The sequence below is a fragment of the Rosa chinensis genome, chromosome 1 (assembly GCF_002994745.2).
Source record: "Rosa chinensis cultivar Old Blush chromosome 1, RchiOBHm-V2, whole genome shotgun sequence".
Taxonomy (NCBI): Eukaryota; Viridiplantae; Streptophyta; class Magnoliopsida; order Rosales; family Rosaceae; genus Rosa; species Rosa chinensis.
Genome location: NC_037088.1, coordinates 68387413 through 68451813, shown reverse-complemented (window position 1 = coordinate 68451813; position 64401 = coordinate 68387413). Strand labels below are relative to the sequence as shown.

The 64401-nt window shown below is 39.7% G+C and overlaps 9 protein-coding genes across 19 annotated transcripts; 2 read left to right on the top strand and 7 right to left on the bottom strand.

The window, feature by feature from the left end:
- The first annotated feature begins 9115 nt into the window (after nt 1-9115).
- On the top strand, nt 9116-13359 carry LOC112185912. 4 transcript variants are annotated; one of them, XM_024324260.2, is made up of 4 exons: nt 9116-9281; nt 11256-11453; nt 11531-11638; nt 12390-13359. In XM_024324260.2, the coding sequence occupies exons 2-4, from the start codon at nt 11279-11281 to the stop codon at nt 13133-13135; spliced, it is 1029 nt and encodes a 342-aa protein (XP_024180028.1). In that variant the 5' UTR covers nt 9116-9281; nt 11256-11278; the 3' UTR covers nt 13136-13359. The 4 variants fall into 4 exon arrangements, with proteins under 4 accessions (XP_024180028.1, XP_024180023.1, XP_040368570.1 ...); XM_024324255.2 differs by having other exon boundaries at nt 9117-9281; nt 11186-11453; XM_040512636.1 differs by having other exon boundaries at nt 9118-9281; nt 11186-11447.
- Nucleotides 13360-13624: 265 nt separating this feature from the next.
- Nucleotides 13625-18553, bottom strand: LOC112185903 (probable E3 ubiquitin-protein ligase bre1). The gene is made up of 2 exons (XM_024324240.2): nt 17822-18553; nt 13625-14455 (listed from the first exon to the last, which is right to left on the bottom strand). Exons 1-2 carry the CDS (start codon nt 18346-18348, stop codon nt 13837-13839), a joined length of 1146 nt encoding a protein of 381 aa, XP_024180008.1. The 5' UTR covers nt 18349-18553; the 3' UTR covers nt 13625-13836.
- A 2295-nt stretch (nt 18554-20848) lies between these two features.
- LOC112185893 (probable folate-biopterin transporter 7) lies at nt 20849-23928 on the bottom strand. Its single transcript, XM_024324230.2, has 2 exons — nt 22826-23928; nt 20849-22135 (listed from the first exon to the last, which is right to left on the bottom strand). The coding sequence occupies exons 1-2, from the start codon at nt 23079-23081 to the stop codon at nt 21060-21062; spliced, it is 1332 nt and encodes a 443-aa protein (XP_024179998.1). The 5' UTR covers nt 23082-23928; the 3' UTR covers nt 20849-21059.
- A 420-nt stretch (nt 23929-24348) lies between these two features.
- Nucleotides 24349-29159, bottom strand: LOC112185890 (probable 37S ribosomal protein S5, mitochondrial). The gene is made up of 8 exons (XM_024324221.2): nt 28541-29159; nt 27318-27838; nt 26919-26969; nt 26729-26836; nt 25132-25227; nt 24890-24988; nt 24745-24804; nt 24349-24653 (listed from the first exon to the last, which is right to left on the bottom strand). Exons 1-8 carry the CDS (start codon nt 29013-29015, stop codon nt 24585-24587), a joined length of 1479 nt encoding a protein of 492 aa, XP_024179989.1. The 5' UTR covers nt 29016-29159; the 3' UTR covers nt 24349-24584.
- Nucleotides 29160-29278: 119 nt separating this feature from the next.
- LOC112185873 (pentatricopeptide repeat-containing protein At5g14770, mitochondrial) lies at nt 29279-34403 on the top strand. Of its 3 annotated transcripts, XM_024324204.2 has the most exons (4): nt 29279-32663; nt 33073-33139; nt 33284-33356; nt 33591-34403. In XM_024324204.2, the coding sequence occupies exon 1, from the start codon at nt 29357-29359 to the stop codon at nt 32429-32431; it is 3075 nt and encodes a 1024-aa protein (XP_024179972.1). In that variant the 5' UTR covers nt 29279-29356; the 3' UTR covers nt 32432-32663; nt 33073-33139; nt 33284-33356; nt 33591-34403. The 3 variants fall into 3 exon arrangements, with proteins under 3 accessions (XP_024179972.1, XP_024179966.1, XP_024179980.1); XM_024324198.2 differs by lacking the exon at nt 33073-33139; XM_024324212.2 differs by lacking the exons at nt 33073-33139; nt 33284-33356.
- Nucleotides 34404-34479: 76 nt separating this feature from the next.
- On the bottom strand, nt 34480-38326 carry LOC112185864 (maltose excess protein 1, chloroplastic). Its single transcript, XM_024324186.2, has 9 exons — nt 37733-38326; nt 37309-37482; nt 36681-36971; nt 36443-36532; nt 35588-35689; nt 35402-35520; nt 35227-35289; nt 35063-35124; nt 34480-34905 (listed from the first exon to the last, which is right to left on the bottom strand). The coding sequence occupies exons 1-9, from the start codon at nt 37967-37969 to the stop codon at nt 34823-34825; spliced, it is 1221 nt and encodes a 406-aa protein (XP_024179954.1). The 5' UTR covers nt 37970-38326; the 3' UTR covers nt 34480-34822.
- Nucleotides 38327-39178: 852 nt separating this feature from the next.
- LOC112185842 (RNA polymerase sigma factor sigA) lies at nt 39179-43594 on the bottom strand. 2 transcript variants are annotated; one of them, XM_024324176.2, is made up of 11 exons: nt 43416-43594; nt 42181-42987; nt 41588-41786; nt 41385-41477; nt 41133-41261; nt 40904-40957; nt 40744-40821; nt 40573-40635; nt 40020-40132; nt 39542-39654; nt 39179-39461 (listed from the first exon to the last, which is right to left on the bottom strand). In XM_024324176.2, exons 2-10 carry the CDS (start codon nt 42873-42875, stop codon nt 39546-39548), a joined length of 1533 nt encoding a protein of 510 aa, XP_024179944.1. In that variant the 5' UTR covers nt 42876-42987; nt 43416-43594; the 3' UTR covers nt 39179-39461; nt 39542-39545. The 2 variants fall into 2 exon arrangements, with proteins under 2 accessions (XP_024179944.1, XP_024179938.1); XM_024324170.2 differs by having other exon boundaries at nt 39179-39654.
- An 819-nt stretch (nt 43595-44413) lies between these two features.
- On the bottom strand, nt 44414-53348 carry LOC112185824 (dual specificity protein kinase YAK1 homolog). 2 transcript variants are annotated; one of them, XM_024324146.2, is made up of 18 exons: nt 52601-53348; nt 51524-51738; nt 50981-51134; nt 50753-50862; nt 50547-50616; nt 50357-50439; nt 50195-50273; nt 50059-50099; nt 49216-49338; nt 48822-48972; nt 48439-48553; nt 48246-48328; nt 48085-48159; nt 47371-47445; nt 46472-47292; nt 45748-45900; nt 45007-45299; nt 44414-44829 (listed from the first exon to the last, which is right to left on the bottom strand). In XM_024324146.2, the coding sequence occupies exons 1-18, from the start codon at nt 52724-52726 to the stop codon at nt 44753-44755; spliced, it is 2844 nt and encodes a 947-aa protein (XP_024179914.1). In that variant the 5' UTR covers nt 52727-53348; the 3' UTR covers nt 44414-44752. The 2 variants fall into 2 exon arrangements, with proteins under 2 accessions (XP_024179914.1, XP_024179921.1); XM_024324153.2 differs by having other exon boundaries at nt 51524-51723; nt 52601-53346.
- Nucleotides 53349-54476: 1128 nt separating this feature from the next.
- Nucleotides 54477-61261, bottom strand: LOC112176760 (origin of replication complex subunit 3). 4 transcript variants are annotated; one of them, XR_005804270.1, is made up of 17 exons: nt 61081-61261; nt 60624-60975; nt 60368-60537; nt 60118-60248; nt 59734-60007; nt 59523-59600; nt 59308-59363; nt 59104-59194; nt 58612-58826; nt 58153-58222; nt 57277-57359; nt 57062-57148; nt 56643-56718; nt 56273-56400; nt 55436-55609; nt 54942-55180; nt 54477-54631 (listed from the first exon to the last, which is right to left on the bottom strand). XR_005804270.1 is itself a non-coding variant. In XM_024314830.2 (16 exons), exons 1-16 carry the CDS (start codon nt 61150-61152, stop codon nt 55075-55077), a joined length of 2163 nt encoding a protein of 720 aa, XP_024170598.1. In that variant the 5' UTR covers nt 61153-61261; the 3' UTR covers nt 54851-55074. The 4 variants fall into 4 exon arrangements, 3 of the variants coding, with proteins under 3 accessions (XP_024170598.1, XP_024170606.1, XP_040368210.1); XM_024314830.2 differs by lacking the exon at nt 54477-54631 and having other exon boundaries at nt 54851-55180; XM_024314838.2 differs by lacking the exon at nt 54477-54631 and having other exon boundaries at nt 54851-55180; nt 57062-57145.
- Nucleotides 61262-64401: the final 3140 nt, after the last annotated feature.

The following is a 64401-nucleotide window of genomic DNA, read 5'->3' as shown; positions in this document are numbered from 1 at the left end:
ACTTCTCCCTTGTCACCTTCCAAGGAGTGAGGTCTCCGCTGAGCAAATTCGCCAGCGGAACGTCTCCCTTGTCACCTTCCAAGGAGTGAGGTCTCCGCTGAGCAAATCCGCCAGCGGAACGTCTCCCTTGTCACCTTCCAAGGAGTGAAGTCTCCGCTGAGCAAATCCGCCAGCGGAACGTCTCCCTTGTCACCTTCCAAGGAGTGAGGTCTCCGCTGAGCAAATCCGCCAGCGGAACGTCTCCCTTATCACCCTCCAAGCGGTGAAGTCTCCGCTGAGCAAATCCGCCAGCGGAACTTCTCCCTTGTCACCTTCCAAGGAGTGAGGTCTCCGCTGAGCAAATCCGCCAGCGGAACGTCTCCCTTGTCACCTTCCAAGGAGTGAGGTCTCCGCTGAGCAAATCCGCCAGCGGAACGTCTCCCTTATCACCCTCCAAGCGGTGAAGTCTCCGCTGAGCAAATCCGCCAGCGGAACTTCTCCCTTGTCACCTTCCAAGGAGTGAAGTCTCCGCTGAGCAAATCCGCCAGCGGAACGTCTCCCTTGTCACCTTCCAAGGAGTGAAGTCCCCGCTGAGCGAAACCCCGCCAGCGGAACTCCTCCCTTGCCATCCTGCAAGCGCGATGTCTGTCGCTACACACCTCTGGCGGAATCCCTTTTTCATCTTGCAAAAACAACCGCCAGGCACGTCTATCAGACGCTGCTTCCTGCTGCATCCAGCGGGGGGATGTCCGTCAAACGGAAAATCCCGAGGCTACGCCTCACTGACAACGACCGCTACGCGGCGTTACCGTCAGACCGTCCCTACGGGACACGGGGACTAGTCACAGTCTACGACTGCCCTGATCAGGCAATTTGACCCCCGTCATTTGGGTGCTAAAACATTGGGCTCGCTACCCAACACCCTCTGCTCCGTGCAGCCCCCCCTCATCAAACAGTTCAACGACCATCCGGAGGTCTATCTTCGCCGGGGAGTGGGGGACTCCCTGGGGGCCCAGCAGGGGCCCACCCGAAAGGGTATAAAGCGTTTGCTCAGTAAAACCAACGGTTGACAACGCACTGACGCTAATTATGCTCTTGCAAGTCTAGCGGAGGACAACGCTTCAAACCGCCGAACAACTCCCCAACCAAGATTGCCCTCCTTGACTGGGGACTTGGGGGACTTGTACATACGTGTACATTTGCAAACATAATTAGCTAAAATGGGCCATGCTCATTGTACCGCCAAAGGTACTAATTCCAACCAAAGGAATGACATACGAACACACTGCAAGGCGGGCTACAGCCTCGGCGTCGGACCGCCTCCAGATCGCCACCCACACGCCGCCACGCGCCGCGCCAAGTTAAGCATCAGAAGCTTCTGAAACTAAGAACTGAAGCATATCAGTCCCACATCGAAAACAAAGACAAGATCAGTCTCTTCCTCACCTATAAAAGGTTCTCTCCTCTCTCCTCATTAATCACGCATTCAATACTTACCTACTGTTACTTTGTCAACATAAATACATTGACTAACTTAGGCATCGGAGAGTTGAAGACCGCCCAGCGCGGTCTCCCTCTGACGCCCATTGTATTTTACTTGACAGGTAACGGGAATCACAACATAAGTACAAGTATCGATCCGCCCATCGGATCAGCGTTAACTAAGGTTTGGCCACCGCTAGACTTTCAGACATTAACAGTGACAGAGGGGTCTAATTAAAGTAAGAGAGAGAGAGAGAGAGAGAGAGAGAGTGAGAGAGAGTGAGTGAGTGAGAGCGAGACACAAGAAGTATAGTGGTTCGTCTCCCGCCTTAGCTAGAGACTACGTCCACTTGAAAGCTTAACTATGTGTGTTGGGCCTTGCGGCCCAAGATGATTACATGAGATGTAATGGGATGGATTTTATGTGGGAGGAGGGGTCCTTTTTATAGGTAAGGGAACCCTTCTCATTTACATTTTCTTAGATGTGGGATGCAAAACCACTATTCTAGTCTAGAAAGCCATATTGTGGAAGCATGTTGGCAAGGCCGGGAAGGTGGCTTCCTGGCCATGTATTGGCCGCTTCCGACTACCCTGGCGTAGCTTGGACATCGGGCTACGGGATGCATGTCTTGGTTGGGCCCTACCATGGCTTGTGGGCCCCCTAAGAAGGTGTTACTTATGCTTAGTGAGATAGCAAATTAGTCATGCTAGTGAGAGGTATCTACAAGTCCCCGAAGTCCCTAAGTAAGAGGAGCTTCTTGGTTGGGGAGTTATAAACATGATATCATCAAGCATAAGTAACACTCGAGATGCGTGTATCCCCTACAAGTTCCAGAACTCCGTAAGCAAGAAGGGACTCGTTAACCTGCAAAGACAAAAACGTGCATATGTAGAATGCTTGTTGTGTTGGGCAACAAATATGAGTTGCATTTGATATGTATTGGCATATACGAATGTACGAGGTGCGTGATACATGTTGATATATACATGTGAATGGCGTCGAGTACGATCGATTATAACGAATAAATTCGAGCACGCATGCGGTTGTGTGAACATATGAATTGCATATGATAAATGTGTGATGCGCGCAAGAAAACGAACGAGGTCGAGTTGACGAGGTTACGCTCGATGTAAGTTGCATGAGTGCCGTGAAGGCAAGTATTTGTAACTCATGAACGATGACTACGTGAACGCTTGTGCTTGTTTGGTTTTCGCTCGTATTAATGGAAAGCGAAAAGAATTTGATTTGTTGCAAACGACAAATGGTAGAAGAATTCAATGTTCCATTAACGTGTATGATGTCGAGGGGATGTGAGTGTAAAGCTTGGGAATCCCGGAAGGCAAGAGCGTGAAAGCTCAGGGGTGCAGGGAAGGAGTGAGCGGGAAGCTCGGGGGTTGCCTGGAAGGCAGGAGAGGGATGCTCGATGGGTGCCAGGAAGAAGTGAGCGGGAAGCTCGGGGGTGCCATAAAGGCATGAGCATGAAAGCTCGGGGGTGCTAGGAAGGCGTGAGCGGGAAGCACGGGGGTGCTGTAAAGGCGTGAGCGGGATGCTCGATGGGTGCCGGAAGGCATGAGCAGAAGCGAGGGGTTACCGCGAAGGCTTGAGTAGAAGCTCGTGAACGGGAAGCTCGGGGTTGCCGCGAAGCCTTGAGTGAAAGCTCGTGAGCGGGAAGCTCGGAGGTGTAGCGAAGGCATGAGCAGGAAACTCAGGGTTGCCGCGAAGGCGTGAACGGAAGCTCATGTTTGCCGGGAAGGCATGAGCAGGACACTCGATGGGTGCCAGGAAGGCGTGAGCGGAAGCTCGTGGTTGCCGGGAAGGGGTAAGCGTAAGCTCGTGATTGCCGGAAAGGCGTGAACGGGAAGCTCGGGGGTTCCATAAAAGCATGCGCATGAAAACTTGGGGGTGCCGCGAAGGCCGCGAAGGCTTGAGCGGAAGCTCATGTTTGCCACGAAGGCTTGAGCGAAAGCTCGTGAGCGGGAAACTCGGGGGTGCCGTGGAGGCATGAGCGTTAGAGCTTGTGAGCGGGAAGCTCGGGGTGTTGCCATGAGGCATTAACGGGTAGGTCGAAGGTGATGTCCTGAGGCATGAGCGTAACCATTGCTAATTATGTTGGGCAGTATGTACAAGTCCTCGATCAAGGAGGGTTTTCAGTGGGGTTGATACCAAAGCGTGGCTTTATGCCGTATTGCGAGCATAAATAGTGCAAGTGCATCGTCCATCTAGAATTGGTTGGAGCGAATGCTTATGCCCTTTCGAGTGGGCCCCTGCTAGGCCCTCCAATGAGTCCCCCACTCCTGGCTATTGACCTCTGTATGGTCAGAAAATTGTTTGATGAGGGGAGCTGAGTTTAAGCAGTGGGTGTTAGGTAGCCAACCTTTGATACCCAAGTGTCGGGGGTTAACTACCGGATCAATGGCTGCTGTGGGCTGCGTTAACCGATCCCTTTAATCTTTCCCGGAGGAGAAAAGCTTGACTGCAATGCCACGTAGCGGTCATTGCCATTATGAGGTGTTGCCTTACCGCATGGCTGTTGATTGTAGACCATAAACTCATGGAGTCTAGACCCGTTTAGGTCTCCTTTCCATGGGGAGAATTTTGGCAAAGTATGGTCCCCAAAAGCTAGATAATCATATTTGCATATAATGTATATGTAAATATTGCTAATTGTATGAACAACAAATAAGCATGGCATAGTTTGTTTAATTGAGCGTCACATGTTTATTTAATTGAGTTTCAATTAAATAGAAGCATGGAATGTGTATAGCATGTACTTGTAATGAAGTTACTAATAATATTTTTGCATTTTGTAAACGTGCTTAGAGATCGTTTGAGATTGGTATGTGAAGCATGGCACATCTAGCATGTGAGGCTTAGAAAGTGTTGTAAAATCTACGAAATGTTGTAGGCATGCTTTAAAAGTAGTAGTGGAGGCTCAGCTAATTAAACTTAATTGCTTAATTAAGATTTCTACAATTTCATCCTTTTGCTAAAAACTCCGAGTTGCTCCATTTTTCGCTTCATTTTCTTTCTATTTCCGTGACTCTGCTTATTTCCTACAAAATAAATTAAAGTGTATTAATTACATATTAATTGACTCGATAATTAGCTTAATTCTAGTATTTTAGATATAATTACACATATAAAAATACGTGTAATCATGTACCTCTGCAATGCATGGGCTGACACCGATGGCTAGGCGCATGTAGTCAGAACCCAGTGGTTGTGTAACGTTGCCGGAGAAGCTGAACAGCGGTTCGTGATCTTGCAGTAATTTTCTATTCCGCTGAAACTAGTTGTAGCAGCCATTAAAGATGACATTGACAACAGATCCGCTGTCAACGAGGACTCTTCCCACGGGCCATTTATCGAACATGGCGTCGATCGAGAATGGATAGTTGTGGGGGAGATGTACCCCGCGCTCTTCTTCCTAGGAGAAGGTTATGGCATGGGTTCCCACCCAGATCTAGGTAGCTTAGAGGGCCTTTCATAGTGGATGTTGCAAATTTCTTTGGGGTGGTTGGCGGTGCATAACTCTTTCTTGCCCTATGAGACATGTTGGTGATAGGAGCACCGCTGTCGATGCTGTTGATACGGCGCATGGGCTCAATATTGGAAACCACTAGCGGTGGCTGCCGCAGCTTGAACTGTTCCAACTTGTCATCACGATATAAAGTCTCGATTGCCGTTTTAAGAGTGTTACAGTTGTTGGTGTTGTGACCTCTATCCTCGTGGTACTTGCACCACTTGCCGGTGTTCCTTGGTTTGCCCACCCTTGGGTATTTTCTTGGAGGTGGCGGTGGGATCTGGTCTTTGCACTGATGGTATATTTCTTCATACAAGGCTGTGAGGACTGTGAACACTGTGTACTTCTGGGAGGACTTCGTCTGCTTGTTACGGTTATCCCCGTGGGACGAGCGGTTGCCCTTGTGGTAGTGCTGGTCCATTTGCCACTTGCTTTGGCAGTTGCCTTGTTGTCACTCTCTCTTTTTGTCAATCAACGGCGTAGCAGAGGTTTTATTAACGGTCTCCTGCTGGCTGGAGGAAGGCTGACTAGACCTTGTTGGCGTTGGCTGAGGTGCTGGTGTTGTTCCGTATGTAATGAATTGTGCATGTACATGGAGGACGGCCTCGCTCATGACGTGGTCATACGCGATGATAGTAGTTGAGATGATAGAGAAATGGTCCATTTAGAAGTCCTTGTTCAAAGGCTGCCAATGCCATCGTTTTGTCAAGGTTGCAGCACCAAGATGCCGCTGCTCTCCACCTAGTGAAGAATGCCTTCAATGTTTCCTCTGCACCCTGCTTGACGCTGAACAACTGGCTTGTGTTATGATGTCTGGTGGCCAGCAGGATGAACCGTGACAGGAAAGCTTTCGATAGTGCATGGAATGATTCGATGGAGCCCAGCGGGTATTTGAAGAACCAGCTCATCGCCTCACTGTCCAATGTCTTACTGAAGAAGTGGCAGAGGGTGGTGTCATTGAATCCCTTGTTGTTGGTGACTTTCTTGAAGGTGTCCATACGGACGAAGGGTCAGTTAGGCCGTTGTACAGTGTCATTTTTGGTGTTTTTGCATGTGCTGGCCTAACAGCCTGTAGGATCCTGGAGGTGAATAGTCTCGGCCTTGCGATGTAGGACGAGAATGGACCTAGTTTAGCCGAAAAACTAGAAAAATAAAGAAGAGGTGTGGAATCAAGAAGAGTGATTGGCAAATAGGTAATTCAAGCATAATGAGGTTACTAGCCGCTGCAATATCCAAGAAAGTTTGGTTTTGGACTTTTCAGGTTTCTCGTACGAAAAGTCAGGTTCTGGATTGTGAATCAGATTAAAGTAAATTTTGGTCAGAATGTCCGTTTGAGACGCATGATACCTTTCCAGAATGGGAACGACGAGATCTTTACGACTCACTTTAGTGTTTAGTGAGCCCTAACATATTTAAACCAAAATATATCGTTTTAATAATCCGATTCGGGATTTAATATTTTTAGGCTTGTCTGACATTTGTTTTAGGATTCTTTTTATTTTAGGTTTTTAGTTTTCTTTTTAATTTGGATTATTTTAGGATTTCTTGTTAGAATATGATTTAGGGTTTTGGATGCCTATATAAGCACCATTATGCTTTGTACTAGAATCAGTTTATCATATCAAATTTAATAAAATCTAAAGATTTTTCTCTATTTCTCTGGTAGACTCCAGAACTATGTCTTTTAGGGTTTATCGCTTGTAAACCCCGTTACTTTCCGACTGCGGATGATTAAAATGATATATTTTGGTCTAAATCTGTTAGGGCTCACTAAAGTGAGTCTTGAAGATCTTGTCGTTCCCATTCTGGAAAGGTATCATGCGTCTCAAACAGATATTCTGGCCAAAATTTGCTCTAATCTGATTCACAATCCAGAACCTAACTTTTCGCACAAGAAACCTAAAAAGTCCAAAACCAAACTTTCTTGGATATTGCAGCGGCTAGTAACCTCATTATGTGTGAATTACCTATTTTCCAATCACTCTTCTTGATTCCACGCCTCTTCTTTATTTTTTTAGTTTTCCGGCTAAACCAGGCTCATTCTCTTCCTACATCACCTTGATGCAAAGAGTGGATTTGAGATTTGCACTGGGGTACCTGTCTCGGCCCAGATCAACCTTTGCTCCAGTTGCTGCATCCTTTCCAAGATTAGGGAAGTTGCGTCGCCAACGAGTCCAGTCTGGAAATTCTGTTGAACCAACTCCCGCCTGGGGGCAAGCAGGTTGCCCTACGTTCTTGCTCTGGTTACGAAGAGGTTGGTGCGCAGTTGTGACTCCGCTTCATGTTCCATCATCAATCGTGGTGGGGGTGGGGGACCCATTCCCAACAGTTTGGATGGGTTCAGCGGAACTTGCATCTGTATTACTGGTGAGGGCACCAATCTTCCGCCATTGGGTCGACTACGTCTCGTACGTACTCTGTGATTGTTCGCTCTACGCTGGGTTAGCGTTCGCTTCCAATGCCTTCTTCATCTCGTCAAATTTTGATATCAACGTGGCCACCTGTTTCTGGGCCTCGGCCTTTTCCTTGCACTCTTGTTCGCGCTCTCTGTTTGCCTTGTGGAGATCCGCCAATGCCAGCTCATACATAGCGGCGACGTCTTGGCCCGGAGAGCGGTGACTATTGCTTGGGTGAGCCTCCACTATAGTTTCGGTTCGTGGGATCTGAGGTTTCATGCTAGGGTTGACTGGAGTGTTGAATAGTGCGTGGTTAATGTTAGCTGCTGGGTTAACATTAGGCGCTGGGTTAGTGGGTTGGGGATTGGCGGACTGGTCCGCTGGTTAGTCATCGATTATTTTAATTTTTAAGGGAAAATTGTTCGTACAGTACCTGACATTTTCCCCATTCTAAACTTCAATACCTCACGTTCAGAAAATATCAGAACGGTACCTGAGGTTTCGACCCCAACCGAAGATCGGTACCTAGTGTCGTTACCTCCATTATAAAAGTTGACAGCCGAAGGATATTTTCGTCTTTTCATATTTTAATATATTATTTTTTTATCTAATTCATTTTTTTTCTATTTTCTTTTTCTCTCTCCCTATCATTCCCCCCCCCCCCCCCCCAACTCTCTCTCTCTCTCGACCCCATTCAAACCCATAACCCTTCCCTGCAATCTACATCATGTTTCCTCTTCTTCCTCCCTAAATCTCTCATTGATGAGAGCCCTCTCCAGCTGCTCCACCCTCTGCGACAATGATCCCAGCAGCCGAGTTTGCATTGAACCAGCTCCGTCACCAGACCCACCATCTTCTCTAGTAGCTCCTCTTTTTTCTTGCTCTACATTGAATTAGATTTGAGCCCAACTTTAAACCCAGCCAAGGAGTAAACCCAATGACTTGCTCAAGGACTTGGCTTTGTCTGGGTTTCGGGAAATCAAAGTGATCGACATGGAAATCTTCTCAGGTTGTTTTCCTTTAACCACTTTGGTGGTGTTATGTGTTGAAATTTGCTACGGGTGTTGTTTGAATCACAAAGTTTGGGGTTGTGGTTGTGGTTGTGGTGGTGGTGATGGTGATGGTGGCTGATGAATGATGGCTTTCCAATTCCTCCGCCGCCTCCTATCGACTCCCACCTCTCGAGCAACTCTACTGGAGTGTTGTTGCTGTGATGATGATGGTGGCTCACCGACTCTGCTGGAGTGTTGTTGTGCTGCTGCGCCACCTTGAAATTGCTGGTGCCCGACCACCACTTGAACTTTCCTGCCGCCACCGCCTGAGCCCTTCCCACTTACGACCCTCCTGACCTTTTCACTTGGCATTCATGTATAAAAAATAAATAAATAAATAAAATAAAAAGTTTTTTTTTATTATATGAGAAGAAGAAAAAATTATTTAAAAAAAAAAGGGTAAATTGATCATTTAATTATCAAAATATGTCAGTTGTCAGTTTTTGTAACGGAGGTAACGGCACCATGTACCAATTTTCGGTCGGGGTCAGAACCTCAGGTACCGTTCTGATATTTTCTGAACGTGAGGTACTGAAGTTTAGAATGGAAAAATGTCAGGTACTGTATGGACGATTTTTCCATTTTTTAAAATAATTTTTATTAATAATATATAATTATTAATCCGTAAATCGAAGTCAGGAGTACTGCTATTCTTTTTTGTTTGGGAATAGATGAGCGACAGCGCCACTAAAGCCCTCACTAGCCCGTAACTTGTATTTTCTTCTGTTTTGGTTATAAACAGCGAGAGAAAAAAGGAATGCGGGATTGACTCGGTCAGTTCTCTAAGTTGAGAGACCGAATATCAGAAACCCTTAATCGCTGCCATTAATGGACGAAAGCAGAAGGAGGTAGGTTTGTTTTGCTTCGAATAATAGTCATTTCTACTAGTTGTTAGCTAGTTTATTTGTTTTCAGGGTTCCAGTTAACCGGAAAAATAGAAGTCAGTTTCTGTATTTTCTTGTTGATGAGCTTCAGTCTTTGGTTTCGGTTTTTGTGTGATTATATATGGAATACGTAATCGATTATTTTGCTATGTTGATGGATTTCATTTCAATTTAGGTTTTAGCTTTTCGTGTAAGGGTTTCTGTTAGTTTTGAGGTATAAATTTGATTGTCGGGATAATATTGGGGTCATGGCTGCGACTTTGACGTCTGGGATTCATTGAAACAAAGCTTTCTCAGATGAGGTTTACTACAAAACGGCAAATTTTCATTTTGAAAGTATGCAAGAGTCTTCCAGGCTGATATCTGGGCCTATTTGTTTCTAATTTTACTAGAATTGATGAATCGGAACCATAGAAATAAAATGTGCAAAGATGTATGGGCAACTTTTATGATGTAAGAGATGCTCCATGTACAGGGCCGGCCCTGAGCCTAGGCGAACCAGGCTCAGATTTTAGGGGCCTCAAACCAAATTTATGTAGGCCTGCAGATATAAAAAAAAAAAAAAAAAAAAAGGACATCGTGTTCTTTGTTTGTCCCTCTCCTCCTCTCTCAGTTTGTTCCTCTCCGCCTTGGAGTGTTCTCGGTTTCTCCCTCTCGGTCCAGAACTCCAGATCAGTGCGAGAAGTTCTGGAATGAAGCTAAAAATCTGAATCCGATCTCCATTTCTCCCTTTCCTCGATTCCATTCCTCCCGGTAATTTCTATTTCCCTGAGCTTCTTTTTCCGTTTCCGAGCTCAATACAGTTTATGAATCCTCTCTTCGCTTGGAACCTCAAGGAGGTGAAGTGGTTGCTGGAGAAGGCAAAACCGTTGGCTTCTAGTCTTCTAATTCTCTCTCTCTCTCGGTTAATCATACTCTTGTGTTTTTTGTGGTGTATTGGTTTTAAGCTGCAAGTTTGTGTTTTTTGTATTGTTTTTACTTGCTTGCTTCATTAATGCATTGCTGGTGTATTGTTTGTTGCTTGCTGTTAGGAGTAGGATTATGACAAACTGGTGTATTGCTTGTTGGTGTATTGCTTGCTGTTAGGAGTAGGAATATGACAAATTGGTGTATTGCTTGCTTGCTTGCTGTTGAAGTAGGATTATGACAAACTGATTATATGGTTCTAGAAACCTTGTTAGGAGTTTGAAGAATTATGACAAACTGATTGTTATGTTCTTTGGGATATTATCACAAACCTTCTTTGCTTTATTCTCTGATGAACTTGCCATTGTCCAGGCATGTAGCAGTTCAATTTTGGGGCCTCGAATTTTTTCTCGCCTTGAGCCTCCAAACTCACAGGGCCGGCCCTGTCCATGTAGCTAAAAAAAAATTAGATTAAGCACACATGGTATCATCTCTGTTTAGGGTTCAAGGTGGTTTTTTATCTGTGATCAGTAGCTATTAACAGATGACATTTATGACCTGTTAACAACAATAAAAATGGTCGTAAAGCATATAATTTTTTATCCACGTAGGCCAAAAGTGTGTATGCTTGAATGCAAGAAGAAACATCCTATGTGCTTTTAATTCACCACCTAATTGATGTATTTTTTGGTTACAAATTTTTATCATATTGAAGATGCAGTGGAAATTTTTTATTGCTTGATTTGGCTTCCCTTTCTTTTTAGTTTTGATATTATGTGTTTGGCGATTTGATTTGTGATCAGTGAAATCAATCACATAATTGATTTCTTTATCTGCTCGTCATGGTAATTCCAAGTGTTCCACATTGGAAATCTTTTCTGTAATTTATTGTTTGGTAATGATACAGCTGCTGTCTCTATCAGTTGTTTGAAGATCAACTAAACTTCTCTTTCCTGATGCAGTTTTACTTCAGATGTGCCTTTTGGTATATTGTTGATTTAGCATCCTTGGATGATTAAGATTTTTTTCCAGCAGACACCAAACTAGCTCTTAAAATGAAACCAAAAACTACTGGTGTGCCTAGATCTCAGAAGTCGAAACCTTTTCAGGGTGATGGACCTAATTGGGTTCTTATTGCCGGCGGTGCCTTATTAAGTACGTTATCGATACGTCTTGGCTACAAACTGAAGCAAGCACTTGACATAAAACAGCAGGAGAATGCTAGTAATGGTTTGGTCCTCAAGTATGCATTAAATTCATTCTCTTTTAATGGCTGTTCTGATTTTTGACAATGTTTGCAATTTCAGGAAGTGGAAAATCCTCTGACAGAAGGATGCCTGCAGGTTGCCACATGCACTCAAATGTTTATTCCTTTACACAACAAGATGATGGCAGTTGCTTTAATTGCATTTCAGGTCTGAAATCTCTAATCCACGTTGTTTCAGTATGTATGAGATTTAAAAGTCCAGGACATCAGATTTTGAAACTAGTTTTTGGCTGGTCATTGATTACCTTCTTTTTGCTAGCTTTGCTTTGGCTGTTGGTGCTTGTGTGATATGTGGTGAGATACAACTGTATTGAGGGAACACCCCAATTGAACCTGGTTTTTTCTTCAAATACAGCACGTGCCTCTTCTTTAAGGAGTGGGGATCTGAAAGTTCAGTATATTGTTAGATTGGCATGACCTACTAGATGATTATCTGTATAAAGAGTATGATGGTGAAACAAGTATTTGTATTTGGATTGGGTCTAGTTGAGTTTGATTTGGCTTCTATAATCTTTGTTGCAGTTTTCTCTTATGTCTCCAATCATTAAGCATGAGTAGTTTTTTTGTCTTTTGGTCTGACATTAAGCATGGGTAGTTGGTGAAAAAGGGAGAGCCCTCAAGTAAAAGAAATAATAATAGTAATGTGGAAAAAGGGATAACTTGAACACAAGCATAAGAATTATACACCACTTTACTACATACTCAGTTTTGTTAAAAACTTTTACTCTAGTGTATTGTGGGTATACCATTCAAAGTCCTTACTGAAAACTTTAGCATAAGTTGCTTTGGTTCTCCTCATTGCTTAGTTCACTTCTTTTGTGTTTCGACCTGACATAGCTTGAGAAAAAAAGAACAGAATAGAAAAAGTGTTTGTGATAATGAACTTGCTGTTTGAATAGGAACTGAGAGCATGATGGAGATGAAGTGCCTGCCTAATGGCCAGATGCTGACTGAATCTGATGGAACCTTGCCTTTGGTGACGGTTCCAGCCCCTCAATTTAACAAGGAGAATGGCATCATCTGGGCATCTTCTCCTGATCGCCTTGAGATGCCTCCAAAGCCCTTCCTACACCATTCAAATTGCTCAGATTCTCCATGTGTTTCAGACTCTGGCTCTGACATCTTCAGTAAGCGGGAAGTAATACAAAAACTTAGGCAACAATTGAAGAGAAGAGATGACATGATCCTAGAGATGCAGGATCAGATTGTAGAGTTGCAGAATTCACTGAATGCTCAGCTGTCACATTCTGCCCATTTGCAATCACAGCTTGATGCAGCAAATAGGGACTTTTTTGATTCTGAGAGAGAAATCCAAAGGCTTAGGAAGGCGATTGCAGATCATTGTGTGGGACATGTGAGCTCCAACGACAAACTAGCCCCGGCAACTATATGGCAATCTGAAGTAAGAAACGGTCATGGAAATGGGTGTCTTGATGGGGAAAACAATCTTGATGCCTCAGAAAAAGGAAGAGGGGGGGATGGAGGGAGGGTTGAAATGCTGAGGAGGGAAGTAGGAGAATTGAAGGAAGTGATAGATGGAAAGGAGTACTTGCTGCAGAACTACAAGGAGCAGAAAGCAGAGCTCTCACTGAAAATCAAAGAGTTGCAGCAGAGACTAGATTCTCAACTTCCCAATATTTTGTAGGCACTTATAGTTGTGTATTCTTGCTCATTTTCTTTGGTTTGAGGTCTCCAGCTCAGAAGCTTCTTTTTCCTCCTTTCTCTCCTCACCGTACCTAGTTTAGCTTAATTCTTTGATGTGCTTGTATGCAACTTGGTAATGAATGAGAGGGGGTTTGGACAGGCAGAAGCTTGCACATGGTCGCGGGTTGCTTTTGTGATTTGTTTTGTTTGTTTTTTCTTTCATTTCTTTTCTGTTTGAATACGTGAAAGCCTTGTTACGTTAAAAGCTTTTGTGATTTTGAATCTGAAGAATAAAAGCGTTTGTGATTTTGAATATGGCAAGTGAATTATCCCTCTGCCAAGCAAATGCAAATAACCAGACTAGACTGTAATGTGTAAGTATAGATAATAACCATTCTTTGCGCATGGATAGGATACAACCCTACACATCAACTGTTATGATTCTGTTGGGAGCAATTGCTTTCGGTACAGTTTCTTCCCACTTCCAAACTAAAAGAAAAATCGCAAGCACACGTACAATGATTGAAACTAAGAAACCGCACTAATAATCGTACTCTCAACAGTAAGTATTTCTCAAATTTTCATGCCTCAATAAATACACAATTATTCAAAGAGAGCTTCAGCCAACTAATCTTCCACGTAATGTGCATTTGTTTCGTTTATCAACATCCCAGTTGGTATGTTAGACTAGAGTTGGAATGTTTAACGTGTGTTCAAATCAAATTCTCCAACTTCACGCCAGCCATCCTGCATGCCAGTAGATCCATTCTCAGTCTCCTCGTCATTTAGAAAATCTTCAGATGGTTCTTTCTCATCTCTTTGCATACTATTTCCCCATCCATTTATCATCTCTTCTGGGTTAGCCCCGTGTTCCTGTACTCTCATATCATGACCAATCGGGACATCATTGCCTTGAGCCCCAAGTGCACTTGCCCTTATTGGGGCCCGAGCCAACATTTCGGCATGTGTTTGTGACTCAACCCGAGCTTGCTCTGCCTGAACAATCGCTGCCATTCGAGCTTTTTCTCTTGAATCAAGCTCTGCTCTTAATTCCAGACATGCTCGTTTTTCTTCTTGGCAAAGAGCTTGCTCAATCATAAGTCTCTCTTCTGATCTAAATTCCCCAAAAGTACGCTTGCGGGAGATAATGTTGAAGGCCAGTGCCTGTTTCTCAAACGTTGCTGTAAACTCAGCAACTTTTGCAGAAATGTTGTGATCCCACTGCTGAGAGCGAGATGGCATCATGCCTGTAGTGTCAGAGTCAAGGATTCGGTCATCCTCTTCAGCCTCATAATCTGCCACCACATGGTAAGGCAGTAACCTGCCAATTAAAGAATAGAAAGAATATAAGAAAACCCGAAGTGCCAAAAAAAAAACCGCTCAAGTCAAACAAAAAGCTGGAGATACAGCATGTTGCCTTCAAATTTCATCAAGTCAAGTGAGAAGGTAACATGGCATACAAATTTGTCATTACAGAAACTTAGGTATTTCTTTAAGAAACATTGTACTATAAATCACACCATCTAAATATAATAACTTTAATGCCAAATCGCACAAACTCGAGTTGGAGGGTACGTGGGTAATAACTTCAAACAAATTAGACAACTGTTAACAAGATACACAAACAGTTGTGGCCTACTGCTTTCTAAAGGTTGACATTGGATTAACACCACCATACACTAGATATTCTATCGTCTAGCCAAAACCACATACTTTTTTTTTTCTGGTCGTAATCCAAAACCACTTTGGTTCAGAATCACCAAACAAGCTTTAAATTGACATGATTTTCTCCCCACATTATGAACACCTGGAATGCTGACTGCTAAAATTTTGTATTAAAATATTTATGAAGTATGTAAGTTGGATCTATATGTAAATAATTGAAAAAATAAAAATATGCATATAGCAGCAGGATTAAATACTCACGCTACACTCCTTCAAAATATTTTAACGCATGTAACGCAAACCAAGTTAACTTTAGATTCTAAAGAAGAGAGAAGAATTCATTTGCGACCAACTCCAGAGTCCAGATATCATGGTTGTTAGTACCAAATATTTATCAAGCAGAGCTAAGTGCCGTATGGCCAGAACAGACAATGAAAGGGAAGCAGTCGCAGAATACCATTCGAAACTGAGTCGATATTGTGATATCATAAATCACAGATCTCAGGCCCTAAAGCCACGTCCACCTGCCAACCTCTTTTGGATCCTTCACGGGGACACTGGAGATGAGACATGTCCAGTCAGGCTGACCAAGGATTCCGCTTTATCTACCATATCAAGTAAGCTTGGAACAGATTCATTGCACTGGCTGCTCAGTACTTTTCTTGTCAGGAAACCCCGGCAATATCATAAAACCTTGTGGGAGTATAGGTGGGAAGAGCGGACCAAATACAGGTACTGCATCTAGGCTTCTAGAAGAGAAACGTGTCGGCCTACAATTGATACAGCACTGACTGTCAGCTATTGTCTAGCTTGTTGTTTGGGGTTAAGGCACATCACAGACTCAAACAAAGTCAACTCTGAAAAAATGAAAACAAGAGGTTCCTAGTTTACTAGTTTCTTCAGATTTAGTGCATTGCCTTCACACACATTCAAGGTACTTTACTTACTTTGAAAATTCTCCAAATTTGAAATTCAAATATTCCCCTTTTGTCTTAGCCATCAGAGGTTATTGGCAGGTAACACAGCGCTAAACCCCCAGGGTAGCAAGTTTACTTGGATTTTGCAGGGTTCCTTGCCAGGGAGATTGCAGCAAGAGAAATGCAAGCTGCTATTGATTCCAAACATCTTTGCATACTCAAAGTTGACTTGTGGTTCACTCTGACACTTTCACCTCAACCTAAAGGAAGGAAAGGAGTTCTTCTAATATATTCATATTCACAACCAACCACTTTGACTCCTCATGGTATTTCATCAACTAACAGTAGAGCATGCAAACTACCAAATGGAATTACTACCTGACAGAATAATTCATGTAAGGTACTGCCATCAAGGATAATTCCTACACAACAGAGAACCCTGCATGAAATAGTTTATACTCTAGTGGTAGACTGCGACAAATTTTAGGCCCCCCACATCTAAATGAAAGCTTCGACTCTGTCACGAATTAGAAGGGCCCTAGGTCATAATGGCACTAAGGCAGAGAAAACTTCAAGGAAAGATACATGCAGAGCATTTTGGGAACCATTTATTGTGTGTGACATCATTCTAGATGCAGTGCTCAACAATCAAAAATCTTTCCACAGAAACATCCACAGGACTGAACAGTAGAAGACCTTTGCAGATTCTTAACTCAGGCATGCTGAATTACTAACATTACTTCTTACTGATCCATGGACGTCATATGACTTCCTCATCCAATATTTTAGAAGTTTAGAACACATAACGAGCATGGAAACTACTGATGTTTGTTTGCACACAGCCAGACAGTGGTAGTAGATGTCAGATAAAATGCATAAAAGGGAAAGAGAAACACGGCCCTTGTAACCAAGAAAAAAAAAAGATCAAAATGCAGGTTCAAAGTCTTTTAGGTATGAGATTTGTTACTCCAGAAACTTTGCATAAGCTACATTCTGTCTACACATGTCCACTACGGCATTAACAAGAACTGTGATTTAAAAAGTATATAGCTACTACTTAGGGTGTTAACATAAAAAACACTTTTTATCCTTTCATCAAGTCCTTCATCACTATAATTATTTTTCCATACAGAAAAGGATGTTATATATCTACATTGCATTAAGGTTTAGTTACTATGGCATACAAGCTCTCATAATAGATGACAAAACATGTTACTAAACTGTCGGGTATACATAGACACCCTACTTCATAGGTATGTTCTACATAAACATGGATGTGTATGACATACAAGAACAACCTCGTAGACTAATATGGGATGAAGTTACAATCTTAAGCATTTAGAGGAGGAACTCTCCTTTTGTGGCAGAATCAACAAAAATATATGGGAAAAACTGACATGGCAGTTCAGAAAACGCTCAAATCAGCCAGAAGGATTTCAGACATGTGGTTAATGATTCCAGAGAACAATATACGCGTTCACTTCATACTGATTTTGTTTCCCTTATCGAAGAAAAAGAAAATGCTAATTTTGTTTCCTAATATTCGGGAACAATCTGAGGGAGAGAGTGAGAGAGAGAGAGATTGAAGGAGCTTCTCCAACTCTTACTCATGTATCAATAAAGTATTGAGCACATCAAGGTATTGCAAGAACAGGCATTCTGTCTCCACTAACATATCAAGGTCTTTACACAGCAGAAACATGATAAAGTTGCGGCAGCAGCAGGCCAATAGGCCACATTAATGCAATTGACTTTAAGTACTAAGATGATGTATGTGCAGAAAAAGTTTCATTTCAAACAAAATTTGGAATAACAGGCTCGTCTGTCTGAGTCTATCCGTTTTAGCAGTTGCCCGAACAATGCAGCTGGTATATCATGATGAGTGAGCCTAATTCAATTAAGTCGAATTTACAATTGAATAAAATGCAAACTGGTTATGTACACTTGCAGATATCAATAATGTTTTTACTAAACAGAGAAAGAAAGGAAAAAAATAAAAAATAAAGGAAGCCTAACCGGGAAATGCAAGAGAAATGTAAAGTAATTAGATAAAGAAGTGTTACGATTTTCATGAAATGGAAACCCAAGGTAGTTAAAGAATTAACCTTTCACATGCGTCTTCGAGAGAAGAGAAGGGACGCTTGAAATCCGGATGGCAGACCCGCCAGGCGTCCTGGTACGCCATTTGCAGCTCGGCCTGGTTACCAGGACGGATCGCCCTCTGTTGCTGCTGCTGTTGGGGCTGTTGCTGCGGGTTCTCATTAGGATTTTGTTGGAGATTGGGAAGAACAGAATTGGGGTTAGGGTTGGGGTTGGGGGTAGGGTTAGGGTTAGGGTTGGGGTTGGAGATTTGGTTAGGTTGGAGATTGAGGGCTCGGAGTGGGCGCAAGTGAGCATCGATGTTGGAAGGGAAACGAGAAATGGCAGCGGCCTGTTGCGCCTGTTGCTGTTGTCTTTGTAATTGATGTAAAAGTAATAACTGTTGTTGTTGTTGTTGTTGCTGCTGATGCTGTTGCTGATGTTGCTGCTGCTGATGTTGCTGCTGCTGCTGTTGCTGATGCTGTTGTTGCTGCTGTAACAATAGCTGCTGCTGCTGCTGCTGATGTTGAGCCATTGCTTTCGCTTCTTCCATCTTTTTCTTCTTAAGCAAATTAATCAATTTGATTACAAGATCTCTCACTCTCGCTGAAGAGTGAAGACTACTAATATGTCTGCTGCTGCTCTCTGAGTGACATGTCAGAGAAAGAAAAGAGGAGAAGGAGAAAGAAGATACGATCCCTCTTTCCGCTGAGGCAGATCATACAGGTCATGAAGATGTTAATCATGTACTCGACCGCACAGGGTTCCTTGGACAAGATAAAATAGGCATATGTGAGATTAGGAACCGGCCCAAACAAAATCACCCCGTCGTGCGGTTCCAGCTAGCAGGCCCAATTTATATTTCAGCCCAATAAAAAATAAAGGCGAGTTATACACGAACCATCACGCCGTGCAAGTGGACTCAAGCCACATTCACGCATTTAGGGCTTATAAGAACAGGTGTTGTGTGGAAAGTAACGGAAACGCATGAGGCCCATTATTCATTTTAGGTTCATTAGTAATTTTGGACTTGGAACCAAAATTTAAGCTCAATGAACTAATTCTTAATATGAGTAAGTGAAGAAGAGATAACCTAAAATTGCCACGCCTAATTCAAGCTTCTCTAGTTACTCGTCAAGGTTTTTGACATGGCAACCGGAGGAGCACCGATGTTTGGGAGACACAAATGGGAGTGTTTAAGGATTTATTTGTTTCAGTTGTAATAGGGTAGAATCTTCTAGATATCCTAATCAATGTTCGATTAGGTTTTCCTTGTATGATTCAGATTTTGTACTTGTAATCTTCTATATAAAGAGGTCTCTATTATCAATTAATACATCAATCATTCCCCCAAATCTCTTTTCCTAAAACATGTTATCAGCACTAAGTTCTAACCCTGAATCAAAAGCCAAAACCCTAAGAAAATAAAAAATCTCAAAATCTGTCTTAGCCTTGCTAGGATAGCCTCACAAGCTTTTGGTTAGCCTCGCTAGCCTTGCCTTTGTTACTAACTTACCCTTGTCGCTAGGTTAGCCTCGCTAGCTACCTTCTGCCTACTAACATCAACCCAGCAGGCCAACAACCTACGACCCCTGCCTACTACCTCACTGCTACTTCGAGCAGATCCTTACTCGCATGCTTGCAGCCCCCCCCCCCAGCGCGCCTCTCGCTAGCCTGTTGTCAGCTCAGTGCACGCAATAGCCCAACGCCCCAGCCTTGCGCCGATCCATGCTTGTCTGCATCCCTAATGCCCTGCATAACCCTCGTACTACGCATGGCACCGGAGTTGCAGTTCCAGATAGGGTTCTAGATACATAAATATACATTAAGGTTCCTGATAGACTTCAATTACCCAAATCAAGTGGCTCTAGACTACGGAGCACGTTTGCAATAAGGTTGAAACACTCGCAATATGGATTGAAACACTCCAGACGGATATGGTATAACCGTCTGAGTGACTACTTGATTGGGAAATGATATGTCAACTATGCCCACGCGTTTTCATTAAGATAACAAGTTCAAGATTTGCCATTGTCGTGGTTTATGTTAATGACATAAACATCATTGGAACCCATGATGAGTTAAGGGAAACCGCTGAACATCTGAAGTCCAAGTTTGAGATAAAGGACCTTGGGAGAACATGGTTTTGTCTAGGTTTGGAATTTGAGCACTATGTCGATGGATACTGAGGCGTTTTGATAAATTCAAGTCTATAAGCCCTCCCATGGTCGTCCATAGTCTTGACCCTAAATATGAATTGTTTCGTCCCAAGGATTATGACGTAGACAGGCTAGAGGCAGAAGTGACATACCTAAGTGTAACAGACGCATTATTGTAGCACAATGCACAAAACAGGACATCTCATCTATTGTGAACTTGTTAGCTAGATATAGCTTTGTGTAAACTCCACACTATTAGACAGGCATAAAAACTATCTTTTGATACTTAAAAGATACGATAGATATGAGCTTTTTCTATCCCTACAGAGAGAAAACAGTGGATGACATGATGAATTCAGACCCACCATATACCCAGACCGCCGCAGCCGCCTCTTCTACCGCCAGCCAACGACCTTTTTTTCCATTCTGAACCAAGTTTGATCTGAGGACAATGTGGCAGACTTATTCGCTAAGTCATAGCCTAAATCCGCTTTCGAGAAATATGTTAAAAGCATTGGTCTACGAATTTATCTGAACTCCCATGATCGTAGTTATCAAGGCGAGACGCAGACGTCAGGGGGAGATGTCTACATGTTTTGATCTCGAAGTGTGAAGCGTATATTGTATTCTTTTTTTCCTTTTTGATGAGGCAACAAGAGGAGCACCAACGTTTGGCCAACAAAGGTGGAGTGTTTAAGGATACACAATTTATATGTGTCTGGCCCAAATCATGATTACTTGTTTCAGTTGTAATAGGATAGAATCTTCTAGATTAGGATATCTAATGTTCGATTAGGTTTTCCTTGTATAATTCAGATTCTATACTTGTAATCCTCTATATAAAGAATCCCTATTATCAATGAATACATCAAAATTCTCCTGAATCTCTTTCCCTAAAACATAAACTTTATTTTGTAGATTCATGAGCAAAACAAAACTAAAGAATATACAAGTACAAGAAAGATCCTTCCAAATTTGAAAGTGTCCTCTATAAGTTATACAGATTATCTAGTGGTAAGGGCGAGCCCTTGCATAATGTACAAAGCAATGTACAAAAGCCTAAAATACCAAACCAAACATGAATAGGGGCACAACCCCGATTCCGCTATTCCTTCTTGCTACTCGGTTTTGCTTTTACATGATCAGGTTCCGATTCAAGGATAGGGATACATGATGACCAATAGAGTGGCAAGAGTGTGAGAAATGCTTGTATTAGGAGGGCAAGCGGAAGCCCTGAAAAATCATTTCCTGTGATCCCAACATAAGATGCAAGCGCAATACCTAGATATCCGCTCATAATCAACGCAACTGCTATTGCAGACATTACAAATGCCATTAGAGATCCCTCGCATCCCGGTGGGCAGAGCTTGGCTACAAGAATGCTGAAGGGCAGAATCTTAATAAACAAGAGAACCTCTGAGAGGCCAGAAAATATAACGATGTAAAAATTGTCTGACAGCCCCATATTCCGGTAAAACCCATTTGCAAACAACGCATCAGAAATCATAAATAAAGCCATGGTAACCTGAATGGCTGAAATTAGTTTCCTCGGTGTTACCGGTTTCAGGTGACGATTATAGATGACACTCCATAGAAGCATTGCCGCCTGGCCAAACACCTTTGAGATTCCCAACACCGATGAGTCAATATTCAAATATTGTGTCTGGTAAAAGAACATCGTGCCTGTTAATGATGGAATAATGGCATATGATGCTGCAAACCATGTAATTGAGTAAGCAATCTCAGGTTTTCTTAATGCAATTGACAGCTCGGAAAGCTTCTCTCGGATTCCAACATCAGATCTTCTCTTGGGAAGGTTCATAGAGCTCTCCTTGACAAGAATGCTTATGAAAAACTGAACACTGAGGAGAAAGCCATAGAACAGGAACATCTTCTGGGGAGCATATCTGTCGATGGCAATACCACCTAGGAGAAATCCTAGGATTCCACCCACTGCTGAAGACATCCAAACAAAAGACTGAAGCTCGCCCGAGGATGATGGTTGTGGATTTTTGGAGGAAGCAGGCTGTTTTCCTGCCTCTGCAACAATGGCATCATTGGCAACCTCAGCAATTGAAGCACCCAAATTACTGAGGAGGAGATATAGGGTCATAGCGCTAATTGAGATGCCTGATTGGGAGAGGATTGCTATAGCCAACCATGACACTGCTTGTAAGAACGCTGCAACAAATGAATTATGTTAGAAATGAACTACAAGAATAAGTACATTAGGTGGATTCATGAACCAAACTAAAAAGTATGAGAATGGAAACTTCATGGTGCTCACGAAATAGAATAATAATTATACCAATGAACAAGATGAAGGATTGTAACCGAAAAGGTGTATTGCAACCCTAATCTTACCGACTTGAACTAACTAATAAAAACTTAAAGGCACAGTATTAAAATGATATACGAGACATCAACTGATATTAAAATGATATATAAGACATCAACTGACATTGAAACTCTGAGAAAAGTCATAGCGGATGTGTTGGGAAACGGCATCAATTACAACAATAATGATTTGCATCTGATATTTTGAAAAAAATGGGCAAGTACGTAGATCCTTGCTGTACGTTCTCATTTGAAATTGCCAGACTTTAACACCCTAGCTTGAATATCTTGGCTCATAAATTCTGTATGTAACAATGGGGTTCGATTCCAAACTGAATAATTGTTGCTATTTTTTTTTTTTTAACTTTTAAAAGAGGATTAAAGAATTTCACTCTACTCCCATGGTGACTCAAACCAGGATGAATCTCATGGTGACTCTGGTGACTCGAACCAGGATCATTCATCAATCACAAGAAAATTGCCGGTACGTAATTAAGAAACAGATCGAAAAGCAAAGAGAGATGAAAGGCGTACCGCCAAGGGCGAGATAGGGAATGCGGTGCTGGCCAGCAATGTAGATGGCGTCGGAAACGAGACCGTAAAGGGGCTTTCCGACCATGGGTAGATTGGCGGAGTTCTGGAGGAGCTGGAGAGTGGAGGAGTCCACTTGGAGTCCGTCCTTAAGGAAGAAGTTGACGGCCAACCATGGGAAGCACCTGAAGCCCTGCACCCAGTATCCCAATCCCAACACCTTCCGGATCTTCGCCTCCGACGACGTCAACAATACCATTCTCAACCAGATTGCTAATCGCTGTATGTGCAGTGAGATTTTTTCGACTAGCCGGCAGGCAAGCAACACTTTATAGTAACCTGTGACCAGCGGTGTCAGGACACGTGCCCTTGCTAACGTGTCCCTGGCTCTTTTTATGTTCTCTCTCTTTTTTCAAAACTTCTGATTCTCTCATTTCTCTGACCGACATCGGAGGTGGTACCATATGTCCATATGTATCACATCGCTTTGCATCATAATAGGTGGGAAAGAATCCCATACTTTAATGGAAGGGGAATGCTGGATACACGCGCAGGGAGCGTCTGGGTCTAACACCACACTGCCATGTGTCATCTGGCAGCAGAAAAGAAATCCTTTAATTGATAAATTTTTTTCTCTGTCATTTTTGCCCTTCTGCTCCATTCTCTTTCTTCTTCCTCTTCTGCGAATTCTTCCTCTCTCATCAAACCCATTAAAGCACCAGACCTGTAATTCTGTAAAACTTAATTTGGAGACAATCACAAAATAGTAGGTTCTTGCTTTTAGATGCTCAAATCCTGGATTTGATTATTTTTCAATTTCCATCTTTATGTCATAACTTCAGCAGGATTCCACCAAATAAAGCAAAGATTCATGTCCTATTTCGTCATGTATCCATGATCCATATCCTAATTCGACACTGGTCGTCGGACGTCATGGAGGCATGGAGGCTGGGCTGGACTCTTCGAAGGCAGTTGAGCACAGTGTTGGTGTAAGTGTTGCCGGTAGAGCTCCGGTTGACCGACAGAGAAATCAGATCCCATGTCTCTTCGAGCTTTCTCTCTCATCTGTTGTTTATCAGATCCCATGTCTCTTCGAGGCTTTCTCTCTCATCTGTTGTTTCTCTCTCCTTAATGAATTTGATGAACCCAGAGCATGATTGTTGTTTTTCCAGAAGAGGAGATGAAGAAGAAAGAGAGTAAAAACACGCCTGTGACCAAAAAGAGAAGAAGAGAGAGAATAGCAGAAGGGCAAAAGTGACAAGAAAAAAAATGCATTAATGAGCTACTCCATTTCTGCTGCCACATGACACGTGGCAGTGTGGTGTTGGACCCAAACGCAGGGTGAGTGTGTAGCTAGCGTTACACTTGTAGCATTGACGTCACAGAAAGCTTTAACAACATATGAGTCCATTGGTGACGTTTCACCGAGCACCGGACGTAGCTTTTGATTGGGGGTATGAAGATTCTTGTCGGTGAAATGTTAGTTTCCAAAAACAGAGAAAATACTTGTAGTCAAACTCCAAAAGTTGGCAGCCAATCCTTTGTTGCTCCTTCAGATTTAAGAATTACAGTGGTGGCGGAAAGAGCTCCCATACTGATTCCAAAAAGATGCTTTCTTTTCGGTCTGGATGGACTTTTTATCAACAACAAAACGAGGAATGTTCACTTACAAGAAAATTTGGATTTTTATAGTCTAATCTGACAAACCATAACACAGAACTAGAGGCATTGTGCAAGCAGGGCACATAACCAAATCTATCATCTACGATACGAGGGACTTCTCAACAACAGTGCGTCCAAACTTTTCTTGAACATCCTTGGGCGTTTCAATCTGCAAAATGTACAGATGCAGTGAATATACATAAAGTCAGCTCAGCTAATGCAGGAAAAATTCTTATATACCAGCTGGACAGTTTCCTTACCGCATTAAGGGCTTTGAAAACAGCCTTCACTGTATTATGAGGATTCCTTGAACCAACAACCTGACAGTAGTGTTGGAAGTTAGAGCAATAATCCAAATTGCATACACCACCCTTGTGAAATGGATTCAGTTTGACGGTCAATTACCTTAGACTTGACATTATTGAAACCTGCCAAGTTTAGAATGGTTTCGACAGTTCTTCCTGCTTTCATACCCGTCCTGGTGGGTGCAGGCCAGAGATAAACCTAACAAGAATTAAAACTTAAGAGATAGGGAGTGAAAGAATAAACACAACAGGCTGTGTATTTACTAAAAAACCAAAACCATAGGGCAGAGCAGAAGAAATGATACAACCAAAAGAAAAACCAATGCAAGACGAGGTTATTACCTTTGTTTTTTTATATGTAGTTTGTATTGCATGCGCAATTGTATGCTCCTCATGTCGTTCTACATAGTGGAGATTCTGAAAGCATTTCTCATATGCCTGTTGTAGTAAAATCAATCAGTACCCACCAAAAGAAAAATATAAAAGAAGAATATCACAAAGACAATTCTAGTAAGATAAATAGAGAGAAAACTTATGGAAAACTATGCTTAAATGAAAACACTTAAGAAACCAACTTTGTCCGCAATTCAAATAAAAGGAGGTCTCTTAGATTAAACTCAAACTCCTGACATATGAAACAAAGAACTTGGCTCAGTTGATACTATTCACAATTTTTTTTTTCAGGCAATAATTTGTAAGTTGTTTACCTGAATGACCAAACAAGAGTGAAAACAGTCACCCACCTGACAAAGCAACAAGGATAATTTTTTCTTTTCACATAAGCTTTAGGTTTTATTTGCATTTAATCTCCAATTGTATGCCCCACATATCATTCTAGGCAGTATACAAACTTGGTCATACTCACTGAACAAGTGTTGTTCACATATGCCTATCTTCAAACAGAAGCTTCTCATCATCAAGATGAGACAAAATGACCGACCTTACAGGTGGTAAACCAAAACCAGTCCAGTTTGATATGGTTTTCTTTCTATTCTTTATGAATTTCAGTCCATATAAATGTAATGCAACGGATTTGCGTGGGCTGCCCACAACTACTGGCACCATAGCACAGAGACTGCCCCCAACTTAGCCACCTAGATCCACCACCGAAGTTAGCTCAAGACCCTATTCAGATGGTGGGGTTTTTTCTAACCAAGGCACAATATTAATAGTAACACACTTGTATACTTTTAATTGTCGTATTTCCTATTCCTATGTGGCACTTCCTCCACACACTTAGTCTGTATACACCCCTGCAACCTTAACAACAACCCCAACAGATCAGGCTCATGAACTTCACAATCTAAGATGTAGGAATCAGCAGTTTAACCCGAATAACCAGGCTAAATATACCCTAAGCCACATACTTTCTTCTTTCCTTCACCCGCATATCTTCTTTTTCCTCTTCCTGGCCTCCATCTTTAACAGTCAAAACGACCGGTTATGGTTCAACCAATACCTGGAGATACGACTCCATATTGCATCCAGAGTCAAACTTGTCACAAGTCAACTGCATATGGACTTGACCTGTTTTCTAAATGTATCATGGGTTGGGGAGTATTCAAATACCCCATACCTGAAATTTATTAAGTAGTTGTGATTCATTAAACAACAATAGGGGTCAAAAAATTTCTTCCATTTTAAACAGAACACCCTTTACTGATAGAGAAAGAAAAATTACAAAAGCTGTGAACAAGTTCACAACCGAAGACAAGGACAAGAATACTCTGCTTACTCCCCAATTAATACTTCTTATTTCCTCTATACTACTCAATATGATAAATTTATCAATTGTAATATATTTTTTTCTTTCTCTTAAGGCATTATGCCTTGCCACCACATATAATCTGAATCATTATCAAATTGACATACCAAAATATGTTGCTGTATCTATGTAAATATATGAATTCTGCAGAATACATAAGCACGCAACACATACCTTCTGGAGGGCGAGGGGGACAGCTGGACCTTTTGCTTTAGCATAACCTGCAACACCATGATAGTTTCCACAAACTAATATAGCAGTGTATTTGACCACTTGTCCTCCCTATAAAACCAATAGGTGTAAATAAAAACATGAAAGCATCAATCTATGTTAAAAGAAATTAAAAGAACATGATTAGTAGTACCTTTGTAACTTTACAAGTCCGGTTCACATCAATTAATCTAACATCGAAACCCTGCCAGCAATCAATGAACAAAATGGCAAAAAGGTGTGAGTATGTATACCCAAACAGAAAAGCAGAAGCTGAAGGAAAACCCTATGTAGATCAAAACAAGACAATTCAAGTTCAATTATACTCCAAAAAACAGACTTCAGTAAGACTGATTTAAAAGATACAGAAAAAGAACTGATAATGTTTCTTCAACAAGTATAATTGGATACTTGCAAGTCAAAACATAAAAGAGCAGAAGTGAATGATATAACGGAATAAAACACTAGATATAACAGAGGACAATTAGCAGACAACAGTTTCTCAACCTCTGCATACCGACTAGAATAAAAACCAGAGGATATGTCTACTTACTTTCCTATAGAGAGGTCTTCTCTTCTTCTCCGTCAAATCATTTCTTTCCTCTGCTAGATCTCTGATCTCTTCCTCTAGAACCTTTCCCTTCTTTCCAAAAGTATGATCCAACTCTGCTAGCTTCTCTTCAAGTTTCTTGTCAATAGCATTTAGCTTCTCTAATAGTATGTCATCTTTCTCCTTCATGTCATTGAATTCTTCATCATCATCATCATCAACTCCTCGAATAATTTTTTTTTCTTTTTCAAATCCAGCATCTTCTAGAACATCAAATGAGGGCTCCAGTTGTTCCTGAATGACTCCATAGTTGGCAGGATCGTTTGGATCATAGGCTTCCTTCCACTGCAGCAATCGCATAGCCCTGTTTAGTTTGTGCTGCAGAATGAATTTATCCTTGCCCTCAGCTACTTTTAGACGGTTCATCAATTCACCAATGACTCTATATTCAGGGCGAAGCCGGAAATGCTTTTGCTCAAACTTGTCAATTTTATTCATCCATTTAAAAGCATCATCAAGTGTCTCTGTCAAAACGTTATACACATGTAGACGTGTTATAATACATATATATAATTACAATGTATGACATTCTTTTACATGAAAATCCATCTCAAAGATGTACAAATAGTCAAACACATTGCAAATTTCAAAAGTATTGCATTGATTTCTGAAGAAACAAAGCAATATCAGTTGTCAATCATGAAATCTTGTTCAGTGTATTTCAGAAACTGCGAGGAGCACAATGTTATACAGACACACACACACTAAACTTGTGGAACAAAAATTCTATATGAAAACCAAGCAAGTTGAATGCTTGGAAGTTTTGCTTATTATAAGCACTGTTCTTCAGAAAAACAAAAACAATCCCATGAGATTTGATAGCTCAAAGTTATTTGCAACAGAAAATTTTTTATGCCGCTTTGCCATTTGAATTAGTTAGTAGGAGTGTTATGGAGCTCTTTGAAACCTAAACAGCATGACCATAATTTAATTCTCAGTCAGCTTCTCTATGTGGGATCATTTCTAAAATTTCATTCTTTTATGTACACAAACAAAACAAATTAATCAAAGCATGCCATTTAGACGGAAAATGAGCGGAAAGTTTATTTTCTCCCCAGAAAATCTTGGCATTCAATCAAGCAATGCCAATACAAGAATAAGAAAGATGAATCTTATGAAAAATAAAATAAAATAAAAAAGACGGAAGGAATGAAGAAGAGCAGTACCAGCCTGTGTGAAATTCTTGAGCAATTCCTCGTGTCGCGTGAACTTCCTCTGAAACTCATCAAACCTCTTCTTGACGGCATCGGGAGTAAAGCGCTCGTCGTCGTCGTCACTATCCGAATCGGTGGGCTCCTCATAGGAATTGAGATCCCCAGTGGCCTTGAGCTTCTCCTTCTCAAGCTTGTCTATCAATGGAGTGACACGCATGTAGTCCTCCTCATCTTCTTGGTCAATGTCTTTGGTGTCGAGACCAGCCCTTTTCCTCTGTTCCCTTTCTCTCTGCTTTTCTCTCTCGACCTCGGCCAGAAGGTCTCGGACTACTCTGTCTGATACTGTGGAATAGTAATGGGTCTGCCCAGAGGACCTGAGCAAGTGTGGTAAGGTGGAGGAGATGAAGGGGAGTGGGGCGTTGCGGGTTTTGTTGATTGCTTGATTGAAGATGAGACGCGACCACGAGAACGCTTGCGATTTGGACATTGTTTGTTTGATTGGATTCTTTGTTCATCAACTACTCTAATCTGCTCATCTCTGAACCCAAATACAAATTGAACGGCGACGGGAAGGAAGGGAACCCCTTGAGTGTGGAAATGAGGCAGTCGTAGGGTTTAGCAGCAGAGACTACCGCTGTGTATTGTATTATTTATTTACCGCTGAGTTAGTCTCACGTGTTTTGTAAGGGCCCCGAAAGAGCAAGCCCAAGACCCAAACCTTTCTCAGAAAAAAAAAAAATAGCTGAGTTTAACAACAAGCCATAGCCATTCATTCATTCATTCAGGAAAAGGAAAAGGAAAAGGAAAAGGGGCAGAGAGCCAAATGATATGAATATGATGCGCCAGCTTTTGAAGAAGCAAGCCAAGACTAGTCCACTTTTCCTGGCTCGATCTTTGAGTTCCTCCTCGTCCCACTCATTTGGCAAGCCATTCTTTGCTCCCCAAAACTACTACTACTCCATCCCACCATCCAAGACTCACCTCTATTCATCCTTCTTTTGCACCCTTATACACCTCTACTTGGCCTGCGGCAGATTCCCCGATGCTTCCCACGCCTTCTTCTCTATGCGAAGTCATGGCCTCGTTCCTGTTCTGCCTCTTTGGAATCGGCTTCTTCACCATTTCAGTGCCTCTGGTTTGTCTTCTCAGGTATCCCTTCTCTACTCTGAGATGCTCTCCTGTGGGGTTGTGCCTAGTCTTTTCACCCGCAACATATTGATTCACTCTTTCTGCAAAGTCGGAAACTTGAGTCTGGCACTGCATTTCTTAAGAAATAATACTCAAATTGATACTGTTTCCTATAACACTCTCATTTGGGGCTTCTCCCAACAAGGAATGCCTTATCAAGCTTTTGGATTTTTGTCTCAAATGCTGCGGAGGGCTATATTCATAGATTCTTATACTTGCAATTTACTAGTTAACGGGTTTTGCCGAATTGGCCTAGTAGACTATGCAGAATGGGTTATGGACAATTTGGTCAGTGGTGGAATTACTCAGGATGTTGTAGGTTTTAACACCTTGATTGCTGGATATTGCAAAGCTGGACAAGTTAGCCGTGCACTCGAGTTAATTGAGAGAATGGAGAGGGATGGTCTTCTTCCTGATACTGTTACTTATAATACTCTTGTTCATGGGTTTTGTCACGTGGGGGATTTTGTAAATGCCAAGAGTACAATACATAACATTTTGACATCTCAAGGAAACGAAGACGGCCCTCATAATGAGAGAGACCGTGATCAGAACTGGACTGGCAGTATGAATTTTAGACCAAATGTTATAACTCTCACCACTCTCATTAGCGCTTACAGTAAGCATCAAGGACTTGAAGAGGCTCTTTCTCTGTATGAGGAAATGGTTATGAATGGCATTTTCCCGGATGTTGTTACTTATAGCTCCATTATATATGGTCTTTGCAAGCATGGGAGGCTGTCAGAAGCCAAAGTGCTCTTAAGGGAGATAGAGAAAATGGGTGTAAATCCTAATAATGTCTCCTTCACTACCCTCGTGGATTCTTTGTTTAAGGCAGGCTCTTCTAGGGAAGCTCTCATCCTTCAAGGCCAAATGGTGGTTCGCGGCCTAGTTTTTGATTTAGTAATTTGCACTGCTTTGATGGCTGGACTGTTTAAAGTTGGTAAAGTCGGCGAGGCTAAGGACCTGTTTCGAACAATTTCAAATCTCAGCTTAGTTCCAAACTGTATCACCTATTCTGCTTTGATAAATGGGCATTGCAATTCAGGAGACATGGGCGGTGCAGAAGCAATACTTAGAGAAATGGAAGATAAACATGTTTTCCCCAATATTATCACTTATTCTTCTCTCATAAAGGGTTATATGAAGAAAGGAATGATTGGTGATGCTATTGGTTTATTGAGGAAGATGGTGCAAAAAAATGTATTGCCAAATGTTTTTGTGTATGCAATACTAATTGATGGGTGTTTTAAGGCAGGTAAACAGGAATTTGCCCTTGATCTCTACAATGAAATGAAAATTAGAGGATTGGAGGACAACAGTTTCATATTTGATGCTTTTGTGAACAACATGAAAAAGTGCAGACGGATGGAACAAGCTGAGGGATTAATTATGGATATGACTTCTGAGGGCTTGTTTCTTGACCGTGTTAACTACACATCTCTGATGGATGGCTTCTTTAAAGTGGGAAAAGAGTCAATTGCTCTCAACTTGTTCCAAGAAATGGTGGAGAAAAATATAGGGTTTGATGTTGTTTCATACAATGTCTTGATAAATGGTCTGTTGCGGCTTGGGAAATATGAAGTCAAATCTGTCTATACTGGAATGAGAGAGTTGGGAGTGGCTCCCGACTGTGTCACGTACAATACCCTGATTATTGCATTCTGCAGAGAGGGTGACACTGAAAATGCTTTTGAACTTTGGAATGAGATGAAGGGTCAAGGGTTCATTTTAAATTCATTCACTTGTAACATTCTGATAGGAGGGCTTTGTGAAGAAGATAAGATTGAAAAAGCAATGGATGTCTTAAATGAAATGGTGGCTGTGGGTTCTCTCCCTACCTCAGTTACTCATAGGCTTCTGCTTGATGCTTCTTCAAAGAGTAGAAGAGTAGATCCAATTTTGCAAATGCATCAGAAGCTTGTAAGTATGGGGCTTGACCTCGATCATGATGTTTATAATAATCTCATCACTATCTTATGTAGGCTGGGAATGACCAGGAAGGCCACTACAGTATTAGAAGAGATGACTGGAAGAGGATTTTTAGCTGATACCATTACTTACAATGCCCTTATACGTGGATATGGTATGAGCAGCCATCTAAAAAGGGCTTTTGCTACACACTCAAAGATGCTGGCTGAGGGAGTTTCTCCAAATATTGAAACGTACAATATTCTTTTAGGGGTCCTTTCAGGTGCTGGTTTGATGACAAAGGCAGATGAATTATTTAGTGAAATGAAGAACATAGGCTTTCTTCCTAATGCTTCCACATATGATATATTGGTTTCCGGCTATGGTAAGATTGGAAATAAGAAGGAAGCCATAAGGCGTTATTGTGAAATGGTAAGCAAAAGTTTTGTTCCCAATACTAGCACCTACAATGTGCTTATTAGTGATTTTGCTAAGGTGGGAAAGATGAGCCAAGCTAGGGAGCTTATGAATGAGATGCAGGCAAGGGGTGCCTGTCCTAATTCTTCAACATACAGCATACTAATCTGTGGCTGGTGTAAGCTATCAAAGCAGCCAGAGGTGGAGAAGAAGTTGCGAAAGTCATACCGAGCTGAGGCAAAGAGATTATTAGCCGAGATGAATGAGAAAGGGTATGTTCCAGGTGAAAGTACCCTTTCATCTATCAGTTCTACCTTTGCTAGACCAGGAAAGAAGGCTGATGCTCAGAGGCTATTAAAGGAACTGTACATCAGCAAGAACATATGATACATGGGCTCTAAAGGAAGAAAACAAGAAATACCCATCCTAGGATAACATCTTTTCAATCAATTCTATGGCTAGTCCAATTCTTCAATTGGAAAACGAGTCCTGAAATGCTATTATATGCATTCCCCATGGAGTGCTATTGATGTACTGTTAACATTTAGCCTCAGTGGCAAAGACTCGACATGATGCATTCAATGTGTTCAATTGAAGAAGCTGATGAATTCTCGTGCAGGTACCATCCTTTTCTTCTACTAGCATAAGGAATAAATATATTTCATTTGAGTTGATTGCTTTCCAGCATTGGGATTAGTATTGAACATTCCATGATCATCTATGACATGATCTGTTGCTTCACTTTTCTGAAATATAGTTTCTGTTGAGACTGCGACCTAATAACGTAACTTTATCACATAACCTTGTAAAGTGTTGAAAGCCTGTGTTTTTTTCTCAGACTTGCTTCAGTCTAGTATTCTATACTAATGCGCACTATTAGTGACATGTGAATTGCTCCATTTATTGTGATGATTTTACGCTGGATAAAGTATAGGGGCAATGTCATACTATTTAATATCTTCCTTTGCTCCAATGAGTCATAATTGAATTACTTGAATATTTCTCTGACGCTGCTGCCTTTATGGAAGTCATGACATACACTTCTGTGCAAACTGCTGGTGATGAGGCAATTTTGGGAACAAAATGATATTAAAGGTGCTATCGGTGCTATCAGAAAGTCATGCCTGTTACTTTTATTATCTTTAAGAAAGAATGGACTTCAGTAATAGGACTATGCTCGCATAGTATGGACTATGGAGCAATTTGAATTCCAGTTCTAACAATATCCATCTCTTGCAGGCTTCATGGCTTTCTGCTTTCTACGACAGCGGCACCATAGATGTTTTGCAGGAAGTGTTAGTAGTTTGAGATAGTAAGTTTTAAACCAGTATTTTTCAATCATGTTGTGAGAATAATTAGTTCCGTTGTAATTTATAAAAGTATTTGGTGAAATGTGACTTGAGAAATATTGCGAGTATGAAAAAACAGAGCATTGTAAGTATAAGAACGATGGTAGCTCACATACATGTTTGTTGTCCTTATGACTATTGATTAAATGCTTTAGTTGTGTAATTTTGATCATTTGAGTTGTGTTTTTTCTTTGCAGATAAATGTTGTGGAGTCTGAGAAATAAGGAGTTTAATGATTGAGAGAAAGCGTAATATGCTGAGATCGTGCAGGTGCCAAGTTGTGACATAAAGGCAAGGAAATCTCCAAGTCAATATAATGGTTTGTTAGATATAGTGAAGTCCAGCAAAGTCAATTGTTTGGGTGTTATAGTGAGGGTGGTGAGAGCAAGATAGTGGTGGTTTGGGTGGGGGTGGTAGTAGCAACAAGGGCATCAGTGACGGTTGATTCTGGGCAGTGATTGCAGGAGTATGCTGGCAGTGGTGGTGGTGGGTGGTGGGTGTTGGATGGTGGCAGCAACAATGAAGGTTGTGGTGATCAAGGGTTCTGAGGATGGTGGACGATGTCAACGTTGTGGTTGCATTGGTGGGGTGTTGATGGCAGTGATGGTGGCTGAGGCAATGACATTGATAACGGTTGAATTGTGGCGGTAATAATGGTGTTGGCAGCGATGGTATTAGGTGATGGTGGTAGTGGAAGTTGGAGTTGGGGCAGCAATTACTCAGACAATAGTAGGGTTGGGGATAGTCAATTGTTGGAGTGATGTGGGTGGTGGCGGCAGACAAGCAAGACTGGTTGTGGTGGGTGGTGTTTTATTTTTATTTTGTTTTTTTATGTAGAACTATCAGTTTTTTTTTTTTTTTTCTGAAACTGTCACTTAAGGTTGTAAATTTACGATTTTTTTTTTTGGGGGAAGAATACTTCATTTTTAGTTGATATCCAAACACTAAACTGCATATCATTTATTTAATTTTTCTCTTTAATGCATAAATAAACTTTTTCCTTTTCTATATATATATATTTTTTTGAAAACGAACTCAAGCAGGATATGGGATAAGCCTTGAAGGTTAGGTTTCTTTTCAAAGTGAGCTCTTACCCCATTTCATTATTTCATGCCTACCAAAACAAACAATATATGCATAGGTACAGAAGTTCTGACATCACCGAGCGGGTCACTGTAACAGGGCGTGGAGTGTGAGTTACTCCGTACATTTCAGGAATTGGAATTTAAGTAGTCTATAACAAAATATTCTACTGCGTGCATTTTCATGTTGACTGCCAGAAAGCAAATCCCTAGCAGCTGTCCTTACAAGAACTGTTGGGATCTGCAATGGCCGCAAACAAGAATCAAATGCCGGCTTCTCATTGGAATAAGAGCTGTTATGTTTCATCCTCGACATTATGATACGGATTGCTTAAAGATCTTTTGAGTTAGGATCCAGAAACCAGCTCTTTTAAAGATGTGAGAGGGGAGCTGTAACCATACACCACAGCATCTCTCCAAAGAGCCATTCCTGTTGGGAGAAGCATATCAGATTCAAGCATCAGGAAAAAAAGAAAAAAGGCTTAATCAGCAGAAAGCATAAGTGGAGAATGCTGGGGGGGGGGGGGGGGGGGGGGGAGTGGAGCATAAAAATGGATAGTAGTGCGGTACTGGGACAAAAAAACAACCTATCCATAAAAACAAACCAGCTGTCGCTGCTAAGAAGAACTCCTTGCTGATACTGTTAAACCTGTATTATAAGATGCCACTTAGAAGAAATTAATAACGCCAACAAAAAGACATTAGGAACAAAATGCTACCAATGAAGAACCATACATCAGGAACACCATACCAATATAAGGCCACAATATTCCCATATCCATAAAAGAAAGAAGCCCATGAAGAACCTGTGAACCTGCATTCATTGTTGAGCTAACAATCTTACTAAAAACGGAACTAGCAACTGGATAAATGAACCCTCATTGGTACTTAGAGCAATCCACAAAGGCAATAAAAAAGAAAATTACCACATAAAATCACGAATAAAAAGAGCACGAGGGATCATAAGTCCATTTCCAATCATTGCAAGCAACATTGAGACAGCTGATAAGCCTTTGATGTTGTCAGGATTCAGGAAATTTGTCCACTGAAGAGGAAGAACCAATAGTGGTCAGATGCATACAAGATTGATTTTACAAATTCTAAAACTGTACCATTTGGGAAACAGGCATCCACATGAAGAGGAGTGTAGCTGTCCATCCAGATATTGATCTAACAAATTTGGTTCCTTCTGAAGAGAGTTTCCCCATTCGAGCCTGTGAATATTAGACAACTGCATTCTTAACAAGTGCAGAATAGAAATACCTGTGTTTCTCTAACTTTACTTTGTAACAAAAATTGAAATACAAATACTCTTCATTTCAGATGCTGAAAGCAGATCACTAATGCAGGAGAAAAGAGGTTAGTTCCAAAATAAGTTCCATTTTAGCTCTGTATTATGTCCAGAGCAAAGGACAGAAAAAAATTCTGATTTAAAAGTAAATAAACAAGAATTTCTAAGACCTATTGTTTGTTGTCAAAGACCTACTCCTTGTGTCCACATATCTGTTTTCCTTAATGAGTGACAGCAAAAGCTGCATATGGCATTGATACTTATACATTCTATTGCATCTCATCATTTGCTCCTTATATCTATGTGACCTCTCTACTGGAGGAACCTTTGTTAACATTTACCAAAAGGTCTGCATACTGAGTTTCCTAAATTAGTCTTCCTATTTTGAGGAAATTTCATCTTCATGTCAAGAAATAGGAAGCCAATTAAAAGTCTAGCACAACTGACAAAGTTTGAACGAAACCTTTTACTTATAAGGTATATAAGAAGCCATTTTAAAGTTTCTTATTTACTCCAAATCACAAATATTATAATCTCTGAAAAAAGGAAGTCAGTTCTTGGGTGTATGCAACACCAAAACAATCTACATCTTAATGATCACACATTTGAGGAGTCATGTCTTCATTCACAAAATGACCAAAAGGTAAAGTATATCTCAATGAGTGGTTGAGATTACCATAATTACAGCTGCCACAGCTACAACAAAAGCCAATGCTCCGGGCACGATACTGCTGGGTATATATGGAACAAATGTAGACCACATAATCTGCGACCAAAATTGTAAACAAGAAAATAAATCAAAACTGAACAAAAATTCAATGCCCTACCAGCCAAGATGAATAAATAAATGACTTCTACTTGTGTCTTGTGTGTTTATGAGAGAGAGAGAGAGAGAGAGAGAGAAGAGAGATTACTTGGGGAAGAACTGACAGCCCACCAACAGTAATAAAATCTTCCCAGAAGAGCCAGAGTCCAGGATTGAGGAAATTAAAGTAATTCAAAAAATTCAAAATAAGACCGGTTGCCACGACGATGGAGGTAATCACAAAGTATGGTAGTGGCATTGCTTCTGCCAAGGAGAGCTGTGCAAATACAGTATACAAGGAAACTACACCCAATGTTTGCACCACAATCGCCTCTTTCTCCCTCTTCTTTGCAAAATATGAAAGCAGCGAAAGGTTTCCAATCAAACCAGTAAACATTCCCTGCATTTACAACATTCCCTCCCTTAGGTTTTCAAATGCTACAAGTGTACGAAAACAACTTGCTTATTCAAATCTAAAACTTTGAGTGACATAAAGTTGAAGCGGAATAGAGCTTAGTCAAGTCAGCTGAATACAGCAGATTTATGTTATTAAGACAAGCTTTCAACTTGATGAATATCGATATAGAACATAGCATAAAAGCCAGATGATTTGTATTGGATGCAAAAAAATATTGTAAACAGTATAGTAAAGGGCGGAAAAAATAAAAGCCAAGAGAAGTGAAATCAATAAAACCTGAAGCAATCATAATAAATATGCTGGTGTAATGTTTCTTTACCAGCCAAGGGACTGCCAAAAGAGCAGCTTTATTTCCAGCCATAAGATTTTGAGCATTCAGGATGATCTGAGGCATTTGCAGCAGCAGAAATGGAATATTGGATGCGCCAGAGAACTTTGCTGTCCATGAATCCCATTGCTCAAAACTCTCACTACTCTTCAATTTCGCCGATCCCTTCCAAGCAAACAAGTTAAGTATTAGATTGTTTGATTGAGATGAAGCGCTGATGAGAAACTTGTATGTAAGGAATAAATGATTGGTTTGGTTTGTGTTTCAATTTGTAAAAAGTGAGCAATTTACCGAAAAGTTACTCACAAATCACACATGAGTAAGACAATCGTCATGTTGGAGTAGTATTGATGCAAAGAGAAAATGTAAAATTTAATAATGAGAATTGAAGAGGGAGAGAGAAAGAGAGTGGTACCTGGTGAAGAGGGTGAGGAACATCGGACTCGAGAGCGCTGAGAATTCGGCGGCGTTGCAAATTGAGGGGAGTGTAAGAGTTTGAAGAGGTGGCGACGGAGAAGAGAGTGCCGGCGGCCAAGGAATTGAGCTGAAGTTGTTGCGGAGGTGCCTTCCTGTTCCTGTTGCTGCTAGAGTTCCTCCCATAGCGATAGTAGCAATAGGAATAGGAATGGGGCACCACTAAGCACTTGGCCATTGATTTTGATATCAGAGAAACTCGGGAGTAAGAAACTGAGATCAACTAGTTACAGTTGAGTGGAGATTGGGCGGTTTGTCAGATATGCGTATATCTAGACGACACGTGGAAAGCATCTCTTCTCTTCTCTGGCCCTTGATATTTTCCTCTCTTTTTTTTTTGGCTTCTTTCTTTTCTTGAAATGGGACTTTTCGCTTCCTTTTTCCACTTTCCGATGTGCCAGCCTCAGATATATTTTAATGCAAACCGTAAATCTCAAGTGACGTAGGTTGTAGTAGTCCAAGAACGAGAGGACCCTGTTAGATCCAATCTCAAACTCCTGAGCCCTCGCCGATCCAAAATTTCCGGCCTTGCCAAGTAATCAAGTATCTCCTCTCTGTTTTTTTTTCAACGAGGGCGTTATTCTGTTAGGACTGATATGTGTGTTTTCCGAAGTTCTTTGACGGTGCCTTTGGATGAGATTATGGGACTGGTCTTCAGTCTTCTGGCCCAAGTTACAATGTTCTGATTAGACTAGTTGTGCTAATCAAGGCCCAATTTGGCAAAGTTATGAAAAAGGTGTTTGGTGAAATTTAAAAAAGACAATTTATTTCAAAAATTGCACCATTAAATTGTTGCTTACAAAAGTTAGCAAATAGCAGCTTTCATAAACTAACTCAAAAAAAATAAATAAATAAATAAAAGTTACAGCTAGTTTTAAATTAATCTCAACTCTCTTAGGCCTAAGAACTTCAGCTCCTAACGAAACTCGAAAAAGCAAAGCCTGTTAACAAATCTTGTCTCAAGACTTCCTCTAAGATTGAATGCCCTCGAGACAAGATTACTTGCAAGCTTCCGAGGGAAAGTAACGAATCACATTTACTGCAAAAAAAATAAGTACAAAACCATATCTAGAGTAATTTTGCACTTCAGACTTGTCATCAATATTCACATCAGAGAGTAATTATTTTTCTTTTGTTGGTGGTGTTACATTGGAGGACTAAAAAGGCCCAAGACAAGAGGGAAAAGAAGAGAACTTAGCCATTACAGCTAACCCAGCTCTTCTGCCAAAACAACTTCATCAAAATCAGATAGGAAAGCTTGGGCTGCATAACTGAGAAAAAGTAAAGAGGAAATGCTTTGTATAGCCATAAAATTCTTCTATGCACCGACAGTGCAAGTAAACCAGCAGATTTAACAAATCTCAAACATTGATATTTATAGACAATATTTTTTCTAATAACAAAAAAAATATACTTGATGTTATCCAACCATCAATTCTTGTTGGTGCAAGTACACATTAAATACTCTCTTTGTATAGCACAGGGAAAATTATTTGGCTCACTTTATAAGTTCATAACTAAAGATGATCCGAGTGGCACTAAATGTTTCTCTGAAGATGAATACATATAAAAATAAACAAGCTACGGGCACCAACGAGTTCTTAGTGAGTGTTTTCCGGTCTTGTTACAGAACGTTTAGGGTCATGGACCCTATAATCTTCTATACTGACCTGAAAACAAATTGAAGGTACAATTATCTTTTCCTTTTCTGTATATATAGTCATTGTTTGGTGTCTAAAATGATACAGACCAAATTAATGTTGGACTAGCATGGCCTCCATGTCTTTTTTCCTCGCACCATGTTTCAGTTTCTCTAGAGCAACCAGTCCGACTTGCCTAACTCTTTCTCTGGACAATCCTATACTGTATAGTTGACATGACAACATAGTCAAATCAAGTGCATGAAAAAAATTAGATGAATGTAAGAAACAAATGGATATCTATAAATTGGATCTACTATAGAAGCATGCATTTGTGTGTGTTTAGTCCATCCGACTTTTGTTTACCATTCAGATACCCCAGGTACGTACTACACCTCCTTTCCCATACATTTCATTAGATGGATGGCAGCCATGACTGCCATTCAAGCTGTTATCTGATTGTTATGAGTTTAGCGCATACGGACACCATAGGTGTTTCTAATCGACAGGAAAAAAAAAATGTCCCACTTCATTTCTTTTTGCGAATATAAGCTATACCCATTATCTCAAGCACTTATTTGAACTTACCGTTTACTAATGTCCTCCCATGTAAGACATTCATTATCCAGACCATAGTAAAGCCGAATGATCTCTCGCTCACGCTCCACAAGCATCATATTTATGAGCTTGTTTACTTCATCCTGCAAATATATTAACATTGTGAGTGGGAGGTCCTCAGTTTGACTTGCGTAATCCTTTACCAGTTGTCGCATGATTCCAAATATATATATATATTTGTGTGTGTGTGTGTGAGTATATACACTTTCATGAGGCTTTTATTATTTTGTTTCTTTTTTCTGCAGATATATATATATATATATATATATATATATATTTGTGTGTGTGTGTGTGAGTATATACACTTTCATGAGGCTTTTATTATTTTGTTTATTTTTTCTGCAGATCAAACTTGTTTGCGTTTTAGTATTCTATTTTTATTTTTCTGAAGATCAAACTAGTTTGGTTTTTCTTCTAGTAAACTGTTAGGTGGGAACTTTTGTGATATGTTTGAACCTACTTCCTTGTAATTAGGACTCTAACAGTTTATATGTTAGTTCAGACCATTCCATATATTGCTTACCTTGAGTGCCAACTCATCCACCCCATGCCATGGGATGTTCTCATGGCGATTATCAGCAATGTACTGTAACAAAAATGATAAGGGAAAACGTTAATTACAAGATAGAAGCTGGCATTCAAGGTAATAAAATTTACTGAATGGGACTTGCAGAAAGTTGAAGTCAGCACTTACACTATGATGAGTTTCTCCTGGAAGGCCATTCAAAGTGGGGAATGCATCTCTATCAAGCGAAAAAACCTTACTGATTGCCTACGCATTATGAAACTGTATGGTGAGTATAAGAGAACAACTGAGGAATCCCATAAAACAGAAGAAATAAAACAATTAGTACCTCAGTAGCATTCCTAACTTTCTTTTTGGACATATTCAGGCTTTCTGCAATCCTCTGAAAACAAAGTGTATTAAAAGAAATGCACGTCAGGCAAGAAAAAAATGATAAATGGATCATAACATTTTATTATGTATATAAATAAAGAAACATTGTTGGCATCGGCATGTTCACATATACTTTAGTGGTCAAAGTAATTGTTTTCTGATGATAACCAAAAAAAAAAACTTACATCAATAGATGGAGTTATTCCTTTCTCTTCCAATCTAACTTTTGCATTTCTGATTAACCCTAACCTCTCATGCAAATGTGTAGGTAGTCTTAAGGTTCTTGAATTTTCAACCAGTGCTCTTGAAACACCCTGGAATGCAAGGAAAATGTAAATCAGTGTTAGTCAAGCCAAGGAATCAATCTTTCATGATAGTTGATACATATTGCTACTTATTAAGTTGTTAGCCACTTAAATTGAAAAGAGTGGTCTCACCTGACGTATCCACCAGTAAACATAAGTAGAAATTTTGAACCCCTTTGATGAATCAAATTTCTCAATCCCGCGTAGTAGTCCAATTAAGCCACCCTATAATGAGCTTCTCATATGAGATTTGGATTACATTTCCGTTTTAGTTATAATCGTTTTGTCAGATAAAATATTGGCATCTCATGTTTAAAGTGAAAACAGAAAATCACCTGGACAAGGTCAGCCATTTCAGCACCCATGTTATCATATCTTTGGGCAATGGACATGACCAGACGAACATTGCTCATTGTCAGCTTCTCTCTTGCCAAAGAACATTGGATTAACTTTGAATGTAGTTCAGTGCTGGAAATCCTCAATGAAGTTGCGAGTTGTTCGTCAGAGGGCTCACAACCCAGTTTCTCCTTCAGTCTGGAAATAAAATACCAGGATTAGAAATAAGTATTAAATACATCCATACAAAACTGGAATGTTTCTTTCAGAAGTATCCAATCTTCATAGGGTAAACTCACTCCAAAGGAGCAGTCAATTAAAACATTCAGAAACAGATATACTCCACCCTACTTAACCCCCCACACCTACCTTACCCTGTAAAAAGAGAAACCACCTGCTATCTGTGCAGAAGTTTCATAACTAGGAAGTATATAAGTCTTTTGTCAAACAGCATATTGAAGTGCTATGGGCATCTAGCTTAAACAATGAATCAATGCTTCAGAAATGTGATAACTCTAAATTCCTTTTTTAGACATTGGCCTATTCAAGTAGTGCTTACGGTTCATATTACTGAAAAACAAAGTTGTATAACCTTGATTTATGCTCCTCCACTGAAAGCCCGATCTTAATTTTCTTTGACAGGCGTACGACCTCAGTGTGAGTCAGCAAATGCTCACTCGTAACGCCCTTCACATAACCCTTTATACGATTCTGCAGCAGCCTCGGACTGAGATGCTTGTTGATGCTGGGTTGCATTTCTAAGGTATTTTTGCTGAAAGTTTTCCTCCTAGTACTCATCCTCCTCTGCCGAGCAGATACCCCAGAACAAGTGACAGGTATCTTCTTATCAGTTATTTTTCTTCTTGACAGTTTTTTCTCAAAGGAAAGATTCCACTGCTTTTCCAGCATAGACTTCTGTAGCAGAAGAAGCGCCTCCACTGAATATTCAAGATCGTAGCTTTCCTCCTCCAAGTCGTTGTAATGTTCTAGCAATTGATGTGTGGTTGATGAAGGAGCAGATGCGGTATCTGCATGCTCTTTTAAAGCCCTGATGGACTGATCTTGATGTCTATTTGAAGATGGAAATCTGGAATTACTGTAATTGGAAGACGACTTTCTGGCAGTGACAACATTCTTTGTTGAAGACAATTGACAATTTACAAAGCCGTGATCATTGAGATAAAAGAGCTTATCTGTGATATCTGAATAATACAAGGAAGAACTAAAGAGCCTCTTCCCCGTACTACTAAGCCCAACAGCAGCAGCAGCAGCAGCTGTGGCCATCATATGGCGTCTTGTTGCGTGCACTTAAAAATTATCATATACACCTTCTTACCCTATTAATTCTTAAAAAACCAACTCCTTCATATGCTTCTCTTATTTAACCCAAGAGGATGATCTGCCAACCAACAACACATTTCAAATTTCAATTGCAAAAGATGACAGAAGAAGCAGAAAATAAAATTCGTAAAAGGAATTCCAAATCCTTGCACGTAAAATGTATCCAATCAAGCAGATTAGAAAGGAAAGTGAACAATAAGTATGAGCATTCAAGGCAAGGAATAGAAAACAGCAGCCCAGGCGCCATATGAAGTTGACGTAACAAACAGTTGATAAAGCTCATGAATAGCATATATATATATATCCAATGAAAAAAAAAACAGCATCCTTTGAGATTTTGAGGTGTTAAAAATCATGGGGAATTGAATTAAAACTACAAGCCAAGAGCTGAACATGCATGCATATATATATATATATATACATATATAAATGGAAACATCTCTAACTGGGAAAGGAGGGAAGAGCAGAGTCCAGAATTGACGGTACCTGGAGAATCAGTGGGCGCAGGGAAGAGGAGAATGTTGTTACGATTAGTTGAGCAAAACAAGAAGAGAATATGGCGTTGAACACAAAGTGAGTCGGTACATAACAGGTGAGACTGAGAGGCTGACGACTCATATACTCGGGGATGAAAATGAATGGTTTTAATTTTATTTTATTTATCATCTTTTTTGGCTCTCATAAGTTCATATATATATATATATATATATATTTTAAATATAAAGATGAAAATAAAACAAAAATCAGAGAGGTATACAAGATAATGGAAAGAAGCGGTGCTATTGGTTGGAAGAGATTGGGTCCAGCTTTGTGTGGCTTGCAAGCCTGCCTCCCATTTTTGTGTAGAGACTTCTTTCATGAAATGGGAATTTGTGTATGTTCTTTTCTGTCCTCCTCTTAGATTTTTTTTGCTCCCCCTTTTATAATTTGGACTCAAAATCAGAATTTAATATGCTCCAGTAGTTCCATAGATTGGTTGTGCCCCTTTGGCTCTATTATTATTTTGATACGCAAACGACTAATATAAAACTACAAACAAAAAACCCCCAGGCATCCCTCCTCATAAACACACTTATTTATCATTTGGCTTATAATACACTGTAGCAAATCCTCCTAGATTATTGGGACGTATCAAAGGGCACATAAAGTTCCACAAGCAAAATAAATTTACTGAAAATAACGATACACCATCGAAGAGTGTATTATACGTCACTGAATTACAACAATTTCCTTGAAAATTTTGCGGCTGGAACATGAATTAATAAATTTTTAAGCCTCTCTCCTTGATTAACATATCATGAAAATAAATAAATCTAGTAACATACAACAAGGTTTGTAAAGCCGATTGCTGGCATAACAAGGTTTGTAAAGCCGATTGCTGGCATAGCAGAACTCAACAATTAAACTACCTGATTTGTCAACCTGAACCTCTCTCCCTCTCTTTTATTTTCTAACCAGTCGAAAAGAAAAGGAAGAGAGAAAAGTTACTGTACAACCCAAGGCAAATTCTGAACTCCATTCATGATTTTACACGAACTCGACCAATTCTTTTCAGCAGCTGCAATCTTATCTCAGTAATTAGGTTAAATTCCTTCAAACACATCAAAAGCAATTTCAGAATCAGCACATTATCTAAATCTAAAAGTCTGGCATTCGATAAACAGGAAAGGGAGGCCATTCACAAAAACAATAATAGTTGCACGCAACATAACACGAGCATAAGAATTTCATTAACCACAAACTATATTTTGCAAGCACATTGATCTTGCCAGCTCTCAGAATCTGAATCTAATCTTTGACAGCGGAAAAAAAGAATTCCAACATCAGATAATTCGTCCATAGTCCTTTCTTCCACGTGATGCAGGTGGAACGCTAATGACCGGATGACTGGCTCTACGCCCTACAATAGAGTGCCACAATTAGTTTTACTGATCACAGCTCTCTAGCGCCCCCCCCCCAATTCAAACCCCATTTTCCTACACAGACATTATATGACAGGTTTCTTCCTTCTTTTTTTTTTGTTCTTAATAAAGGAAAACTGAAGTAGTAATGGCTTATGATGTTGGTCAGAAAGTACCCCATGACATGCCGTTGCTGAATGAGCTATTTCCTGGAGAATGTGGGCCTCCAGAGTTAAAATTGGGAGGAGGGGGCTGCACCTTCATATGATTCCAATCATTACCCCGAGAATTGCTCGGTCTTCCGTGATTGAACCGCTGAGATTGCTGGCCCAAACGGCTTGGAGAATTTTGAGATATATGAGGCATGAAATGAGAAGGTTTTGACAAACGCACATATCCAGCAAGTGGTTCACCAGTTGGAGGGCTACCCACCTCTGCATGTGAGAATGATTGCATTGGGCCACTTTGTCTGAAGCAGATCGTACACAACGTAATCAAAATCAGGAGAGAATGGTAGACAATTTTAATCAAAATTCAATTCCAAAAGACAGCAAAGGTGTCAATCATAGCATTCTAACAGTGGTAAAAGCCAAAAAGTTAACTGCCAAAAACCTCCCAATCTTAACTGCAAAATTACAAACCAAAATATATAAATGGGAATGTTTGAGTATCTTCTTGCAGATCCATCCACAAGCTTTTTAAGCTTACATAAGATTACATCCACTATCTGCACTATACTTTTAGCCATTATTCAGTTAAGGAAAAGCAAAAAAAAAAAAAAAAAACATTTTGCAAATTGATTGACGTTCTGTATTAAGTTGCGTGGAATATACTTAAAAACATATAATTAAGTTTTTGTTAACGAACACAAGACCTGTTCAGATGATTTCAAAGTATTTGATAATGATACAACTTACCTGTGTAAGGAAAGACCGGAGCTTGTACTTGACATGCTGCTGAATCTTCCAACCCCACCCAATGTTTCTGCGGAATTAAGATGCATGCCATTGCTGAACTCAGTAGTAAAGCAGCTTGTATCCGAACCATCTTCTTGCAGAAGAAGTTCATCGCTGGAATGAGAATAGAAACACACAAAAAAAGGAATACACATCAAATTGTAAACAAGCCAAGGTGCATTTAACAAGTAAACAAGCCGCTTGAGATTGAATCAACTCCAGGTGAGGAAGCACATCGAATAGTTGACAATGAAATTGGCATGAAACTTTAACATGCTTGATACATGGTGCAAACTACCATCATAGTCATGATCGTGTATTGATCAGCCAACTAGAATGTCTTCAGTTAAGACATAAAGGCTAGAATTGCAGAGCCCACCCTGATGCACGCTTCAACAACTATCTTACTCTCTACAGACCTTGGAGAAGTGAGAGATATACCATTACTGGAGCAATTAAAGGCCGGAGGAATCTTATAGGCCACGAAGAAAGCAAAAAACTGTGTTATGCAACTAATAGCAGAATTTTCCTATTTTGAGATATGAAACAAGATTTAAATGCATGCAAACATGATTAATACCTAAATCTTGACAGCAAGCATTCTAAAATGACAATGAAGTATGCAACAAGATTACATAAAAATTAGCATATATTTTAGCAATTAAAAGGTATTGTCCAGTTATACCTATAATTGGGATCCCAATCCCCAGGATCAGGCAGTGACAGGCTAGCCTCCGAATTGTCATGAGCCACTCCTGTGGTCTTTGGGATATTGGAACCAACCTTGAAGGAGCTTGGCATGTTTGGAGTGGCTAAGTAGCCAGCAGAACTTCCACTGCCTCCTCGCTGCTGTTTCCAGCTTCCAGCACTAGAACTTAGAGGCAGATGTGATGGGGAACCACCAACTACTTGAGAATTCCCCTCAGCTTTGCCAGAACTGATGCCATCTGTAGTTTGCCCTTGCCAATGCGAAGACGAACTCTCCTGAGTTTGAGAACCTCCAGGATATCCCCAACTTTTTCTTCTATTGAACTGACTAACTGCAGCCATCTTTCCTAAAGGTGATCCGTGACAACTGCCTCTTGCTGGAGAAGTTGGACCATAATGTCCCGGGGAGCCAGCAGAAACTTGACCGTAGGAACTTGGTGGAGTAAATTGTGAAGGACTAGTGCCTAGGGGCAGAGGAGCAAAACTTCCTGCCGAAGGGCTCATACCAAGTCCATTTCCATGTGAATATGGGATAATCCTCCGTCTTGCATCAGGACTACTTCCAAGCATTGATGCATTGCCTTGAGCATGCATGTTCATCCCAGATGGACCAACTGGTGAATAATAAGCAAACATATTACCAGTATCTCCATAGCTTCCAAAGCTGCTTCCAAGTCCAGTACCATCATTATAACTGCCATGGCTTCCTACACTGCCATAGCTATTAGCATGTGCATATGGCGGCACCACCTGAAAATGTGGGCTGCTATGCATGGAAACCCTGTTTCTGCCTGGAATCTGCAAAGGAGCAAGCATTGTAATAGTGACGATAGGTTAAAGATGTGGACAACCAAACAGTTAGAGCAGCGAGCTTACATTAGGAGAGAGACCCGCAGCAAACCAATGCCCACCACCAGGATGATGATCTACCCTTATGTTTTGAGCAACGGGCTAAGAGAAGAGAAGAGTGCAAGGAGGACAAAAACCATGAAGAAGAGAAAAAGAAAATATATGTAGTTAGTATTACCTCCTGTATAATTAGAGCAACTCCAACAGATTCCCTATATTTTGATTTTTCTCTACTTTAGGGAAAAATAAGCCTCTTTTGCTCTAACAGATTCCCTATAACTATCTCTATTTTAGAGAAAGTGAGGAGAGAGAAAACCAAATTCCCTATATTTACAGCAAACTCCAAAATTTTAAAGAAGAATATGGAGATTTTATAGATTACTGTAAACTAGGGAATCTGTTGGAGTTGGAGAAGAAAAATAGGCTAAAGGTTTGACTTTTGCTTCTCTATAATACAAAAATTATAGGGAAGCTGCTGGAGTTGCTCTTAAAATGCAGCAATAACTAACTACTATAACCAAGTCCTGGTAATTAGGCAAAACAAATGTATACAAATTACACTGGATCAACCCTACTCATAATTTGATGCATCAACTAAGAATTATACCGAACACTTATACATTTGATATCTGAATCTGGCTCGAAAACTCTTTCAGACTGTTGATTAAGGTCATAATGTTTCCAAAGCTAAAAGTGAAACTTCATCAGAAAATATGGAAGTTCATGTACGGGTCCACTTACCATGCGAGGAGTCTCTAATGGAGGTTGATAAGGGCAAGTAAAAGGTTCCCCCGTAACAAAAGGGTGTTTTGAAGCCTGCAGGTACAAGTACAACTCAGAATCTTTCTATGTAATGATTATGAAATTCATCAAAATTCAACGAGTGGTGAAAATTTAACCACCTGAAAAGGTGACCAGCGTTTTGAAGGATCAAACTCAACAAGGCCCCTCAAAAAATCAACCAAAGCTAATCGTATCTGACTTTCTGCCACGTATTTAATACCATACAGCAGCCATTAGTAACTTCATTAAACGCAGTAAGCAAAACTGTTTCGGTGTATTCAATATTGAATATTTAAATAGCATTGACCAAACCTTTAATCATATCTTCCTTAGGCAAGTTCTTCCGATATGGATATTTTGTAACAATTTCTTCAAGGTTCATATGATTAAAATACTCCTTCCCAATTGATGGTCTTTTCAATTCTCTCTGAACAGAAACCAATCACCATAAGAACTAAGCCAAAAAACATACAACACAAAGTACTTAAATACTAAACCCAATGAAAGTATACAACTAAAGCTCACAATGATTCCACTATTAAAAAATCCTAGAACTTTTATAATAGATGAACCAAACAAATTCAAATGTAATAATTCCATCACTTTTCTTCTTTCCTTCCAGCTATCTTTCATAGCAATTTTTTTTTTCCAGATATCACATTTGTTTCCCTAATGAATATGATATTGGCACTTACAGCTTCATATTCTTCCTCTGTTAAAGCTTGATAAGAACTTTTTCCAGTTGCAGAAAATTCTCCGTTCTCCATACTGTGCACACTCCGAATGCACTTAAAGAACTTGCTTGTGTTTTTTGCCTCCTTAAGTACATGATCAGGGGGTTGCCCTCTACAATATTGCAACCATACACAAAAAGTTGTTTGGAACAATTAAACAAAAGGCAAAGAACTATCTTCTTAAAATAATTAATTTAAGATTGAAAACCAATGAATATCATCCCAAAAGAGATGTGCTAATATCCACCCCATGTTATCGGTTGCCATATCCAGAAAAGCAATTATTACCCTCCATATCTCCAGTTAGGTGGTTGCTATATAAATTAGTTAACCTATACAGAAGAAAAGAGCATACCCAAGTATTTCAATCATTCTCCTTAAGAGGTCAAATTCTGAAGCTCCTGGAAATAATGGCAATCCTAGGAACAGTTCAGCAACTATGCATCCAAAGGACCACATATCGATAGCAGTAGTATATCTGTAAAGGTTAAGGACCAACTAATAGGATGAAATAAAGCAAAGGATCTGGATCATAACTTAAAAAAGAACCATTATTCATGGTGTTTAAAAGCACAAACTGTAGATATTCTTAGTAAAATTGCAGCATGCAAAACAAAGGCAAGATAGTACTAGTGCAGCTCAAATACTCATTTAGTGTGAAGACCAAACTTGTAGGGGCACAGAGCCATAGCCAACTCCAGAAGTTGTTCAGTTTGGAGTTAGATAACCACCGTTTGCATGCTAATGTGATGGTAACAGGCTTACACTTTTTTCTCTTTCAAAGGGCTTGCAGAATTATTTATTTATTTTATAACAAAAAAATCTGCATGCAGATCAACTTTAACTTCAACAGAAAAGTCAACTGAGGATTTCCCAGACCTCAGAAACCCACGGCCAAGTTATTGTTGGTTTGGTTAAAGTAACACCCAATGTAAGGAGCTGCTAGGCCACCTTTTGTTCTGGTGTAGTTCTGTTTTGATTGGGATTTTCCCCTTATTTGCCGAAGAAAATGAGAAATAAAAGGAGGAACCCAACCTAGATCTCAAGCGGTAGCATAGTTATTCCAATAAGTTCAACCTTAAGTGGGGTCAGAATGATTGAATTCCAAGCAAGATAGAGATATTTAATGGAACCAATAAAAACAAAAGAGACAAAATAGTACAAAAGTACAAAGCTTTCACTTCATGTACAAGGATACTGATATCCAAGCAGGACTTCAGGGGACCTGTAGTAACGACTCTGCAGAACAAATGAAAAGTATGCATCTATAAGACCTTCCTCCGCACATAAAGAATTTGATAGGCAAAGGATACGCATGATGCAATAAAACAAACCTGAATGTAGGAGTAAACTGTTCGATCTTCCATGCATGCAGATCCAAAGTCAATAATTTTAATTTCTGCTGGCTTAACACTGTTGGTTTCAAGGGACAATGTTCAATTTTAACTCAACACAATCACTCAGATAGGTACAAGTTATCATAAAAAGTAACTTGCCTTGTGCATAAAAGAATGTTTTCTGGCTTCAGATCACAGTGAATTATCCCAGCATCCTTTAACAGGGCTAACCCATGTAGAATCTATTTTATATCATATATAACCCAGAAAGAAAAACAGAAGGGTTGAGATATTAAGTCGTCAAACAAACAAAAAGTCCAAATTCAATTCCAAGCAAGAAGTCCCATACTTGTTTAGAGAACAATTGGACAATGGTCAAGGACAGCCCCCTGAATTGATTTATCTTGATAAGCTCATACCTGAATAAATAAATAAATAAATGTCAAACCCGTATGCAGGGATAACATAAAAACGACTAAGATTAATTAAGGATAAAATGGTGGGGGAACAAAAAAAGAGAGTTTTATTCACAACTAAAGAGATAGTGTGACTTACAGATTAGTATCAAGCAGTTCAAAACAAATGCACAAATGACGATGATATACAAAGTAATCATAAATACGAACAATGTGATGCTTGTCCTCAGGATCATATTTCTTGTTTAACTGCAAAATAAATATTAAGTCAAACAGTATAACGACATAATAAATAATAATAATATTAAGTTAACCAAAAAATAATAATAATAATATTAATAAAAATAGTAATAACAAACAGCATTACCGTTGTCAAAATGGATACTTCAACCAGTGCCTGTTGATAGTATGCTGGTTGATTTTTAATGATCTTCACAGCAACAAAACTGTTATTCTCTGGAACCCAGCATTTAGCAACCTGGCCAAATGTCCCATGGCCAAGAACATCTTTGACAATGTATCTGCAGAAATAAAGCGAAAATCTTAAAATAAAATTCTATCCAAGTTCTAAGCTAATCTGATGGCAGGAAACAGTTGGAGAGTATAAATTACAACATAAATGTGTAATAAAAATACACATCTCTGGTATTTTTTTCATAATTTATCATATATTCCCATTTCCAACTTTCCATCGACGTTTAACTGTGAGACGTGAGAAACTTGACAAAGTTACAGGCAAACAGAGTAACTAACAAACTTGATGTAAAGTGAAGTATCACCATGCTAATTTGTGAACTTATAGCATCCTCAATTTAAGTTGACTAAAAAGGGACTATGAACTGTATATTGAACATATTCTACAAAGAGCCTGTAGACATAGCATCAAGAGAAAATACAGACAATAACAAACCTTCGATGTGTGTCTAAATTGACCAAGACAAAGTTTACTGTCAGAATAAGATCCGAGTTAACATTATCGTGGCCTTCATTGAGTACTCCAATTGACGGGCTGGTCAAATATCTCTTTGGATTCAGTTCTTCTGAATACTTAAACTGTGGATTGCAGATTCGGTATGTTTCAACTATGTCCTTAGTTAATCTTGCCACAAACTGCATAACAGAATACTGTGCATCAGTGAAAAATCTGCTTGAAATAATCAACACTACGTCCATCAGTCCATGTACAAAGAATGAGATGTAATGACATAAACACGTCAAATATCAAGGTATAAAATGATATCCCCAAAAGTTTCAGTTCAAGAATATCGCACACACAATATCAAGGAAGGTAATTGAATGGAAAGAAATATGAGATGCATCCACATAGATAACGCATATACTCAGGAATAAACAGAATGCGGAGGCTATGCTCATTAAGATACAGTATAACAGACCTACACAATTATATAAAGAGTCTAACTAAGTACTTGTACACACATAGCAGCCTGATTCTTTTGCATCAACATCTCTAGGTGGGTGCAGCTACATATCACCCCAAAGTACAGAAAATAAAATTTCTTACTAACAGTTGCAATCAAGCAAAAGATCAGATTTGGTACGCAGCTAGTCCTGTGAAATGTAACTAATGTAATTGAAGAATCAGGCCAGACTTCAAAGTTTCTACGGGGATAAATTTGTGATGCATTTTCAACTTCAGTATCAAACTCAAACCAAGCAAGAATGCAAGTACATAAATTTTCTAACTATAGGAGTAGGACATGTAAGGTCACAAAAAGTAGTGCAATTTCTCTGAGCCATCGATGATACGCAAACTATCGAGCAAAGCATAATCTTTTCTACCACTTAGCCCTCTGTATTTCATATGAGTTTTCTCTTTTTCTGCATTCTACTCCCTCAATTTGGTATAATAGGCGAAGTGTTAGAGCATCCCCAGTGCACCCAAAAAATAAATGCAGGTGGCTAACATAGCATAGCAATGGAGTTGTTATTATATCTATCTGGGATATGATATATTAAGGGGACTCACCGGTCTTCTGATAACGCGTAAAGGTTGGGACTTGTTGCTCGCAGCTTCAGCCTGCGTGGAATATGGAGTAAAGACCAGGTGGCTGGGACGCCACGAAGAGGCAGGAGTAGGGCTGAGCTCATCCATGGTCCAAAACCCAAAATCAAGCTAGTCGCGCTTGGCCAATGCCTCCATTAATGAAGATGATCCTATACAAGTACAAGTAGTAGAGCAACAAGAAACACACTTTCTTCTTCTTCTTCTATTACCGATTACCGAACTGAGGATGATGATGATGAACCAGAGATAGGGAGGGACCTGCTGGATGCTCCAATCCAATCAAGCCCAGGAAACCCACCAACCGATTCCAATCCCATCCTTCATCTCTCAACCCCACAGCATTACGACACCATCAGCGGGAGATCGATCAACATATGAACCAACTATGGGATGATGATGATGATGATGATGATGCTGATTGTTCTTCTTAGTAGCAATCGAGATTGAGGGCTCTCACCCTAATAATTATATACTTGTCGTAGTCGTAGTCGTATGATTGATGATGAAATAATAATAATCAGTAGCAGCAGCAGAGCTCTCACAAGATAGATAGATAGATAGATAGATAGATTATGCTCCGATGACGATTCAGGAAGAAGAAGAAGAAGACGAGGATTGAAGATAGACGGACGAAACCGCGATTTGGGGCTTATACATACAAATAATTAATAATACATAACAACCAATTAGGAATTGTGTTATGTGAGGGACAAGCCACGGGTCACCGTCTTTCTTCCTCCGATTGGGAGTATTTATTTTACTTTTTCCCCTTTTTTTTTTCTATATATATTTTTTCACATAGAATAACAGTGTAAAGTACCACTTATCCAATTTTAGCTTAAAAATTGTCCACTTACTTCCCTAAGAGTTTTTTAACCTTATTTACCCAATCTAACAGTGTTTGACAGTATTGCCCTCATTTTAATTTATAAATTACACTCATATATATCTCTCTCTCTCATCCTCCGATTCTGATATGCACAGTCCTCTCTCTCTCTCTCTCTCAGCCATGGCAACTTCGGCGGCCCATTTATCCATGACGCGCCTCCTCCACGAGTGCATAACCTACCAACGCGCCCTGGATCTCAACCTCGACCACCTCCTCTCCCAGGCTCCCAGCGCTCCTACCTCAACAAGCACCTCTCCAATCTCCAGAAATCCTCTCAGGTCCTCGACATCGTCAAGTCCGACACCGACCACGTCCCCTCCACCTGCGAGTGCGACCTCATTGACCACATCAACACTAAGGTCCGCAAGCTCGACCTCGCCCAGTCAAACGTCAACTCCATGCTCCTCCATTTGGACGTGATTGTGGAGCAATTTCTGGGTGCCCAGAGAACTTTTTTTTTTTTTTTTTTTCGTCAGAGGTCCGGGAAGCTCAAAGCTCCACGCCGGAATCAGGTTTGGGCTTCCCTGGCAGGGCTCAGATGACGACACTTTGTTGGACGGCGTGGTTCTGTTTTTTTTTTTTTGGTAAATTTGGAAGAATGCTTATAAGGAAAGAAGAAAGAAGAATGAAAAAAAAGTTCTATTTAGTTATACAAGTCCATTGCGGGGCAATAATATGATTATTGGGAGACAATAATATGAGTATTGGAGGCAATAATATGCATATAAATTGATCAATTGTGCCTGTAGTGTATTCATTTTGGTTTTGAGAGTTTATACAAATACAATTCACTGGAGGCCAATAATATGATTATTGGAGGCAATAATATGATAATTGGGAGCCAATAATATGATTATTGGAGGCAATAATATGATAATTGGGAGGCAATAATATGAGTATTGGGGGGCAATAATATGATTACTAGGGGCAATAATATGGTTACTGGATATTATTAGGGGGCAATAAATTCAGACGTCGGAATCCGATCACCAGTCCGGTAGCCGGATTCCATTGACCGATCGAGGGATTCCGGTCATCGATTGTCGGAGTCGGATCACCGAACCGCCACCGGAGTCAAGCAAGGTCTCCAATGACTTCTTTCCCTAAGTGACAAAAAAGGAGAGGGTAAAATTATCTCAAAAATAAATAAAAATGAATTAAAAAATACTTAATTAAGTATTAGGGAAATAATCTCTTAGAGTGTTTGAGTAAGTGGGCAGTGCTTGGGTAAGTAGCCAATTTTTAAGTTAAAATTGAGTAAATGATCATTTCCCCTTATAATCAGCATTTTTAGTTGAAAAAACTTATCTTTCTAGAATGTGAAAATGTCACTAAAAAAAAAAATGTCACTTATGCTTTATATCAAACAAATTTAATAAAAAATTTAAATATCGAGTCTACTTTAGTAATTACACTAGTAAAACTTGAACGTTTTCAACCATGGTAGCCTTGTAACGGCCAAGAGGGAACGACCCAACCGCATAAACACAACTTCAACAAGTCGCTAACCAAAAGGGCGCCCACCGAACCAAAATTCTATTACTTGTCACAGCCCAAAGGCCACTCTCTGCACACAATCACGACGTTTTTTGCTGGGCATCCGAATGAGACCTGTAATCTGTAGTTCTGTGATTGCCCTGCAAAATCTGGCTCTGTGAAATTAAGGTTAAGGAACTTTAAGCTAAAATTAACAGCCTGAACACAATTCTTGATGCAGGAAGAAGTAACACACAGCAGAGAAAAACCAATTGAGACTCCCAGGGACTTTTTTACAGCCAGCATACAGATATATAGCTAGAGCATAGATTATCTCTACAAATATGACGCCTTTGGATGCATTATATATTTATATTGCAACAGCATACAAAGATAATCAGTACTGTGCAGAACAAAAATCAAAAGGATACTGAATGGATGCTTCACTCTTGTTTTCAGATTCATTCCTTTCCTTTCTTTTCTTAAGTGGGGACTTTTTCAGTTTGCTTGTCCCTTTTCTGCTGTACTGAATGACAATGGTTTTAAAAGACTGGAACCAGTCATGAAGATTGATAAGATCGCCATGCTCCTGAGCCAAGGTGTACCTAAAGTACATGGTGAACATTAGCAACAAGTGCAGAATGCAGCCTTTGAATTATGAGCACAAGTTAATTAACTGCTAAATGAAGGAAAATCATTTATCTTAAGGATTTTAAGTCATAGTAATATAGTATCAGAATTTGAGAAGGCAAGATATATCTATGTACATGTAGGCTTTTGACCTGTTCGTGCCACACACACACACACAAATATATATATACACGAACACGATGCAGGGCATACCATAAATGAGACCGCTTTAAGTACTCAACTGATTAAATTATCCACAAAAGGAAACTATGTTTAAAAAATTAAAAATTAAAAATTAAAAAATAAACTACCGAAGACAGATAATAAGTTATTAAGCAATTCACCGATACAAAGGAAATTCTTGTGAGAAAATATATTGTAAGGTACAAAAAGAAGAATAGGGAAAGACTAAAGATTTACAATAATCGATTAACAATAAGAAGGCAGCAGACATTTTGATTTTTCATCTGATAATGTAGGAAAAACCCTCCACATCTAGACCACAAATTAGTTGGCTATAAGCGAAATGCAATGAAACTACCATCAATTTTCAGAAAGTACTGTGCAAATTTAATTTGCGGCTGATAGCCTGCATCAACAATTGCTGCATCATAGGATTCATAGCTATAATCACTCACATAATAGACGTATCAGGCATTGATGGCAATGGTATGTTGCCACTCCTCCTGCAGCAACTGCATTGTAGGGTTTTATGAAACTCCAAAAGATCAACTTGAATCATTTTCCGTGAGTCTCCAATTAATGCCTGAAATAAGTAAGAAATTGAGAACTGAAAGGAGGTTTTTGGAGTTTCAGAACTAAGTTACAAAATACAGAAGTACAGGCATGCTAGATCAAGACACAAGATCATTGATACAAGATATGCCAATGCTAATCAATTCAATTTTATGAACCTGATAAATACAAACCTGCCAAAAGATACCTATTCTTATTTTCATTATAACAAGTTGCTTATATACTAGTCAGAGTAGCCATCAGAATGCTTACCGATTGAAGGTTTTCAACATTTCTATAGCAAACAATTTCGTGAAAAGCTGTACACTCAATCGGCTTCATGAAATCCCTATCATGAAGGATTTAACAAGAAAATCGAAATATATTAATCCCAGTCATGGATGAAATACAAATATTGAAAAGAAACTTGGTTTCCTCAGATGGTAGCCCAGAACTTTGGTCTAGCCTCAACTTCCAAAAGCCAGTTCATATAAAGACAGACCCCAAAATTTTCTCATGATGACTGAAGATAGACATATAATGCATAAGAAACCTTGTACTGACTCAAGAGCACAGGCAATGCCTTGTGAAAATGAGTTGAACTAAACCCTTTCTTTTATAACTTTTTTCTAAAGCAGATAAGACTTTAAGTAGTAAGTTTCAAAAAAGACGAGCTTTGTTAAAATAATTACCTAACCATGCAATCCATTAGTATAGCGGCTTTTTCATTTATTGATTGTGATTGACCGATCTTTAAGGGACTCCGAGATGTATGTCTTCTGTCAAATGAACAAAGCAAAATCGTCACTAAAAACAGAAGTTCCAACTCTCAAACATATTTGTCATATATGTTTTAGTGGAAACCAAGAGGGGAGAGAGATAGAGAGAGGTGAAATGAAAATAATACCTGGATATCTCCTTCAAATCTGGTTTACAACTTCCTTCGTCTAATTTTACTATTGACTGTAGCTCCTTTACCTTGTCATGAATCTATTTCAAGCACATGAATGATGATCACTCAACCAATCATATATAAATTTAGTATCAACAAATATCACAGTTTAAAGTATGTAAGAGCAACTAGATGAGACACATGAAACTAATAAGGTAACAAATTAATAACAAAACTCAACCACTACAAGGCATTCAGAGTAGTAGACACTTAGGCCACCCAGTAGAAAAGAACTGTTAAGAAGCATATATAAACTTTCTTCTACAAGAGTTAGGCACAAAGTATATGTTGGGTTAAAATGAAAGACAAAAGGATAAAATCTGCACCAGATTCCAAATTATCTTCCATGAATCTGTCCATATTTAATTCCTTCAAATACTTTCACAAAAAGTAGTCTTCTTTTCTCCCAGAGACAAACTCGTCAAGCTAATACTGTTCTTGTTTACCCATTTTACTCGAAGAATCTAAGTATCTCCTAGGTTATGAAACAAAATTTTCTCTACCAATGTAAATATCATCCACAAGCTCACAGGTAATAACAGAACTCTATCAAAAGCTGTTAAGCAAAAGAATCCCATGGAAATTTCTTAGAGACCCATGTATTTGGAGAATTTAACAAGTATGTAATGAAATGACCCTTATGAAATCTCTCACTGAAGTAATTTACCCATATGCTAAAGCAAATCTTATACAAGACTAGTACTCATGCTCAACTAACAGGGACTAGACTACAGAAAGCAAAGAAAAAGAATACAATAAAACTCGAATAAACAACATGAAAAAGCAAAACCCTGAGGCTACTTTATAGCCTGCACGAAAATGCAGTCGTACCTCAGGAACATCCACAGTGAGATTTTTCCAACCATTCAGCAGCCGACAAAGCAATGCTGCAGGAAGATCCCTGATTGTTTGAAGTTTAGACAGTTTAGAGAATAGAGTCTACTGATTAAACAAAAAATAAATCTAAACTACAATAATAAAGTTCTTATTATGAAAATGAATGGAAAAACATTTGAAATGACATCTAAAATAGTGGAACAGAAAAAATGGCACTCATCTAAACTGACTTTAAAGTAGCCTGGTGCTAATAAATATATATATTTTTTTTAAAGGTTCTTTTTTGAGCACCGAGTAGATTTTAGATTTTAACAAAAATAAATTAAATTGAAAAAAACGAAAGAACTAAACCCTGCATGGAATGTGAGAACTTTCTTCTAACCGGTAACAGTAAGACAAGAATAGTTGAGACATAATTCAATTGATCTGTACTCTTAGAAGCTCATCACTTACCTCACTCTACCTAATAATTGGCAAATAAGGCGTCCCTTTCTGTAGCTCAAGTTCTGCTCAAGCATACAGTGATCACTTGACAAAGATTGAACAAAACCTTTTCCAGTTCCAGTAAGACCATCAGAAGCCAATAAGTTGTAAGTATCTGGATCAAGTGCCTCACAAAATAAGTCTATCAATCGAGTTTTGTTACACTTCCCAGCTTCATATAAGCACTGCAACAGACATTTGTGTCAAGAAACATAAAGACCCATTGGATGGTAAACCAGAAAGGTACAATGCCTTTAGAATAAAAAAGAAGAGAGAAACAATAATTTGGTTTCTTCCCAACATCGGGCATTAGCTGCAAAATTTGGCATGTGGCCCAAATCCCTAATGACAAATCAAACTATGCTATTGAGGTTGCACTCTTGGAGAATGATTATGCTTTGGAATGTTGAAACATGAAAAATCACTAGCAAAATAAAAAGAAAAAGGAATCTGAAACTTTACCAGAACAACGGTGCTCCAGAGCTTCTGCAATTTCGTCAACTCTGTCAAACTATGAACTATAGTGACTTCAGTTTGTTCAGCTATTTGATTCCTGGTGATAAATTTTCCAACAGAAGTCAGTACATTATGATTTTGATATAAATTCTTGGCTCGTTCATATAAATAATTATAGATAAGGATATATTATTGACCTTTCTGGATTACCTTGCAAGAGATAAAAGCTCAGAAGCAAGCTTGACCGCTTTCTCACTCTGAACTCCCTGCCATTTTACAGTTTAGTAAGAATATTCCACTTGTTCGGATTAGATGGGGGTAGGGTGGAGATAATCATCAAGGATCCATGACTTGGTAAAATTATAAATGAATATGCACCATCACATTAATGCAATTAATAAGGAGCGATTTTTTATGTATGCTACCTTACTGTCTTCTTTAACAAGCAACCATCCAAGCAGGAAGCTTAAAGGCTCCGTGGAAAAATGTTGTACACATGCTATCTGAAAAATACTATTAACATCAGCAGAGGCCAAGTCGTGCTGACAGGAACACATGAGATGGAATACAACATGGTATAGAATACAATGGTGAAATGATATCCGAAAAAAACAAAAAAAAAACTTAACCGCCAACCTTCAATGCTCTAACAAAAGATGTCAATGTACCATCCTGATTTAAGAAGTAGTTCCGCAGAAAAACAGCCACCTTATGACCAACAGCAAAACCAGAACACTGCCTGACAAGAGCAGCCTCAACAACTGCATCCATCCTCTCAGCAGGCGATCCCAACTTGAAGTTGCAAGGGCACAACTTCTGCAGTACATTTGAAGAAAGTATTTTTCTAGGGGCATCCAGAGTTGTTGCAACGCCCATTATTAAGATGACTGGGATCTTCACAACCCATTCACTGTAAGAAACCCACGAGCAAGATACAACTCAAGGTAAGTGAAACAACAGAAAAAAGAAGATCAAGAATTACAGTGTACAACGAACAAGTACGGCTTGGGGTTAGAATACCTCAACATAAGAATGAAATCAGACAAGACAGCACCACAACATCGTTCCATATCATCTATAATGACAACCACAGGGGAACCATAGTTTCCTTGCCGACTGTACCATGATGCCAGTATGGACATATCAGCAGCCTGATTAATGAAAAAGAAAAGGGTTAGAAGCAAAAATGACATTGGACAAACAACAATAAAATAGTAATCTGAATCTTGCGATATACATATGGATGGAATAAGGAAATGAATATACGTACATCAAAAGTAGACATGAGAAACTGTCTCAATAAACTTGTGAGACAGCCAGCGATCCCATTCTTGGATGAAAAGTCGAAGGAGGAAAGGTTAGCCACATGGCATCCATGGGATTTCAAGCAGAGGCCCAGCTCTTGAAATGTCGAAATATCATCAACAAACTCCATATTATCTGCCCAATTCATCAAGCAATAGCACTGATTACAATTAACCCAACTCCAATTGGATAAGGGACGAAAGTGATGTCTGAGAACATACTGGTGAGAAGGAGCCCAGTGAAGAGCTGTGTACAGGTAACTTGGCTGACAAGAGGAAAAGGGCCAGGAGAAATGGTGGCAAGCGGTTTGATAGCATTGAAGGAATCCCAGACCCAGCGGCGTATGTGATCGAAAACCCGAGCATTGATATTCCGCAGAACATGGTTGATAGTGGATTCAATTCTTGACCAAACTAACTGAAAAGCTTCCATTCTCAACCAGCGTTCATCATCGGATTGCTTCTTGTCGTCGTCGTCGGTCTTTGTGGGGGACAGATCAATACTCCTCCTCCTCCTCCGGGCTTTGCCACTTGAAATTAATTTATCAGATGCTTTGTGGAGAAGGAAACTATGCTGTTTATAAATTAGAGAGAAACCCAACCAAGACATTAGCTGAATTTAGAAGCAGAAACCACAGCATCATAAAAGGAAAACAGGAAATGAACACGATGAAGGGACCTGGAGCTGGCTTTGGGTGGTGTCCGGGGTTGATGAATCTTCACCCGAACTTGCAGATGAGGGAGGCGCCATTGATGCTTTCTTCTCTTCAATTCTGCTATCTAGCCCCAATTTTAGGGTTGGGTTTCCTTGGCGCTAGACTATTTTGGCGGGAAACTCGAGTCTTGTTGGGCTGAATGCCACCTCAACGGCCCAACCGACTCCCAATGAGTTTAAATTTTAATCTGTGTTACTTATTTTAGGTACTAAGTAAATAATATCATTTGTCTTGGGAGGATAAAAGGAAGGAAAATGATGTGCCGACGTATTCCTCTTGTCGTTTGGTCCTTCGCTCGGCTTACCCAACACCGCCAACAACATGTGACCCCGGCTCCACATGCCCCTGAATTATACATTGCGTGGTCCCTGCCCACTGCATGCACCTTTAATGTTAATGTTACTCTCCAAGTCTGGTACCTTTTTGCTCCCCAAACTCGACTCAAATCATTTCTCTGTGTTTACTGTATCCCACGAGGAAAAACCTGTAAAAACAAAACCTTTCAAGTTTCTACACTCACCTAACAAGTGCTTGCATCAAAATAAGGAAATGAATATCACAAGAAACAGGACTTGTGAGACATTGTCTTGTCATACACATATGTTTCAGTTACTTAACCCATTACCCTAGTCTTCTCGGTGAAAGTAAAGCCGGAGTGATTCCCTTTCGTTCTACTCGGTTGATTCGGCTTCTTGGTGGTGCGCTGGGAAGGTACATAGACTGATCCAGCAGAGCTGTTTACTTGGGAGGATTCGTACATGAATGGTGGTGGACCTTGTTAGCCCCAGGGACGTAATCAGTAATTGATAATGGGTTAGGTTAATTGTAGCCAGAGAAGGATTCAAGATGTCAAGTTCAGATAGGTTAGAATAATAAGCTATCTTTTTTCCTGCTAAAAGTATATAAATCTTAAAAAATGATGGAGTTTATTTTTAATAGTTATGTAGTACACATTTTATCGATTAATAATAATTGTATCAACTGTAAATAAATGAATTTAGAGAAATACAACTCATTTATTATACTCAATCCTATCATGAAATATAAAAAAATAGATAAATCTATAAATATTTTGATGTACAATTAGTAAAAAAGAATAGACCCATAAAAGAAAAGGAAAGTGAAAATTAGAAAAAGAAGAAAGAAAGAAAATAAAATAAAATAGAAGAAACATATTCTATTGGTCATTGAACCAATGACTTGAGCTGTGTTAAACCTAAGCTTTAATCAACTAGCCTGTGAGAAAATCATGCAAGAATGGTACACTTCATATATAAAAACATTTTTGGAAAAAATTTGGGTTCGGCTGCAGCCAAAGTAGCCTTATACATGGCTACGTCCTTGGCTAGGCGCCACTCTTATTCAAGAATAGTTTAACTATCGAGGATGACTTGGTCCTTCAATTTAGCTTTAATAATGAGAACTTGGTGGGGTGGTGCTTGTGGTGTAGGTTATTAACGCATGTAGGGAATCCGTGTGTGGGGCTAGCATTGTCGAGGGAGGAGGTGATAGATCCGGTGTTCAAGTGCAGTGCGGATCAACTCAATTAAGGTTTCCTAACCCTACTAGCTGCTAAATGGATGCTCACTATAGTCTTCAGAGCCTATAATCCCTCACCAATCAAGGTTACCTTTGCCTCAGCTATTTGCAGCAGTATCTCTCTGGTGAGGTAGAGTCGTCAAGCTATCATCTAGTGGCAGAAGAGAAAGATTTTGCTAGAGCTAGAGCTTGGAGTTGATGATGAAGCTGAGCTTGCTACTTCCAGTTGAGTTTGACAGTCAGAAAGTCGGTGATGGACGCAAGCAGCTTAGGATTAGTCCTGATGGAGGAACCGACTGAGGGGGTTATGATGTGCTCATATTATCCTAGATATCTACGCCTCTTATTCTTGGTATTTATGTTCAGTTCTCCTTATTTATGATTTCATTTATGTTATTTTAGTGTTTTTGTGGGTTTATTTTATAGATGGAAGAAAAGAAGCTAAATGAGCTAATTAGGATTGAAAAGTTATTTGCAATCTCAAGTCCCATAATCTGCCTATGCAGAACATTCAACTTTGCCGAATTAGGTTACCTTCAGACAAAGGGCTAGCTATGAGGCCGAGAAGGGTAAAAAAAGTCCCTTCAACTCATAAGATGGATGCCACTATGGGGTTGAACAAGAATTCAAATTATCTAGTAATGCTAAGCATAACTCACCGGAGTCAAATCGCACAAGAATGCTAAAAATAGGATTAAAAGCTGGTATGCCTAAGTTTATTTTTCATAAGGTAAAATGTATCATAATGTATAGGGAGTAAACCAAGATGAAAAATAGTAACAAAAGTAGAAAGATAAGTCGAAAGGAAAAAAAAAAAAAAAAGATGTTAAAGATATGTAGAGTGATTATGAATTCATTAATTAAGGGATGGTTAAAACATTTTCACTTACCAAATGAAAAGAAAAAGAGGAGCGAGTTTTGTCATTCTGAGCTCTTCATGCTCCATTCCCGTTATTGGCGGTATGAGTTTTGTTTTCTCACAAAATTAGTACTGCTATGCAGTAATAACAATTTTAAAACAGTAAATGATACATATTACAGTACCAAAATTATACTAATTGCATTATAGAACAGCAATTTTATATCTTTATTAACTGAATTTCTACCTAATACGGCACAACCACCCATATTACGTGAGCTTCCATCCTTCTTCTTTAGGATTTATATCGACTTATTTAATAAATTTCCGACTTCTTTGGCCTAATAATAAATCTCAGTCAACTCCAAATCTTCACATGGTCTTACATAGTCCTAACCTAAAAGATCCCCCCATTTGGAAAGAGTAGTGTGATAAAGAGCTCTATCACAACTAACCTAACCACAACTTTATCATTTTCCTTAATTTACTGCCTCATCATCACTAGGGCCCCGTTTGGTTGACCAGAATGTTACGGTGAGAAAAGAAATTGTATTAATTTTCCTTTTAAGGATGGAATGGAATTGATTTAGCAATATTTCCATTTGTGGTGTTTGGAATGATTCAAGACTTGAGATTAGAAAATGGTTTGAGAGAATTGATTTGTTAATGATTTTTCAATAATGCCCAATCTGTTCAAGTAAATCTCTATTTTGTGTCTGGCTCAAACACTAGGTTACTTATTGACCTTGTGGTAATAGAGTTAATTAGATAATCTCGGAGAATCTTAGAGATCCCTATTCAATGTATGATTGCCTTTCCTTGTATTATTAAGATATTATGTCTTGTAATCCTCTATATAAAGAGACATTTATTATCAATGATAATA

Bases quoted from the DNA above. Each gene is read 5' to 3' on its own strand.
- LOC112185912 (XM_024324260.2), top strand. From the start codon at position 11,279: ATGAAACCAAAAACTACTGGTGTGCCTAGATCTCAGAAGTCGAAACCT. The intron at 11,454-11,530 runs GTTTGGTCCTCA...TTGCAATTTCAG, and splicing joins GCAGGAGAATGCTAGTAATG to GAAGTGGAAAATCCTCTGAC. The intron at 11,639-12,389 runs GTCTGAAATCTC...CTGTTTGAATAG, and splicing joins TTGCTTTAATTGCATTTCAG to GAACTGAGAGCATGATGGAG.
- LOC112185903 (XM_024324240.2), bottom strand. From the start codon at position 18,348: ATGGAAGAAGCGAAAGCAATGGCTCAACATCAGCAGCAGCAGCAGCAG. The intron at 14,456-17,821 runs GTTAATTCTTTA...TTTAATTGGCAG, and splicing joins CTCGAAGACGCATGTGAAAG to GTTACTGCCTTACCATGTGG.
- LOC112185893 (XM_024324230.2), bottom strand. From the start codon at position 23,081: ATGGTATTGTTGACGTCGTCGGAGGCGAAGATCCGGAAGGTGTTGGGA. The intron at 22,136-22,825 runs GTACGCCTTTCA...CATTTGTTGCAG, and splicing joins TCCCTATCTCGCCCTTGGCG to CGTTCTTACAAGCAGTGTCA.
- LOC112185890 (XM_024324221.2), bottom strand. From the start codon at position 29,015: ATGTCCAAATCGCAAGCGTTCTCGTGGTCGCGTCTCATCTTCAATCAA. The intron at 24,805-24,889 runs GTAATTGACCGT...CACTACTGTCAG, and splicing joins TCAATAATGTCAAGTCTAAG to GTTGTTGGTTCAAGGAATCC. The intron at 24,654-24,744 runs GTAAGGAAACTG...TACATTTTGCAG, and splicing joins TTTTCAAAGCCCTTAATGCG to ATTGAAACGCCCAAGGATGT.
- LOC112185873 (XM_024324212.2), top strand. From the start codon at position 29,357: ATGAATATGATGCGCCAGCTTTTGAAGAAGCAAGCCAAGACTAGTCCA.
- LOC112185864 (XM_024324186.2), bottom strand. From the start codon at position 37,969: ATGGCCAAGTGCTTAGTGGTGCCCCATTCCTATTCCTATTGCTACTAT. The intron at 36,972-37,308 runs GTAAAGAAACAT...TTGTAAATGCAG, and splicing joins TTTTGGCAGTCCCTTGGCTG to GGAATGTTTACTGGTTTGAT. The intron at 34,906-35,062 runs GTTGTTTTTTTG...TTCTCCCAACAG, and splicing joins TGGTTTGTTTTTATGGATAG to GAATGGCTCTTTGGAGAGAT.
- LOC112185842 (XM_024324170.2), bottom strand. From the start codon at position 42,875: ATGATGGCCACAGCTGCTGCTGCTGCTGCTGTTGGGCTTAGTAGTACG. The intron at 41,787-42,180 runs GTTATACAACTT...TTTTATTTCCAG, and splicing joins GTGGAGGAGCATAAATCAAG to ACTGAAGGAGAAACTGGGTT. The intron at 40,636-40,743 runs GTAAGTGCTGAC...TTTTTGTTACAG, and splicing joins CAGGAGAAACTCATCATAGT to TACATTGCTGATAATCGCCA.
- LOC112185824 (XM_024324146.2), bottom strand. From the start codon at position 52,726: ATGGATGAGCTCAGCCCTACTCCTGCCTCTTCGTGGCGTCCCAGCCAC. The intron at 50,440-50,546 runs GTATGGGACTTC...GATATAAAATAG, and splicing joins TCCAATTGTTCTCTAAACAA to ATTCTACATGGGTTAGCCCT. The intron at 45,901-46,471 runs GTATAACTGGAC...TTCTCATTCCAG, and splicing joins GATTGGGATCCCAATTATAG to CGATGAACTTCTTCTGCAAG.
- LOC112176760 (XM_024314830.2), bottom strand. From the start codon at position 61,152: ATGGCGCCTCCCTCATCTGCAAGTTCGGGTGAAGATTCATCAACCCCG. The intron at 56,719-57,061 runs GTAATTATTTTA...CCTTCATGATAG, and splicing joins CTAATGGATTGCATGGTTAG to GGATTTCATGAAGCCGATTG. The intron at 55,610-56,272 runs GTGAGTGATTAT...CATGTACTTTAG, and splicing joins ATGCCTGATACGTCTATTAT to GTACACCTTGGCTCAGGAGC.